At 46.6% G+C, this 69,323-nt stretch overlaps 1 long non-coding RNA gene across 1 annotated transcript; it reads left to right on the forward strand.

Moving 5' to 3' along the window:
• The first annotated feature begins 45,140 nt into the window (after positions 1-45,140).
• On the forward strand, positions 45,141-51,762 carry LOC119064642 (uncharacterized). Its single transcript, XR_005085450.2, has 3 exons — positions 45,141-45,206; positions 45,828-45,934; positions 51,660-51,762. It is a non-coding gene; the product is annotated as an uncharacterized LOC119064642 (long non-coding RNA).
• Positions 51,763-69,323: the final 17,561 nt, after the last annotated feature.

The raw sequence follows: 69,323 nt of genomic DNA on the forward strand, positions 1-69,323 counted from the left end.
AGGCATGTGCCCTGACTGGGAATCGAACCGGCGACCCTTTGCTTCACAGGCCCGTGCTGAGCTACGCCAGCCAGGGCCCTGTCACCATTTTTGATGGCAGATAACCTAATGGAACAGCCGGGACTCCGAGGGAGATAGAAGCCCAACTCAAACAGGCTGAAGTGCAGTGGAGGGAGTTTATCGGCCTGTGTCACTGAGAGTGTGGAGGCAGACCAAGTGTGGCTGGATACAAGAACCCAGGACTCAGCCTCCCTGAGCCCCTCTGCTCATGTTCCTTTATGTTAGCTGCTCTCAGGTGGGCTCTCCTTGCTGCATACTTAGGTCCTACCAACCCCACATCCAGTGAAGGACCCCTCTGTCACAACTGTTCTGACAAGAAGTCCCCAAGGGAAGTCCCGTTGGCCCACCTTAATTCCATGCCCACCCTGAATCAGTCACTATTCACTTTCTACAGGGGATGGAACCCTCCTACTGGCAAGGCCTGGGTTCTTGTGCTTTCCACGGAGTTAGGTTAGCGATTAGCCCCTTCCAGCACCAGGAAAAGAGCTGTTTCTCAAGCGAAGTTGGAATGCTCTTACTGTAAGAAAAACAACTGCTAGTCTGATGAAAACATGTGCTTATTATGTATAATAACCACCCTCCTTCACTGAGAGTTCCACGGAGGTCTGGCACTGTGTTAGCCCTTTCACATTTTGTATAATCCTCAAATAATCCCATGGATTGGGGCCGTTGTTATCATCAGTGTTTTCTAAAATTCTGGGGCTTAGCAAGTAAATAGTTGGCCAAAGGTCACAGAGTTCAGAGGGAACAGGACTAGGGCAAAAACCCAGATTATCCATCTCCAGAGTCAGTCCTTGTAAGGGTTGTACTATTTTGGGCTGGCTATGGTTTGTTGGAGCTGAAGAGCTGTTGACATTGGATACCAGAGAGAGAGCAGGAAAGATAAGAGGCAGTGATCAGAGAGAAGGGTGGATAAAATTAAGATTGTAGGCAGTGTTGCAGATACTGGGAAGGACAAGGCTCTGACTAGTGTGGCTCAGTGGGTTGGGCATCATCCCACAAAGTGGAAGGTTACGGGTTCGATTCCTGGTCAGGGCACGTGCTTGGATTGTGGATTCTGTCCCCAGTCAGGGAACATAAAAGAGGCAACTGATTGATGTTTCTGTCCCTCTTTTTCTTTCTCCCTTCCCCTCTCCCTAGAAATAAAACCTTTTAAAAAAGATTATAGACAATGTTGCAGATACTGATAATGATAAGGTCTAGGGTCTGACCGTGGCAATGGGTAGTTGAGATATAAGATCCTTGGTGGAGAGGAGATCAAGGATCTGAGAGGCCAGGGCATTGGAAGGGCCTTGCAATTACCAAAAATTAGGGGTAGTGATGGAGAGAATGATACCAAACCAGGAACTAGAAACACCAAGAAATGATGGGGAGTCGCATGGGTCTGGTAAGGACTGCATCCATCACCTCTTCAAGTAACCTTCGGGTTGTTGGTCCTCGGGAGCACCAGGTCACAGTTAGAACAAGAAAGTGAAGGGAACAGGGAGGAAAAATGTTGACAATGTAAAAGATTGATCAATGGATTTCAGAAGATGCACCGGGAAGCATGGGTTCTGAAGCTAGGTAGTAGAAAATATAAAGAGGGAACAGATTTAAGATACATTAGGGGCGGTGCTTGGGGAGCTTGAAGATGAGATGGGTGAAGGAGAGGGAGGGATTGGTTACATATACGTTCCATTTTGACGGGTAGTCAAGTTCACCCAAGATGAACTTAAGGCTCATGGCAGTTCAAAACTATTATAGAAAAAAATGGGTGCTGAAACTAAAAAGTGAAGTAAAACATGGTCTTTGTCCCCAAGTTGCTTCCTAAATGTTGGGAAGTAAAATAAGCATATGAAAAGTGAATAGTGTGAGGTCAATAAAGTCAACTATAATAAGTAAATTGGGAGGAAAGGATATTCTTATTTGATTGGCTGATGAGGCCAGACATCATAGAAGAATGACAGTTGAGGTGCTTTTAAAGAATGGGAAGGATTCCTACAAGTGGAGAGTTGGTTGGCGGGGGAGGCACATTTTAGACAAAGGAAGTGGCATGAGCAAAAGTATGGTCACGGGGAAGCACGTGGTATATGTAGAGAACGTGGAGTGGCTCATTTGACTGCATGTCATGAAGGATACACCTGCAGGAGGATGACACAGGGAACGGTGACAGACTTAGCTTTTTCTGCAGTCTTCCACATGTGATTAAACTATTAGTGGAAAGAGGGTTTTTAAGTAAAGGAGACTATTTGGGGAGAAAGATCAGTTTTGTTTAGAACGTATTTTATTGGAGGTAACTGTAGGACATCTCAGTGGAAGACATACCCTGTGGGTAGTGATAAATTACCATTCGTGTTTCTGATGAGAGATGAGGGCTGAGATATTGAATGGATGTGTGATATGTGCATATACCTGCATTGGTTTATACACTGACTCATTCATAAAAATGATTTGAGTGGCATACCCAAATATGCACATCAGAACCTTTAAAAATGAGAAATTAGACAAAGGGAAACACAAGGATATGAAATAAAGTTAAGTTTAAGCCATAAGGTTAACATACAATCTCCATGCCATAAAGTCCTGTCAAATTGCTAGAGGTGGACAGCACATTTGGCTGGGAACTTCCTAGCAGCCAGAGAAAATAGGGGAAGCAATGATTAGATGTTAGATTCCTAATGGATGAGAAACGCATACTTCTAAATCTCTGGGACAGGGAGAGTTGAGGACTCTGATTTGTGTAAGACAGCTCTGAAAGACACACCAGATGTCCTCCTCACCTGGTACCCCTCACATTCAAGAGCACGTTCACCTTGAAGTTAGATATGGACTTGTGGTTTGCTCTGTCCAAGGAAGTGTGAGCACAAGGGGTGTTTCTTATTTCCAAGTTCAAGTTTCAAAAGGCCATATGGAACTCTCCATTCACTCTTTTTTGTGCCGTAGTGACCAAGACTGCCAAGGAGAAGAGAATATAGAGGAAAAGGGAAGAAAAGAGGAAGGATAACAGGATGTTTGGCAACATCTATTGAGACAAGAAGAAAGGCTGGCAAAAAAGAAGGGGGAAAAAACAGTAAAATACCTAGAAGGGAGACCATGGGGACCACAGATCCCAGAAACTAAGATGGAGACTCTCGTGAGACACAACTGGGGACCAAACCCACAACCTAGGCATGTGCCCTGACCGGAGACTGAACCCACAGTGTCTCAGTTTGTGGGATGACGCTCCAACTGAGCCACACCGGCCAGGGCTAAGTTCGGTTTTTAATGGCATGGAGAGCTGTGCTCATGATTGCTTTCTTATGCTTCCTTCTGAGGGGAAGGGAACTACAGGGTCTACCACTTCCCGGCTGTATGACCAGGACATAGTTAACCCACAACTTATCCCTCTGTAAAATGGGGACAATAATAGTACCACCTAAAAAGAAACAGGACCCCCTCATGCAATATTGTGAGAAGCGAATCATATATTGTCCACAATGTATAAAGGTTTATGGTTCTGTGCTTTGAAGACCTGGAATTTGCAAATACAACTTGAATATTCATTTTTACCTTTTGAACTCAGCAAAGGGAAATGGGGCTTTGGGTGTCCATTCCCAGAAACCACTCATCTCCAGACTGTAGTTCACAGCGGGGCCGGGACCTGCGCCTTTGGCAGCGCTCACTTAACCTGCATGAAGAAAATGGAATGAAGTCACAGCACTTGCCAAAATCCACCCAGCGAGCTCCAAAAGACTATCTCTTGGCAGGAAGGGAAAATAATCTTTATTCCTCAATCCCTTGTATTCTAGTTTGAGCCAAAGCCCTATTTTAGGAAGAAGAAGAAGAAAAAAGCAGTGATCTGGTAAAAAATAATCTTTTAGCCCTGGCTGGTGTGGCTCAGTGGATTGAGTGCCGGCCTGCGAACCAAAGGGTCACCAGTTCAGTTCCTAGTCAGGGCATGTGCCTGGGTTGTGCACTACCCGGTTGGGTGTGTACAAGGGGCAACTGACTGATGATTCTCTCCCTCTCTTCCTCCCTCCCTTCTCCTTTCTCTAAAAAATAAATATAATCTTTTAAAAAATTGAGTCTCTAATAAGGAGAAACAGTACCACCACTCTTGTGTGACATCTAGGCATTGCCTAGGGGTGCACACCCCCTCTTTGTCTGAGGCTGTGGCTTGAAAGTCATCTGATCCCCAGATGGGTCTGTCACGCTGTCTGGCTTCTCTCAGTGGCTGCCAGCTCACTCCATTCAGCCTCACTCTACTAAAGTCCCGGTGTACGCAGGCTTTGGAAACTGGTGAATTTTTGGAGCTTATTTGTAAGAACATTTTGCGTAGCTCAGCCCCAGAATGGAAGGTGTGTAAAAGATCATTTAAACCTACTATATTTTCAGGGTTAGCCAAAGTGTTCATCTCATGTGCACTGGATCCTTCGAATGACCAAAGAGCACACTCCCTATCAAAGAAGAGTATTGTTTCCAGCAGCATCTCCGCACAGGCCATGTGTATGCTCACCCGCAGGCTTTGCCAGTCACGTTCCTTCTTCCTGAAGCCCTTCCCTCTCTCTCCCTGCCACTGTACAGTCTAGTCACCCGTCTCCCCTATACATGGGAGTTTTCTTCCCCCTCAATACAATTTTATTCAGATCAGAGTTTATACATCAGCATTTATCGACATCTACCAGGTGCTAGACACTGTTCTAGGCTTCAGATGTAAAGACTAATATGACAGTTCAGCCCTCAGGATTCAGAGTCCCGGCACTGGAGGCAGAACTAAATTTAAATCCTGCTTATAGGGCAGATGGGTGATGTTGCACCTGTCACTGGACCCCTTGGGCGCTACTTTCTTCATCTGTAAAATGGACCAAACGACAGTTTCCATTTCAAAGGGTTGATGGGAAGTCTAGACGGAATAACGACCATAAAGTTATTATCAGAGCGCCTGACACACGGCCAGCACTTTGTAAATGCTGGTCGGATGGATGTTAGAATACTTGAGCACGGTGCTGCTTCTGCCTGGGACTTCCCTAACTTCCATTCAGGATGCATTTGAGATCCTGGCTCAAGCATCACCTTCTCAGGGAAGCCTTGTCCCAGGCCGAGGTGCTGCCTCATTTCCCGGGTTTACGGCACTGTCTACCTTTCCTGAGAGCACTGGCCCAGCTGTGATCTCACCTGCATCCGTGTAGTTACGATTAACTTATGTCTGTCCCCCACGATCGCCCACAGCCATGTTCCAATCAGACTGTCAGCTCTGTGAGGACGAGGGTCTTTATTTCCACTGACTGTTCATTCTGCCTCTCATGCCTCAATTTCTAAGTAGGTGCCCAGTAAGTATTTGAACAAGTGAAAAACAAATGAACAAGTAAATAATATGCAATATTAAACATATTCTAATGAGTCAGAGGCATTATATTGGAAAAAAATCAAAACATTTAGACTTCAAGAAACGCATTAGCAGCTATTAAGGGGTTGAAATGGGATCTATTTGGATGGGATAAATAACTTTGTCTTGACCTTCTGGGAGAATGGGTTCATGGCAATGTGTAGAGTAGAAAGAGGCTTACGGCTCACTAAGGTAGGCCCTTTAACAAAAGACGATCATTGCTAGCATCTACATAGCACTTATGTTGTGCCAGGCACTATGCTAAGGGCTGTATATGTATTAAGTCATTTGATCTTTATAATCCAATGGGGTGGGACCCAGCAGAGGGGCTAAGTAATCTAAGTTAGTGTGATGGGATCAGGCTCGATCTGCAGTCTTGTTGCTAGTTTGAGGGTCTTCTCTGAGACCTTTTGGGTTCTGGGCCTTGCCCTCCCTAAGTTCACGCTCTAGCTCTCAGACTCGCGTGATTCTGACCGTTAGCAACCAGACTCCACCTCCTACTTCCCAGCCCCCCAGTGTGGTTTGATTCCCGATGTTCATGAAAGGAGTAGTGCTCAGGGAACCCTGGAATATTTCTATCTTGTCGCTACTCACATCCTAGTGGGGGAGACCCCATGTGTCCTCCTTTCACTCAAACCCCCTTTTCTAACTTGAGCAGAGTTGTTTCAGTCCTTCACTTGTCGTTCTCTGTAGACACGTGTGGGATTAGATAATGCCTTCGAGGTCGTTTAAGGTGATCCTCCGTCGAATTCTGTAGCCTCTGGAACAGTCTCCCAGAAGAGCGGTTTTCCAGCCGGTTTTCATACAGTACCAGTGATGGATAATTCATCAAGCCCATGTTAGTGCATTCCATTATGGCCTGTTGGAAAGTTCCTTCTTTACCAAAGTTGAAACTTAGCTCCCTCTAATTTCTCCTCATGGGCAGTGTATGTCATGTGATAGAGGGGCTGTCTGTCCCAGCAGGGGCAATTGTTTTATCACTAACGTTACTTAGAACTTCTACTGTTCAGTTCTAAGGAAAGCATATCCACTTCTCATGTGTTTTTCATCATTTTAAAATTCTCCACAACAATGCACCTCTTGTGGCCTGAGCCGGAAGGACTCATCCCGCTAAGGCCCACTGCTCCTAACCCCACCCCCTGGGTCCACACAGTAGGTCTGCTCCCCCTTCCTCAAGGCAGCCAGGTAAATCATCCTTTTACCTGGTTCCTCCTGGTATGTGGTAATTCCGGCCTCGTTGCTTGGGAGCTGGGCGGACTCTGCAAGTCACTTAACCCTTCTGGGCCTCAGTTTCCTTGTTTTCAAGAGAAGCTGCAGCTCAAGTCAGACACGTGCCCATGTGAAACTGGCAAGTGCTGTGCACATGCTGGTGATGGTCCTTGTGCTGACCATCGGGGGCTCCACAGGAAGGGACCTTTTTGCTCCAAGGACAAGGGTGGGAACCCAACCTGGAGCTAGAGGATGAAAATAGCAGGGCTGACCAGGAGACTATAAACCAACCCAAGAATCAGGGAAACAAACAAAGGTAGGATCTGACCCAGGAGAACTTACATGGCTGAGCAAACCAGCAAGCAGGCACTGAGCGCTGTGTTCTAGCGCTTTGCCCAGATCGATTCTCTAACGCCTCACAACACCTCCAAGGGGTAGGGCGATTGTTTTCTCCATGAGGCAGATGGGAAAACCAAGGCACAGAGACACTAAGCACTTTGCCAAGGCCTCACTCTCTATGCTGCAGCAGGGATGTGAACCCAGATTGTTTGGCTCCATGACTCTTGAGCACTGTTCTACGAGGCTTCCCAGGAGCAAGGCCAAGGTGAAAATACAGCTGGGACAGTAGGCAGGATGGAGCCCGAGGTCCTGGGATTTCTATATGACTGGGCTTTGGGAGGCGAAGAGCCAGCGGGGCCAGCTTTCTGGAAGGGAAAGGAAGGAATTCCCCACGGTGGGAATAAAACACCAAGAGCAGAGACAGAGGCATTAGAGCTCAGCCTCTCGGGTGAGAATCGCCGTGGAGAATCCTGCAGAAGCGCGCCTGCCGGGTTTAGATGGTTTAAGAATTTTTAACATGTGCTGGCTCCTATGCTACACACTGTTCATATTATCTCATGTATCCTGAACCACAACCCTGTCAAAGAGTGTCATATAGATAAGAGTGTCTCCACTTCACAGTCAAGAGAACTGCTAATAGGGTAAATAATTTGCCCCGCCCACAAAGGTAGACGCTGAGCTAGACATGAACAGTTTGGTCTGATGCTGCCTGTCCCAGATTCATTCAACTCCTTTATGGTATTTCCGAGCACTGCCCCAGCTTCTCTACTCTCTTGCTGCAGATAGCCTGCTCCCGAGGCTGCCACTGGAGGCCTGGGTTGCTGGGGCCGCTTTACCCACAGCAAGCAGGAAGTGCTTGGGGATTGATGTCCCCAGGCAGCCTTTAGCCAATATCTAAGTGTGGCAGCGTGAGGGCCCTTCTTCTCCAGGTGGGACGACCTCTAAGGCATAACTTACACTCCAGAGCACCCCTGTGAGATTAGGCTGAAGCTAGGACTTTGACAGGAAGTCACTCCATCCCTCCAAAGGATGAAGTCCCTTTGGGTTCAAAGTCAACATCTCCCTTGTCTAGCTCCGTCCCCTTCCCTGTCCCATTTCTCCCAAGCCCATCCTGTTCTCTCCTGGGAGGACTTCCTTAATGATTCGCCTGCCTTTGAACCCTCTTCTCGGGGTCTGCTTTTGGGACACCCTCCTCGGGATACCATGTTTGCTCACCACCCTTACCTTCTAGGAGCTGCCCCCCGCCCCCCACTGCCTGCGTGCTCCATGGCGCTTCCCTTCCAGCCACAGCCCAATGTCTGAGGCTTGTGCCCACCTCCGAGCAGGGGTTGAGCTGAGCAAGCTCTGGCTGGGTTTTGCAGTTCCCAGGCTTGAGCAAGCCCAGACACAGCCCACCTCCCAGGGCGTGGGACAATGGGCTGTAAAGTCAGAGGCAGTTTTCAGGGCCCTGTTCAGACTTGTGGGTGGTGCTGAGCCAATGTGTGAGGGATCAGCCCTGGTGTGTCTGGGGCGAGAGAACCAGACAGATCCCTCTCCAGACGCCAAACTGATAAATAAAGGCCCCGCATGAAAGATTAGGACTAACAAGTTTCCTGAAGACTGTGTCCCATAGAGTTAAGCACAGCCACCTAAGATTGGGTAGAATTTTTCCCATCATTTGGCTGCAGCTCAAAGGAGAAAGATGCTAGGAAACCCAGTGGTGCCTTGAAGGTAGCTGACTCAATGGTTCTTCTATCTTGGTCCACATGGAACAAAAATTCAAGTCTTTGTTAACAGACCATTGTTTGCAACTGCCAAGTTTAATATCATAATTGGTTTACTTTCAACTCAAAAGGGGAGGGTGGGGTAAGGGCAACTTGACCTGGGAAGAGTGGTCAGAATCCATCTCTGGGAACCTCAATTTTCTTTTCTATAAAATGGGTCTCTCCCTCTTTCTCTCTGTTCTTCCTCAAACACTTTGTGTTTCCTCCTGTCTTTTTCCCTGCCACTCCTTGGTCTTTCTCCAGCCCCTCCCTCAGAGGATGGAGACATGGGGAGGGAGGTTACTGTCCAAGGTCAACCAGGTGCCTGACTTTGCCTGGTTGTGTCCTATTTACCTTTTAGGGCCTCGCTCAGCCACATCTCGCCTGGAAATCTTTTCTGGTCTTTCCCCCATCCCTCAGTTGGGCTCTCATGCTGTGTTGCATGTGCACAGCTCTGTAATTGCATGTGTGTTTCTGCGTCCATCTCCGTGACCAGTCTAGACCTATACACCATGGTGGTGTCATTTCGCCTCTGAAATGCCAAGACCTAGCCTGGCATCTTGGGCACAATGGGGTGCTCGATAAATGTTTGTCCAATAAATACCCACTTTAAAGGTATGTTTGAAGATCAAGTGAGATAGTGGATGTGAAAACAAATTGTAAGTAACTATTACATTTATTATATTCCACATTTATGAATTTCATACCAACTGACATAGGTATTATTGTATTATTTTGTATTATATTACATATTACATATGTAACATGTATTAGTAGTAGTATTATAATAGTAATAGGTGCCAAAGCCTAGGCAGAGAGATTTGTGTAAAGTCAAATGTTGAGAAAGCAATCAGAAATACGTATTACATATACAACTGGATATTCATCTCTAAGTTCATACCACCAATGATAAGAAATTATTATAACTCCTAGGCTGAAAGTGATGGTCAGAGCTCGAAATGATTTTTCCAAGAAGGCAGAGAGATGCTAGCCAGGGCTTTGAATATCACCACCTCTGCCTTTTATGTGTTTAAGACTTTCTGGTCTTCAGAAGATTTTTATACCCTTGGCTCCTACATTGGCCATATAAATTAATGTAAGAAAGCAGACGGTGCAAAGGGGAAAAATGCACTAGGCCCTTCCTTTTCTGTTTATGTTCTTTTCTCAGGAAAGAGAGAGTGCCAACAGGCCGAGCTTGTGACCTCCTTTCCGGGAGTGGGGAGGTGCCCAAGAGGGGGGCCGTGAGTGGGGGAGCCGCTGCCGGCAGTAAGGCAAGCCACAGCTCCGAGCCGCCCGCCACACCCTGGTCCCAAGGCGTCTAGTGTCAGGTTCTATCTGGTAAGTCAGTCAGCGTCCCCTTCCTTATCACGAACAGGCTCCGCCAGATGCAGGGCACAGTGACACTCTGCATGTCTCTCTCCTCGGCTGGGACACACCTGCTCTCCTTCAGTCCTCTGCCCAGCACTGCTAGGAGTGGATTCCGTCCTCCCTCCCGCTGTCCCCCCGATTTTCTGCCTTTCCTCCTTCTTTCCTTATTAAATTTTACCCTAGATAATTTTTTAAATGATAATACATTCGAGGTTACAGAAATTTTATTAAAAGATACAGTAAAAATTCTTCTTCCCTGCACTAGCTCCCAGGACACGATGTCTGCTCTAGGTCCCTTCGGAGATTTTAAAAATGCATACGGAGCCTTTACGAGCTCATGTGGTCATACACCCCCCACGCCTCTTCGTGAATGAGATAAACCTTGCATGGTGATACATAGCATTCTGTTCCTTCATTTTCTCTATTACTATATGTTGGAGATCTTTCCATATCAGAGCAGGAGGAGCAGTCTCTATCATTTTTCATAGCTGTGTAGTTTCCCAGTTCACAACTTACTGTAATCAGCCCTAAACTGTGGGGCACTGACAACCCATCTGCAATGGATATCCGTGCCGTGTGTCATTTCCCAACTGCTGTCTGGAGCCAGGACTGGGGGTGCTAGGTCAGGAGGCAGACGAACTTGTTTCGATAGCTCTTGCCAAATTGCCTGTCGTAGGAGTTGTACCAGTTTACATTCTCTCCAACAACACATGAGAAGGAGCAGAGCTCTACAGCTTTAAAGTAGAAGTAATTCTACCGCCAATAGCCATTTATGAAGCCCTCACTCTGTGCCAGGCACATCCCCTTCACTGCCTCATCTCATCCCTGCCGCTGCCTTTGGAGGCAGGTGCCGTGTGGCCGTCAGAGGGGTCCCCGAGAGTCACAGCTGGACGGACAACCTTTGGCGTCACCACAGCCCTTCCCACTACTCTTGGCCTGTCATTTAGAAGTCCAGGGTTTATTCTGATCACCACAAGGAAAATACTCACAGCCTGCGTTTATTGAGCACTTAATTATGCCAGGCACGTCACTTTGCCTAATCCTCACAGCAGCTCTGTTATTATCTCAGGAACGAGAAAACTGGAGGCCAGAGAGGTAATGAGCCCTCAGCTCGAGGTTTCGAAGCATGGAGGCGGCTGTCCCAGGGTTGGGCCCCGGACGGTGGAGCTGCACCTTCCGAACCTTTCCCAATACGAGATGAAGAGAGTTCTGTGGGTGGAGGCGGGGAGGGCAGCCCAACAACGTGCACGCCACTGGAGTGTGTGCACATTTAAGAGTGGTGACAGTGGTGAATTTTACACGGTGTGTATGTTACTGTAACATTTTTTAAGAAGGAAAAATGGTCCTGTCGGTTTGGAAGAGTTGTGAGATCCCAGGCCCTGCTCCCCGAGGGCTGAGGGAGCCCGTCAGGAAGGGAGGTGTGGCTGACTCTTCTTATTATTAGCTACTGCCGCGTGTCCGCCGTGGGGACATCCCGGGTGACACTTCAGTCTGATGGACTTTCAAGGGGGGAAGTCATCTGTGTGTGTGTGTGTGTGTGTGTGTGTCTGTGTGTGTGAAACAAATGGGCTTTTGTGTGTGAAAACGCTTTATAAACTGTTAAAAAAAGGCGAGAAATGATTGATCAAGGTGTTAATCAGAACAGTTCTTAGAGAGCTGAGCTTTCTGTCTTCTTTTAGCACTTTGTGTTTATCTCCTCACGAGACTCCACAGCCTGGGGGAGGGGTCATTCTTTAGCCACCTCCCCCACCCCCCCACCCCACACACACACACTGGAACCCTCCAGCAGAAGCTCTGTCTTCCTTATTTGCACATTCCAGCACCCGGCCTGGAGCCTGCACCCAGACTCAGCACTGTCAATTTTTGCTGACCTCAACTGCATTTGGGAGCCTTGATAATTTTAGCCAGAAGACCTCCTTCTAAGGACAGTCCTGCCTTATAAAGTGGGGTCCTCTCCTGAGTGCAGTTTCACAAGGTGACGTGTGTAATTGCCCTTTCCTCGTGCAAACGCTGGACCTGCTGACCAGCGGGCATCAGGCATGGCCCCGTGGGAGGGAAGAGAAGTCAAATCCGGTGTAAGTAGAGGGAGGCTCCTGGACCTCCCAGGAAGAGGTGGCTTCAGGACAAGGGCTGCCTCGTTATTTTTGATGGTTTTCATTACTTGGTTTGCACTCCTGTGGCGTAAATGTCTCTCAGGCATATTTGGGGATCTAATTCTGGAGTCCTTAAGCACAAAAGAATGCAATAAAATACCTGCTCCCTGGAAGTGGAGACAGCCGCCGAGCAGGCTGCCCGGGCTGTCTGCGCACACCCTCTGCAGACTGGGAGGCCTCATGAGGGTCCCAAGGTCCCCCTTGCCCAAGGTCCCACTGGAAAGTGCCAGAATCAGGTCACAAGCTCACAGTTCCTGGCTCACAGAGGGATGCTACAACCCTCTGCTGACCGAAAAGGCTGAGTGTTCAGGTAAATTGAGGAACAAAGGCAGGCTCTCTGGGGCAGGCAGGCAGTTTTCATATTAAAATACCAAATGTGTTTGCTCCACGGCCTCTACACCTTCCACAAGGGTTGGAAAAGCCAACTTTTGAACTGAATTTGTCCTCCAAATACCAGACCAGGAAAATCACTTATTCGTCATTCTTCCCTTTGATTCATAACGATTCCTCAGCATGTCCTGCAAAAGGGAGTGCTGGTGAGCCACGGGGAAGAGGAAGAAAATGTGATGAGGTGGCACGAGGGGCCTCCTTACTCATCAAACGCCGGGCAACCAGCTTACTCAGGCTGTCTCAGTGTCGAACAAGGGGCTTTCTCCTTGAGGAAGGAAAGAAGTGGCTGCCATGGGGCTTCCCCCCTTACGGTGCGCGACAGGCCAAAGAGCTCCGTGTTTCTGTAACATCACATTGTTTCTTCTGGAAGGGTGTGGTGGTGGCCGAAGTGGGGCTGGAAATTCATGTGAGGTGGACATACGGAGGTAAGGCCCGGAGAGGTTGGGAAGTTTGTTGGAGAGCAGGTGGCAAACCTGTGAAGTCAAATTCAAGCAGTCTCACCCAAAGTTCAGTCTTCTTCTTGCTTGGAGGAGATTTCACAAGGCCCGGAAGCCAGCAGGTCCGGGGTCAAGTGGAGGGTAGGGAGCTCCGAGACACACCCGAGAGCAGTTTCTGGTCAGGCATTCCTGGCAGCCTGGGGCACCCCGGCCCTCTCACGCCTTGTCCGTGATGAAAGCTGATAGGTGAGGCCTGACAAATGCTGGGCAGGGCAGGGCCTCCAGCGGGGTTTAGGGGCACCAAGAGGTCTCCCTGCTAAAAATATCGCCCTCCCCTTTCCTGCCCTGGAAGCTGAAATGGTCACATGGAAGTTTTACTCCCTTGGTTTGAGGCATTATATTCTTAGTAGACCTGATTTACAGAATTAAATGCCTCCGTGTGCAGAACAAACTGAGGCATGACCATGCCATGACTCCTTACTTGGCACTTATTTATATCCCTGTGTAAATCCAAGGAAGAATTTGAGCAGCTCACAGATTTATTATTTCTCAGAGTAGCCAGCTGAGGCAACCAGATCTTGCTCTGGCAAATCTGATCCGGCAGCTAGAGAGAACTTGAACTCTCTGCCTGGAGCATTTCACTTGTCTGCTCAAAATGCTTCCGTAATGTCTGACTGTACTTTAAATGGAACCCTCACCCCATTGCATTCATCACCTTGCTCACTCAACTCCCACCTCAAGCAAAAGCTCTGAGCTCCCCCCTGCTCCCAGACTTCCTACAGGCTGCCTCCTCTGCTGGCAGACCTTTCCCCTCTGTCCCTGATCTCTCTCTGCCCTTCAGGCCTGGGCTTGAAATGCTACCACTTACTTAGGTGGCACTCTGACTATGGTAGCTAAGTGTTCCCTCTTGTTTTTCAAACACTCTTTTTTTCCTTCACAACCTTTCTTACAATTTGAGTGTGTGTATGTATGTATACAGTTGACCCTCACTATTTGTAGATTCTGTATTTGTGAGTTTTCCTACTCTCTAAATCTATTTGTAACCCCCAAATCAGTACTCATAGTACTTTTGAGGTCATTTGTGGACACATACAAGGCAGTGAAAAACTGGAGTCATTCAATGCACGCGTTCCCAACTCAGGTTCGAGAATGCGACACTCTGCTTCTTATTTTGGCTCTCAAGCTCTATACATGTCTTTTTCATGGTCCATCTTGCTCCATGATTTTCACATTTTTTGGCCTTTGGTTGGTGGTTTTGCTGTTTGAAATGGCCCCAAAGCATAATGGTGAAGCGGCGTCTTGTTCCCAGTCTCAAGAAAGCTGGGAGGTGATCTATGGCGAAAAGCAAAAGCATGAGTTGTACTGCTGTTGGCTACGAGTCCATTAATGAACCAACAACATATATTAAACAAGGTGTCTTCAAAGAGACACACACATAAAACAAGACTATGTGTAGATTGGTTGAGTGACTGAGACTTGTAGGAACTTAACCCTGTATTTCCCCTAGGAGCCATGGTGTAGTATTCACTAACTCAATGCTTATAGTAACTTTATAAAATATGACTACTGCAAACAATAAGAATCAACTGTATTTTTACTAGTTTCTTAGGGCTGCTATAACAAATACCACAAACTGGGCGACTTAAAGCAGCAGAATTTTATTCTCACAGTGTTGGCGGCTGGAAGTCCAAAATCAAGGTGTCAGCAGGGCACACTTCCTCCAGTGGCTCCCAAGGAGAACCCTTGCATGGCCTCCTCCCAATGTCTGGTGGTTTGCTGACAATCATTGGCGTTCCCTGGCTTGCAGCTGCATCTCTGCCTAAGTCATCAATTAACATTCTCTCACGTGCCCTGTCTCTGGGTCTCTGCTCCTCTTCTTGTAAGGATACCAGTCATATTAGATTTAGGGCTCAACCTACTTTAGTACGGTTTCTTCTGAACCAATTCTTTCTGGAAAGACTCTATTTCCAAATAGGATCCCATTCTGAAGTTCTGGGAAGGACATGAATTTTGGGAAGAGGACTCTACTCAACCCAGACACATATTCATTTTACATATTATATATAATTTAAATACATATATTTAATCAATATCTATATTAAAGTACTTATTCAATCAATATATTCAATAGCATGCTTATTTAATTAATATTCATTTCCTGAACCAGAATACAAACTCCATGAGGAAGGACAATGGATTTGTTGTCCTTTTACCTTCAACACCAAATCCAGCCTAACACATGGTAGGAGCTCCATAAATATTTGTGGAGGGTGAACAGATGGATGAATGAGTGGATTTCAAAGCCAGCCACGATCAAACTGCCATGGAGCCCAGAACTCCGGAACAGCCATCACCCATCAGGACAGGCTGAGAAAGAGGCCACATGGGTGGGCTTCCATGTCAACCTCCCTCCCCATTTCATTTCAACCAGCTTCCCTGCTTGAATCTGTTTGATAAACTCTGCTTCTATGTAGTATCATTTTTTATAAAAGAACTTTAAAAGAGCAAAAGAAACACTGAGCCTAAACCCCATTACGCAGATGAGAAAGCTGAGGTCCAGAGACATGAAGGCTTTGTGCTGGCGGGTCCACAGGCAGTCACGGCAGAGGCCAGACTAGGAGGCTGGTCTTCTGCGCCCCATTCCAGAAGTTGTGACTGGATACTCGCTCTCCTGCCAAGACATACAATGGGAGTACTTTGGAATTTACCCTCCCTGGGACCCGATTTTTCTATCTGGAGCAACTTCTGGGAGACTGAAACAGAGTCTACAGCATATGCCCCTTCCCCATAGCTCTGAAAGGCTTTTTGTGCCAAGTTCACGGACATTCCACAGGCCTGCACTAGGCAAATCCATCTGCCGGCGGGTCACAATCCTTGCCTTCATGTCTGAGCCCAGAGGTATTTTGGCCTTTCTGCTTTTAAATGCACCCTTTGCTTTTTTGGAAGCTGAAGCCAAGCAAGGGAGGTCAGGCTCGGGAGCCCCAGGGCAGATGGGGTGGGGTGGGCTAGGAGAGGAGGGGTCTCTCTTGCAGGCCTGATTTGAAGAGAAAACTGGGCTGATTATCTCCCAGGCCCAGCTGCAGAAATGCCTTAGCTTGGCAGCAGATTATAAATAGAATGCACCCCCAGCCGCCTGAAAACAAGGATTTTTTTCCCCTTGTGTCAGAAGAAGAGCTCTTTATAGCAATCCCGGGCCCCCTACTCAACCCCACCCCAAAAGAGCTGTGATTTATTTCTTAGCACCATTACTGAGACTCAAGGATCACACAGCCCCGATAAACAGTGATTAATTCATTGCCAAGGTCTATGAAAAAGGAGGCATTCCTTTGGAAGTCCTCTCTTTCATTTTGGCAAAGATATGCTGACCCATGAGACCAGAGGGGCGGTTTTGCTATGAGTTTATTGCCCTGGGTTTCATCTAGCTCTTTCTGCTCTTAGTATGCAGTGTAGGCTGGGGGAGAGCTGGTGGGTCACTGACTGACCTGAGAGCAAGACGGGCAAACAAGAGCCTCTGTACTTGACTGTTCTGCAATGCTCCCTAATGAAAAAGCCAGGGATGCTGGGCTGATCCACTTACATTCGAGTCCTTCTCTCTGGAGGGAAATTAGTCTTTGTCTTGAGGAAATCAGGTCTCAGTGTAAATATCCTAGAAGTCCTCACACCAGGGGCTCACTCACTAGGACCTTAAGTTTGAACAACAGCTCCCAGTGCACAAAGCTCTTTCCAGGTTCTGCTCTCATCTGACCTTGACAACGACAGGTTTATTTGCTTGTTCGGTTTTCTGGAATCTAATGCCTGCTTGTTGTAGAAGAGTTTTAAAATTGCAGGTAAGCATAAAGAGGAAAGGATCTCACCCAAATCCTACCCCACTGGGACAACAGTGTTTTCATGGATGCCCTTCCACAGCTCCCTTAGTGGGTTACAGATGGATATAATTTTACGTAAGTAGGGTTATACGATTGTGTTATTTGAACTTTTGGTAGAAATGGATGTAAAATTCAAGTGAGAAATTGAAGAGAACTTAATAAAGGCGCTATTTACATTGGCCTGGGCAGAGCTTTAAAACACCAGCAAGGAATAAAGGTCCATACCAGAGCTAGCAACAGGGGAGAGACATTATCACCCCTAGCTCCAAAGGTCAAGGGGAGGGAGTGTTTACAGCAAACCAGAGCTGTAAATCAGAGCTGTACAGTGAAGGTTGCCTGTCAGAAACAGCACCCTTTAGTTAGAAACACAGCCAGACCCAGAAAACCAACAGAGCAGGAGCCAGAGGAATAAACACCTTGATTTACTCTCCAACCCTCCAACTGCTGGTGCCTCCCTTGGCCAACCCAGCTGGAGTCAGAGGCATAGAAGTCCATTGATAGCTGTCCATAGAGGCCAATGCCACAGGGTCCGGAGCAGGGTGGAGAAAAACAGAGAGCAAATAGGAGTGTCAAGCAGAAAATATCCATACACCTACTACACTACTGCGCTCCATCATTCTATGGTAAGCCAGGAAGTCTCTAACTCAATGAATATAGATCATCCTTTTAGCGGTCCTTCTGTGGCTGTGCCCACTTGACTGAACTGATGCCTTGTTGATGGACATGGGTTTGGTTTCTGATTTCTCAAGAGCACAGACAATACCGTGATGAGCAGATGGGTAATAAGATTCTTTCTGTGCCCTGGATACGTAATTTTGATTCCCCTTTGATGTTTTTTAGAGACTGAGGCTCATTGCCTAGGAAGCTTGCCCCCAGTCATTCCCGGCACGTGGTTTTTCTGAATCTTCTTTGTCAACAGTGAATATGAAGTGGTCTATAATAGAAAAAGGAACACTTAAGTAAAATTTTAGTTGTGTTTTTTTTTTAACATTTATTATTCTTGTGCAAATCCTGTCACCCACACGACTCAGAAAGGAAGGGGACTGTCAGATCCCAGGAGAACAGTGCCGGGTGGGTTATGAGGGACAAGGGGCAGGGGAGAGGGGAAATGCCCAGGGCAGAGAGGAAATGAAGTCACGGGACTCTCCTTCGATGGTTTTACAGCTGTTACAAAAGTTGGAAACGGTTCCAGAGGCCTTACTGCAGGAAGGGCAGAGGGAATGGGCTCTGAGGCCTGACCGAAGTGAGTGGGAGGCTGCGCTTCCTGTCTGCGCGTCTGTCCCCCTGTCTGACAGTAGCACCGGGGCTCCCACCCAGGCCGGTCTGAGGGTCCTCTGATGCACTCGCACTTCGCAGGCAATTTGTAGGTGCTCAGGAAAGGCACCTTTCTTCCTGTCTTTCCCAAAAGCAGGGAGCCAAGCCCGATGAAGTCTTTATTATTTATTTTTTTAATTCAATGAATGTTTATTGATAAACAAGACTCTTTTCTAGCCTCCAAGGGGCTTAGAAAACAAAGTGTGCGTGAACTCACTCTGCATCTTAGGGCCTCTGAACTTGGGCCTGAACTTTCGCTCCTCTGTCTTCTCTGTCCTCATCTCCTCTACCCCACGAAGCCCCTACGTCCTTACTGTCCACTCCCACTGGAGCCCACCAATGGTGTCACTCCCTTCTCGGCACCCCTATAGGCCCATGTCTGTTCCTCTCTCACTCCTTGTTGCTTGGTATAGACCAGGGATTTAGAGTCGGACTCAGCTGGGTTTGGTTTCTGTCCCACTCTGCCACTCGCTCACCTGGCCTATCTCAGTCTCCTCATCTGAAAAATGGGCACAACAGTATTTCCTACCCCAGAGGATACTTGTGAGAGCTGAAAGGGTCTATGCATGCAGGGTACATAGAACAGTGTCTGGCATGGAGGCTACGCTCCTCAGTGAGCATTTGAGCTGCTATTATTCATCGCTGCCCACCTGGCTCAGAGCAGGGGCTCAGCAGACAATTATCAAAAGATCTTACGATGTGTATTCATTTCTAAACTAGCAGGATGAAGTATGATTCCACAATGGTCTGGACTCAACAACACCCAGAGGACAAGATACACAGTGTAACAGGCTGCCCGGGGGAGAAACGGTCCCATGGTGGGCAGCCTAAGAAGGCACAGGGGGGCCCTGGCCTGATGACCCAGAGGGGAGCCTTGCACCAGCCCCAAAAGAGGAGCAGAAGGAGAAGGGGCTACTGAGTTCCCAATCCAGCACTTCTGGACTGTGTGACTTTGGACAAGCCGCTCTCTGGCATATTTCTTAAATGAGGATAAACAGCTCCCCGACTCAGAGAGGTGCTGTGAGGATTAGGTGGGGTGAGCTAAGTGCTGCTCCTGGCACATGGGGAGAGGCAGGCTGGCCTCGTTGAGTGTGCCGTTGTTGTGACCACTCTCGGCAGCGTGGTGACCGCACCCTTGCTTCCAGCCCTGCTGCTGGGCTGCTCTCTACCCGGCTGGGGGCATTGGAGCTTTATGATCTGGGGTTTCATGGTTCTGCGCGCCTCTGTCAGCTATAGGGCTGGAGGCTGGGCACTTGTCCTGCATGAGCAGAGCTGTGCCTGGTGAGACCCAGGTCCCTGCCGGGAGCCCATCTGCTGGGTCTGCCGAGGCCAGAGCCAAGATGGGGAAGCCGGGAAGGAGTCCCGGTGTCTGAGCTGGATGTCAGCCTGGGCACTGACTTACTACCTCCTCGGTGTCCCCATAGGAGCCGTCAGCTCACCTGCCTCCTCTGGCCTTCCCCCAAGAGCAGCCACTGGGCTTCTGGCCACTGTTGCCATGGAGACTGTCTCCCTCAGAGGCCTTGCCTCCCATCTCTGACTCCTCATGTTCTTGACGGGGAGGCCCTGCACCAGGCTGACCTATGTCTTCCTTTTCATCATTCATTCATTCACTCATTCAGATAACAAACATATTGGATGCCTACTATGTACATGCTGGGTCCTATTGTAGGTGTTGTAGATGCAGAATTGAACAGACAGTACAGTCTCTGTCCTCATATAGATTATGTTCTAGCGGGGAAGAGAGATAATAAACACATAAATGTGTATGATACAAAGAAAAGGACGCAGAAATGGCCTCTCAGAGGAGGTGATGTTTAAGCAGCACCAGAATGTAAGGAAGCAGCCATTTGGGTATATAGACATAGGTTTTTGAGCAAAGGGACAGCCATTGTGAAGACTGCATCGACAACACAATCTATGGTCTTGCTGAGGAACAGCAAGGCAACCAGTAGGGTTGGGGTGCAGGAAATGAGGGGGTCACAGGTGAAAGAACTGGGTTGATGCCAGGGGTCAGGTAGCATAGGGCCTAGGAGGACATGGCAAAGATGTTGCATTTTATGAGAAGGGATGGGAAGCTGCTGGCACTTGAAGGGTAGGGTGAGCCCAGGAGGGGGATGTTCTGACTCCATCTTAAAAGTCTTGCTCTGGGTGCTGTATGGAGACTTGGTGGGGTGGGGGGTGGAGTGGGGGACACCAGAGGAAGCAGGGATCTTACTTAAAAGGTTGCTGCAGTGACCCAGGTGGGAGGAGGCAGCTTGGACCAGCGTGCTGTTGGTGTCAGTGATGACAAAGGGGTGGGCTCCAGACTTGTTCTGAAGGAACAGTCAACAGGACTTGCTGTTAAATAGAAAGTGGAGCATAAGAAAGTGAACTGTCTCAAGAATGAGTCCTAGGCTTTGGGCTGGAGCTAGAGGGTGGTGTCTCTTCCTGAGATGGAGACAACATGGAGAGAGAAGATACTTGGATGAAATCAGAGCTTGGACTTGTTAAGCTGGAGGTGCCTAATACCCAGGAAAGAGAAGATGCCCAGCAGGTATTTTGCTAGTCTTTGAACCTGGAGCTCAGAGGAGATAAGAAGCCAAGGACGCATGCAAGGCCAGTGGCCTGGATGAGATTTTCAGAAAGGGACTATAGAGGGCTGAGGACTGTCCTCCAGGTCCCTGTGGCATTTGAAAGTTGATGAAGAGGTAGATGTAGTGCAGATGCTACAACTAAGCTCAATAAAGGAGGAAAATGAGGAAAGAGAGGAGTTCTAGAAGCTAAGGGAAGAAAAACTTGAAGAATCAGTGTGGTAGGCAGGATAACGGCCTCTGAAGGAGGCCATAGTCACACCCTAATCCCGGCACCCTGGGAATGTGACCTAACCTGGCAGAGACATCGCAGATGTGACTAAGGTCATGGACTGTGAGACAGGAGACTCTTCTCTATTACCCGGGTAGGTCTTAAAAACAGAGAGCCAATCTTGACTGAGGTTGGAGGGAGCTGTGACTCCCGAAGCATGGTTAGAGAAACTCCATGTCGCTGGTTTTAGAGGTGGAAGGTGGGGGTCATGAACCCAAGAATGTGAGCAGCCTCTGGAAGCCTCTAGAATCAGGAAAAGGCCAGGAGACAGATTTTCATCTAGAGCTTCCAGAAGGGAGTTTGGCCTAGTGAGACCCTCTTCCAACTCCTAACCCACAGAGCTGTCAAACAATAAATTTGAGTTGTTTTCTTTGTGGTGATTTGCTATAGTAGCCACAGAAAACTACCACAGCAAGGAAGTGATCAGCTGGTCAAATCACAATCCAAGCTTCCATAATATGAGCATAAAAATTTTCCAGTGGTGTGGGTGAAATGGGGTCACAGGGACCTCGATCAGACTAGTTCACTGGGCGTGAAAGGAGATTGACGAGGACTGAGGAGACCATGGGAGCGGAGGAGTGAAATCTGAGGACAGGCCAATCTTTGGAGGAAATTATCGAGAACAGGAAGCTGAGAAATTGGGTAGAGATGAATGGAGCCTCAAGGGAGAGTTTCTATTCTTGTTTTTCAAGATGAGAGATATTGCCACGTGCTTGTATGCTGATAAGGATGGTCCCAGAGAAAAGCAGAAATGTGATGAGAGAAGTGAAGTTGATTCATACGTGAAGTTGTATCCCATCCACCCCGAGCTCCTGCAGCCAGGAGCAGAGGTAAAGGAAGCAGGAAGTCAGCACCTCAGCCCGGCCGGTCATGGGAAACAGGATTCCCCCAGCAGTGTGAACACAGGATCTCGGCTCGGGCCGCGCTCCTCTCCAGGTTGGATTCTGTAGCACTTTAACCCATCCATCCCACATCCCATATTCCAGGAGCTGTGAGGTCTCTTGGGTTTCTCTTAGCATGTTTCCCTGAGCAGCGAGACTGCATTTATCTCATTTTTGTGTGTCTCCCCAGCCAGCCCAGATACCAACACACAGTGGGCATGTAAAAAGCGTTTTACTGAATGATGGTAATAGGCCACCTCCATGAGTCCTCACTATGTGCCAGGGGCCGTGCTGACCACACGTGTGATCTCACATAATCCTGACAGCAGCTCAGTCATCCCTATTTTCTAGGCAGGTAAATTAAGGTAGATTAAATGACTTGCCCAAAGTCACCTGGCTGGTAAATGGCAGGGTTGGGACTTGAACCCCAACAGTCTGACCCAAGAGACCCCTCTTGCCACCAGAACACCACACTGCCTATGGCCTACAATGGTTGAGTTATGTCAACTGTAGGTGCTAGAAGTGACACCGAGCATGGCTTTGAAGGACAAGGACGTTTTAGCCAGTGAAGAGAGCTGGGAAGAGAATTCCAAGTGAAGAGGAGAGTGTGGCTGAAGGCACCAAGGTGGAAAGTACGCGTTAGCTGACTGGAAGCTTCCTGAAGCTGGTTCCAGGTTCAGGTGTCATGAGAGTGAGGAGTGGGGAGGAAGATGACGGTGAGGGAGGCAGCACCCAGTCCAGGAAAGCCTGGCAGGAGCAGCCAGGGAGCTCGGGCTGAACTCGGCAGTCAAGGGAAACCCCCGAAGGAGCCTGGTATAAAACAATACAGGGGGCCAGGGCCCCACCAAGGCAACTATGGTCCAGATTTGGCCGCAGGCCCAGAGTGGGGAACCAGCAGCAGCAGCATCCCAAAGCTGAGCCCAGTCCCTCACCCGCACAGCTGCCTCTGGTCTCCGAGTCTGGTAAGCAGTCAAGTTCATTTCAGAAAAGCCCATGGTCAGGGACCAAAGCCCAAAGGGGGATGGGGCAGTGTCAGAGAAGGGAGCAGGGGCCAAGGCTCTGTGTGCCCACAGACAAAGGGGGAAGGCAGGCTGAGAGATGGGGAGAGCATGGGACACCTGGGCCATAGGCCTGGGCAGCAGCCAGGGCAGCCATGGGGATAATGGCTCCTTTTGTCCTGCACATAAATTCTCCAGAAAAGAAAGGAGTCCAGGGCCTGCTTCTCCTGCTTGCACTATGCTGGCTGCCAGGACCCCGCAGTGGGGGTTTGGCCGAGGCATGTGGGGAGTATTCAGGCTCCTTCCCTCTCTCGTTCAGGCATGCTGAGCAGGAAGATGGAAGTGGGGGCCAGCCATTCTGCAGGGGGTTGGGAGTCCGGGCTGAGGCGCGGTCTGAGTCAGGGACTTTGTTTCATAGCCTGGAGGAAACCAAAGGATCTTGAGGCTCTGAATTGGAGAGTCCCAGCCAGCCTCTGTGCCTGTGCCTCTTAAGATTTATCCCCCCAGCTCCCCCACTCCTACCCTCTACTCGCCTCCTCTACTTTCAGCAGACTAGAAAAGTTATAACGTCTCTGCAGGCAGAGAAGGCTTCGTTCAAATTCTGACGTTGCCACTGAAAACACCAAGCTATTTAACCTTGCTGAACCTTAGTTCCCCACTTGTAAAATGGGTATCATAATGCCTAGTCCATAAGATTGTCAGTAAGCATAAGTGAAAAATGTATGAAACATGCTTAGCTTGGGACCCAGCCTTCCAGAAGGGCTCAATGAGGGCAGACAGGCCAGTGGGTTATCCAGGCTATACTTGGATTCCTCCAACGACAAGGCACTCCCTGACTGCATTCCATATTTGGACCAATGGCAAATCTGTCTCTTTCACCCTCACTGATGCTGAGGATAGAGAGGAAAGGAGCCCATATGTCCATATGTATTAAGCTTTGATTGTATACCAGGTGTTATTTTTTTAATATATTTTTAATTTTATTGATTATGCTATTACATTTGTTCTATTTCCCCCTTCATTCCCCTCCACCCTACACACCCCTCCCCCACCATTCCCCACCCCTTTAGTTCATGAACACGTGTCTCAAGTTCTTTAGATTCTATATTTCCCCTACTATTCTTACCCTCCCCCCATCTATTTTCTATCTGCTGTCTATGCTACTTATTTTCTGCACCTTCTCCCCCCTTCTCCTTCTCCCACTCCCCTGTTGCTAACCCTCCACGTGATCTTCATTTCTATGGTTCACTCCTGATCTAGCTGTCCTCTTAATTTGCTTTTGTTTTAGGCGTGGTTGTTAATAACTGTGAGTTTGCTATCCTTTCACTGTTCATCTTATTTATCTTCTTTTTCTTAGGTAAGTCCCTTTAACAATTTATATAATAAGGGCTTGGTGATGATGAACTCCTTGAATTTGGTCTTATCTGAGAAGCACTTTATCTGTCCTTCCATTCTAAATGAAAGCTTTGCTGGATAGCTCAATCTTGGTTGTAGGTCTTTGAATTTCATGACTTGGAATACTTCTTTCCAGCCCCTTCTTGCCTGTAAGGTCTCTTTTGAGAAATCAGCTGACAGTCTGATGGGAACTCCTTTGTAGTTGACTGTCCCCTTATCTCTTGCTGCTTCTAGGATTCTCTCCTTCATTTTAATCTTGGCTAATGTAATGATGATGTGCCTTGGTGTGTTTCTTCTTGGGTCTAACTTCTTTGGGACTCTCTGTGCGTCCTGGATTTCCTGGAAGTCTATTTCCTTTGCCAGATAGGGGAAGTTTTCCTTTATTATTTGTTCAAATAAGTTTTCCACTTGTGGCTGTTCCTCTTCCCCTTCTGGTACCCCTATAATTCGGATGTTGTAAGGTTTAAAGATGTCCTGAAGGTTCCTAAGCCTCTCCTCATTTTTTTGAATTCTTGTTTCTTTATCCTTTTCTGTTTGGTCATTTTTTTTCTCCTTCTGGTTCACTCCTTTGATTTGAGTCCCAGTTTCCTTTCCATTACTATTGGTTTCCTGTGTATTTCCCTTCATTTCCATTAGTTTAGCTTCCATATGTTCCTCTAATTTGTGACTAAAATCAAGTAGTTCTGTGAGCATCCTGATCACCAGTGTTTTGAACTGTGCATCTGAAAGTTTGGCTATTTCATTGCTTAGATTTATTGGCTCTGGGTCTCTGAGTTGTTCTTGAGCCATGTTTTGATCTGTTCATGTCTGTTACATATGAGGAGAGGCGCCTTCGGTGTTCACTAGGGTGGGGCTGCCCAGGTCACTGGTTTGTGATGTTGTATGTGGGGGCGGGGTCAGAGAGGGAGCAATGGCGGCCCTCTCTGCTCACCCAGTCTGCCTCACTGCTTGCCCCTTCCTGTTTATCTGAGCGCAAATGTGTGAGCCCACTGCCCTGTGCCAGGGCCTTCGCCATCTGTCTCAATACACGTCTCTTCACTGGTTAAGCTGCGCGCAAATGCGCGACCTCAGACAGCCAGCCACGCCGCGCCTTCCCGTAGTTACCCTGCACCTGGGATCTGTGCCCTCGGTGGGCACCTGCTGCCTGGGTTGGGGGATCGTTTTTTGTCCGACCCGCTCCGCTGCTGGCTTTGCCCCTCTCACCAGTTTAGCTGAGTGGTTCATTATTTTCAGACTCCGTATTGTTCGATTTTCTGTGGTTTGGTTATGTTTATTGTTGTTAAAACTTTATTGTTTTTAGATTTGGTTGTTTGAGGAAGCAAAGTGTTTCTACCTACGCCTCCATCTTGGCTGAAGTCCCCCAGGTGTTAATATAAGGGACTCAGAGAGGCTAGGGGTCTTGTCCAGGGCCACGCAGAAGAGCACCCAGGGTTTAAACTTGAGTGTGCCCCACACTCTGCACCATGGTACCACACAAGAACTCAGGGGCCGCCATTGTTATCAGAACCAAGAGGACATGTTATCAGAACCATTACATTACCCAGCCTAGGAGAATAATGTGTCCCTGTGTTATTGAACCCTTTGTAAGAGTGACTGCAAATCTTCACTGCAGAGAATAGAACCATCCAACTAGCTTAAGCAGTCAGGCATGTTATATTTGGTTGCTCACAGAATCTCTAGCAGGTTGATGATTCTGGCTTAGAAGCCAGGAACAACTCACTTACTAACTACCCTGACCTGGCTTCTCCACTGGTGACGCTGGTGCCACTGAGCAAGGAGGGCCATGCTCACATCACTAGCACTGGCCTGGAGTACTGCTGTGTCTAGAACCTCTGAAGCATGGAGCTCCTACGCTTATTCTGGCAGTTAAATGAGAACACACACAGAGCCAGCCTCCAATGGTTCTCACCACTGTTTCCCACCCCACCCCGGTATTCCTGTCCTTGAGTAATCCCCTCTCACACTGGATAGGACTGACCTGTGCAACTGGGACAGATGGTGGAAAAGCACTGTGGGGACTAGATCATAGAAGGCACTGTGACTTTCTTGGAGCACTCACCCTCGGGGGAGCCAGCTGCCCTGTCCTAAGGACACACACAGCACTCTGAAGATGTCTAAATGGAGAGGAGCTGAGATGTCCTGCTGACAGCCATAAACATCAGGCTTCGGGGGCACCTTCTTAGGAATGGGTCTTCCAGCCCCAGTCAAGCTTTCAGATGACACAGCCCTGGCCGACATCTTGGCTGCAAATTTGTGCATGATCCTGAGCCAGAACCAGCCAGCTAAGCTGCTCCCAGGCACCTGACCCACAAAGACTGGAAGAGATGTAAAGTAAAATATCATTAATAGTTGTTGCTTACATTTGGGGAAATTGGTTATGGAGCAGCAGATAACTAACACAATACACTCAAAGACTTAGCATGCTGCCTCGCACTGCTCAGCCTTCCTGCAATGCTGTCGTTATGTTTGTCCTCATTCACCTCTGAGCCAAGTGTCAGAAGCCGTCATCTCAGCAGCCTGGGGAGTCTGGAAAATGAAAAACAACGACGATGTTATGCTTAGCCCTCCCAGCAACCCTATGACTAGGCATGTTAGAGTCTTCATTTGACAGATGACGAGAGGTTGAATCACTTACCTCGGGTTCCAGAGATAATGGCCAATGACTGGAGCCTGGTTGTCTGGCTGCAGCCCACCATCCGACAATGCATAGGGCAGGGGAGGAGACAGGGGAGGCTGAATCGCACTGTGAGGAGCTCCCAACTTCCTGAATCACTATTTCAAGTCTCTGTTGGGATGGCATGTGGAAGTTGGGGGCCAAGCAGAGTTAGCAGGAGAGAGAAGCCAAGAACTGTTACTCTTCGGGGCCCAGGAGAAATGCTTCTGATACCAGCACACACATCTCCTACCACCACCTACAGGGCAGAAATGTCACGAGGACTCAATGTAATTCAGCTGATAGGAGGAATACAGAGCTGACCACCCTTATGGAAGATTTTTCTGGATTAAGGTGCTGGCTATGCAGGTACTTCTCAGCTCTCCCAGGAAGACGCCAGGGCCAGACTGCTGTCCTTATGCCTCAGAGACTCGGCCTGCTTTCTTTACCACATCCAAGCTGCCGCCATGGGCTCTGGTCTTGGGGAGTGCCTTCTCCCCCTTCCAGTGCCAACCCTGGAGTGAAACTCCAGCCCCTCCCCCGACTCCTGTGCTGTCTTCCAAACAGCTACCTAGGCCCTGACTGTATGGTCTTGCTGGTTGCTGTGAACGAGGACGCAGTGAGAGTTACAGTGTAAACTTTCAGGAATTTATAGTGTGGAGTCAAGGAGAAAATAGAGGCTTGAAGACAGATCACGTAGACTCAAATTCCGATAAATCACATCACTGATACGGCCTGAGGCAGGTGATGTAGCTTCCAGAACCTTCCTTTAGTCAACTGAATATTAAAGAGGTTCCTTTGGGGAGGGCCATTCAGCAAAAGCTATCAAAATATAAAGGATACACAGACTCTTTCACTACCAAGAAACTGCCCTACAGAAATACCCTCACCAATTATCACCCATCAGGAAATAGGTAAATAAATTATGGAGGTCCTGTAAGATGGAATTTCTTGGCACTGTCAAAAAGAATGAAGGGGAAAGAAGAATATCTCAATAGCTCATTTCTTCACCTCCAACGGGTTCATGTGCAGTCCCGCCTTTACCCCTGGCTCCCTTCCTTGTTGCCTGTGATCAATTCTGCCTTCTCACTTCTCCCACAGCCGGCAGAGCACCCCGAAACCAGGAGATACTTCACAGGGAGCTGGTGACTTGTGGAATGACACAGAGCTGGGGCCGTGCTGTTCGAGAGACAATCTTCTGACCTTTCTGAAAGCAGCTCCCTTTACAGACAAGCTGGTGGCAGAGAGGGGCGGGGAGCCCAGGCCTTGCAACTCCTAGCCCAGCCCCCTCTCCTGATCTCAGGCTCTTCCCATAGCTCACCTTTGCTTTGCTATTGGAACAGCCTCGCTGAAGTTTCTGCTTCAGTCTCTTCCCCTCCAGTCTGTTCACCCTGCTGCCAGAATCACCCTCCTCAAGCACGGCTCTGCTTTACCCCAGTTCCCTCCGGTTGCAGGCAGGCCCACGTGCATCAGCACCGCGGATGCAGCCCTCTCCCGGTCCCACTAACTGCCTTTCAGAAGAGTCTGGGCTCCAGCAACCTTCATGCCAGCCTAAGGCTTCTATTGTGTGTGCTTATAACATTTTTTTCTCCACCTATGAAGTTCCTTTCTCTTTCTTTCTCTCTCTGCTCTCTCTTGCTCCCCACCCCCTTCCCTGCTGGGACCCGTTGTCCATTTCTCCACACCCAGATCACACTGACCCTGTGATGCCACCTCTGGGAAGACTTCCCAGATCACAGCCACTCCTGCCATTCCTCCCACCCACTGGGCTGGCTCAGAATTCCTGGGACACCACTCACGGGACTGATGTGCCCATTCGACGTGGGAAGTAGTCACAACCACGGTGGATTTCCCTCCAAGTCCCACCCACCGCCCCACCTCCTGGGGAACCTGGCACTTCATACGCAGCAGATGCTCAATAACTACTTGAAAAAGAAAAGATCAATGAATAAACCAGGGCAAAGGATTATGGCAGGAATAATTTCTAAGTAGATGAAAGAGGAAAGGAATGAATTGTCCTGAATTCATGAAAGAAGGATTATAGCTGAGCTCCGAGTCTCGCGGTGACAGACCCCTTTTCCCCAGACAATTGAAAGCCAGCAATGCCAGGACCCCATCTTGGTAAAGAAAACACAGATGATTTCCCTGGGCTCCCATGAGTGCACCCCGGCTGAGCAATAATACAACGGCAACTGTGGGAAAGGGGACACAGAGAGCCAGAAATATAACAATGTGGTCAACCCCAGTTATGATTTTTAAAACTGTAATTTAAAATAAGACAATTTTTCTTATTAAATGTATAATCCTTAGTGGGCAGAGGAGGGGAATGGTCTCAATGCTGTTCGTGGAAATGTCACCACACCTAATACTTATGGGGGTCAATCTTAACTTTTAAATATGTAATTTAGCCTTTGATGCAGTAACTTTGCTTTTAAGAATTAATCCCAAAGAAATAATTGGGCAAAGAAGACAAAGACTTTCGTACGAGAATTTTTATTTTCATAGTATCTGTAAAGAATGGCAACAGAAAACAATATATAAGTCTACAACAGTCTAGTTAAATAAATTATGCCTCATCCACACAATGAACAATCAGAGCTTGTACAGATGTTAAATAGAATATCATTCTGTACGGGCAGAACACGATGCTCTTGTATCATAAAGAGCCAAAAGAAGATGAGCAATGATATCTTTTTTTAAGATTTTATTTATTTACTTTTAGAGAGAGGGGGAGGGAGGGAGGGAGAGAAGGAAAGAAACATCAATGTACAAGAAATACATTGATCAGTTGCTTCTTGCACGCTCCCAGCTGGGAACCTGGCCCCCAACCCAGGCACGTGCTCTGACTGGGAATGGAACTGGTGACCTTTGGGCTCACAGGCTGGCGCTCAACCCGCTGAGCCACACCAGCCAGAGTTTATCTTTTTATTGATATGTGTGTGTGTGTGTTTATTTATAAATAGAAGAATTATGGAAACCTATACACCAAAAGCTTAAGATTGTGAGAACTGTTCTTTTCATTTTACGTGCCTTTGCAGTTTTTTAAAATAATCATTGATTACTTTTACAATCAGAAAAGCCTTTGGAGAGCCAAAGATGCAGCGGGAGGCAGGCCTGTGGGGACCAGCCAGCCCTGGCCTTGCTCCCGCCCCTGCTGCCCTGCCGCTCCCGCACTCTGCAGCATCTCTGCCCAAGGACCCAGCCCATGGGAAAGGCCGCCCAGCCCTCTTTCTGGAACAAACAAAACAATGGCGTTTTATACAGCAACATCAAGGCCGACTTCCAGCATGAGTCCTGGGCTCACTTCTATCCCTGTGTGAGGGAGCCGAGTGTGGGAAGGTCCACACAGGGTGGGCCCACAGGGACAACTTCCTTTTCTGCGTCCTTGCCCAGCCTTGTCCAAGGTCACACTGCCTGTGGCAGCTGCTTTTGTAACTCACCAGCTTCATCCACTGCCCCAGGGTCTGAACTAATAAGGCCTAGGCAAGGCTCCAAGTCAAACACAAGAGAGAGGAGAGGAAAAGAGTGTGATTTTAACCCCAAAACTCTATAGAAAGGAGGCAACACAGTAAGAAACATTTGCTAATGTGTCGTAATTGTTGTATGCCAGACACTGTGGAGGCTAGGACTTTCAGTCAGTGGCTTTGAATACAAACCTACCTGCTATGAACCTTAGTGTTCTGTTTTCTGTTTTGTTCATCTATGAAATAATATAGTGATGCCTGGCTCTTAGGGCGGCTGTGCAGGATAATAATAGATCATGCACGTAAAAGACTCAGCTCGGTACCTGGTGCATAATAAGTGATCAGTAAGTAGTCATGGTTGTACTATTCTGGCTGTGGTTATGCTTCAGTATACAGAAGGTGCCTGCCTTGTTTACTTCCCCTCTCACCGTGCCAAGTGGTCCATTCCAATGGGGACAGTGGTTGGCACTCCTGAGCTGTTCCTCAACAAGCAAAGGACCCTTGCCAAGTACAGATGATCCCCAGCTGATTAGCATACCAAGTTGGGGCTCACACTCAGGGTTACCCAAGACCATCCCTGAAAGGCAGAGGAAGATCTGGGTGTGAGCAATGCCAAAGCCAACACTTACCAAAGGTAAATGTTATGGGTTGAACCGTGTCCCCAAAAGTTGTTAAGTCCAAACCCCAGGACCTGTGAATGTGACCATATTTGGAAATGGAGTCTTCGTAGATGATCAAGTGAAGGTGGCCTGTGTCCTTATAAAAAGAGGAAATTTAGACCCAGAGTCGGACACACAGGAACAACGCCAGGTGAAGATGGAGACAGAGGTGGAGTGATGCACCTACAAGCCAAGGAACAGCGAGGAGCGCTGGCAGCCAGCAGAAGCTAGGAGAGAGTCATGGAACAGAGTCTCACTTGCAGCCCTCAGATGGCCTCAGAATCCTACCGACACCTTGATCTTGGACTCCCAGCCTGCAGAACTGGGAGACAATGAACTTCTGTTTTAAGTTATCCATTCGTGGTGCTTTATGATGGCAGCCCTAACAAACTGATTCTGTGGGGTACAGGGAGAGGGAAGAGACGTCTGTCTCTTGCCATCTGTGTGACTCTTGACAAGGTACTTACTCTCACTGAGACTAGTCCCTCTATTTGGGCAGTGACATTAACATCAGTGACCACCTCATTGAGGGCGAGTGAGATAATGCAAGGAATACACCAATGTGCAAATTAGTCACCATGGGGGAACCTAGGAGGGAGACTTGACATTCACTTGAAGTTGCTTCACAAGTATGTCTTTTTCCTCCCATTTGAAATTCTAAACCCTTTATGGGCAGGAAATGAGTAATCATATTGACTCCCAAGGATATCAGAACAGCTCTTTCTCTGATTTCTGTAAATGCTCAGCAAACACTTCTTACTCACTAAGGTGGGTTTTATATCAGGATTGTATCAGAGTAAGTGCTAGAGTAGAACTCTTCTGCTACTTCTTGTCTTGCCCCCACCCGTTCCCCAGGTGGCCAAGCCTTCTGCAGTCCCAAAGGTATGGCTCTGGGTCATGGGCTGGAGCTGGGGCTGGAGCTGGGGCTGGAGAGGTCTGGGTACAGTAAACTGAAAGCTGATTCCCCTGAAAACCACCCGTGGATGCTCTCCCAAACACCTGGGGGTCCTTGCAGAATTTTCTAGAATTAGCAATGGTCTCCTTAGAGCCCAGCAGTCCCTGGACTATGAGGCAGCTCCCAGCATATGGACTTAGTGCTCAGGGAAACACTTTGCAAGAGCGACTCTGACGCGTGAGCTTTGGGGGGTCAGTTGACATCACCTAGTTACTCTCCACTCACTTGAGAGGCCGTGCAGCTCCGGCTGGTGGGTGTGGTTTCATCGGAAAATGTTAGCACTGAAATGGATCCGGGGCACAGGCACCTGGGTTGTTGACATACTTCCTCCTGTTTCATGTACTGGGCTTCCACACACACATGCACTGGCAAACAGAGGTCAGATGCTTGAAAGTTAATAATAACAATGCGCATCGGTTGGTTCAACTGCTCACTACAAGAGGAAACTGAGGCCTAGAGAGAGAAGGCGACTTGTCCAAAATTGCATAGCTAGTGTTGAGGCAGCAACAGAACTGACAGAGCCCACATGTCCTGGGTCCCAACAAAAACAGGGACAACTTATTCACTGGTGTCTAAAATCTCATCATTAGGACTTGTTACTTGTTTTTTCATATTATTTGATAGTCTTATTTTGGTATATATAAGTAGTAAAATATACTTTTATTTTAAGTTTTTTAAGACTAAGTTTGATTATGAAGTATTTGAAAGTTCTCTTTCTCACATCCATATCCTCTCCCCAATACCTGTCCGTCCCCCAGGGAAGTCCAGTGTTAACAAATGGTGCCAAGTCCTTGTGGGCTTGTTCAATATAGTTAGTAATACATTTGCAATATGTGATTGGATTTTAAAGTATATACTTATATATTATAATATACAGGGTCCAGCAAAAGTAACGTCTGTTTGACTATGGTTGGTAGGGTAATAATACGGGTGTAATAATTCATAGTTTTAATTCAAACATTTCACTTAAAATGTCATATGGTGTGCTTGAGTTATTTTACCAAATGATATAAGTATATAAAAATTGATCTGGTAACAAAAAATTTTGTAGTAAAAAAGGGGAATGAGCCCTGGCTGGTGTGGCTCAGTGGATTGAATGCGGGCCTACGAACCAAAGGGCTGCCAGTTCAATTCCCAATCAGGGCACATGCCTGGGTTGCAGGCCATGTCCCCAGTAGGGGGTACATGAGAGGCAGCCACACATTGATGTTTCTCTCCCTCTCTTTCTCCCTCTCTCTCTCTAAAAGTAAGTAAATAAAATCTTTAAAGAAAGCGAGGGAGGCGTTATTTGTGCCACACCCCTGTATATTGTAAATATAGGTATATACTTAAAAACAAACTTATATATCACCTCATTTAAAAAATACAAAATCAAATTATACTGTTTTGAGACTTTCCCTGTTCACATAGCCTTGTGTCTCAGCCCCTTCTGTGTTGGTCCTTCTGGCATCTTGGCATTCCATCAGTGGCTCCATAGTGCCCACTGCGTGAATGTGCCTCAATATACATTTAGCCATTTCTCTATCTTCAGACCTACAGGTTGTTTCCCACCTTTTCCTATTGCAGCCATAACTGCAATGAACTTCCTTATATGTAAGTCTCCGGTACAGGAACCACTGCTTCTGCAGAATTGTTATGGAGAAGTGAAAAACGTGAGATGGTTTGTCTAGAGAAGGTCTCACTTTAACTTATAATGAGTCACCTTAATGTTGTTCAGAGCCTTCTCTTCTGAACCTGCTCTGAGGGTTCAGAGTCATAAATGTTTCACCTGGAGTCACCACAGCAACCCCGTGAAAACTAAGTGTAGCCCCTATTTTACAAAACAAGCCTGCAGCCAGGATTCATCAACTAAATCCCGAGCACAGCTCTGGTCATCATGCCGAGAGAGCCCCTTGGAGGATGTCCTCTCAGGCCAGTCAGTCCCAGTTTTCATACCTGTGAGGTGAGAATGGAGATAACAGCCACTTCTAGCAATGTCGTCATTGGTATTCCATTGGAGGATGCCAGTGAAGCACCATCAGTCGATGTGTTTTCTGCCTATCCTGACCAGCCAAGAGTTTACCCTATTTGCTTCTTATCATTTGCATGACAAAGCCAATAGGCTTAAATTTTTCATTTCCAAATATAAAGATGTATCATAATATTGAATAGGCTTTATGAAACCCAGGAGTTTGATATGTCCTCTCTCCACTACCCCCATGCCTCTCAGCATTCACAGATCGCCAAGTGCAACTCCAAGGCAAGAGAGGACCCTGGCCAGTTCCTTCCTCTTTTTGCATCTGTTTCCGACAGAGGAAGAGCTACTGGTTTCCAGCTGCCAGGCTAAAATGGAAACCGGCAAAAGTGCAAGCGAAGGGCTCAATTTCCCACCAGTAGCTGCAGCTGTCAAGCGCCCTGAGCTATTTTTAAAACCCTTTTCAGAAACCACGGTGCTTGCAATGGATCTATTTTCTTAACTGCCAAGAGATAATGCTTGAAAGGGATAGCTTGAAAATATTCCACGGCCCTCATAAAAATGACTGAAATAGATGGTGTATAAGACAGCCTTTGTCTGGAGCGGCAGAGGAAAGCGCGATGGAGTCTTTTGGACCCCAGGGCAGCTGTGGTGCGGCAGTGCCCACTGACAGCCCCGGCTCTGTGTCTTGAGTGTGCACTCTGACCCGAAAAGGCAAGAAAACCAAACAGTAACTGTAGAGAACATCAGAGACCTGACATTTAAATCCGCCATCAATTCTAGGAAACAGGGGACCCAAGAATAACTCTCCAAGAGTCCCCCTCAACTTGAGCGCTGCCTTGTAGGTAAACCTGGCTGAACTGTCGAACATTAAATGGGTACTTCTGTTGCTCCTTACTCCTGAATTTTCCCTGCCTCGTGCAGTGGAATCACCAGCCCTGCAATCATGGGTGTTACAAATTTAGGAATCATCCCCAACTCTGCTTTCCTTCACTTCCTACAACCAGTAAAGTCTTACTAATACTGTCTTTGAAATAGTTCTCAGGTCATAGTCCCTTTATATTCCTACAACCACTGCCCTGAAGCAAGCTTTCACCATCTCTTTTCTGGATGTTTGCAAGAGCATCTCATCTAGTCTCCCTGCATCTACTTTTGTCCCTCTTCACCAATTGACATTGAGATTTTTTCCCTTAAATTTCAAATCTCATTATGTCACCTCTTGCTTACAATCATTCAGTGTTTATTGAACCCGGAAGGCAGTCCATAGTCTCTAGTGAGGCACACAAGGCCCAACTTGACTTGCCCATGGTAATGCTTCCCTCAGCCCTGCTATAACCTACCTCACGCTTCATGTTCTAGCAGCACCGACCCATGTAATTTCCACACACCATATTATTTATTCCCCCATGCCTTTGCTTGTGCCACCTCCCCTGCAGTGACTGTCATTCATCTCCATTTTTTAGCAGGCAATGTTTTCCTGACACACAGTAGGAATATAGCAAAGGAGGCAAGTTCTCTGTTTAGAGCTTGGTGTGTGTTTGCCAAATGGACACACTCAAGCAATGACTCTACATACCAAGGACTGGAATACCTACCATCAGCACTGCAGAAGCCTCCTCCTGCCTGCCTGCTCCCAGCGTGTTTCCCTGAAAGGTGGCCAATATTCTGACTTCACTCCAAATTGATTATTTTTGCTCGAGTTTGAACTTTATTCAAATGGAATCATACACTGTATAGGCTTTTTAAAAATCTGGTTTCTTCCACTTAACATTAGGTTGTGAGATTCACCCATGTTGTTGCATACAGCTGCAGTGAGTTCTCTGATTGCCTTATAATATTCCATTGTATAAATACACCACAGTTTATCTATAGGGTCTCATGTGGGTGGGAAGATGAGTGGTTTTGAGGTCTTAGCTATTGCAAAAGTGCTGCTATAAACATTTTTACCTTTTGGGGGTTTTTGTGGGTTTTTTGGTGAACACATGGATGCATTTCTGCTGGGTAGAACTGCTAATTATATAATATATAAATATATAAATATATATATATATATTTAACTTTAGTAGATATTGCCAACCAGTTCTCCAAAGCAACTGACCACTCCACACACCCACTAACAATGTTGAGAGTTCTGGTGGCTCCATATATTTGTCTATGCGTGGGACTGTCCATTTTTAAATTGTACCCATTTTGCTGGATTTTTAAACCTATGTCTGACAAATATCTGCCTTTAAATTGGAGTGTTTAGACCCCTTACACTTAATGCAGTTGTTTGTATAGTTGGGTTTAAGTCAACCATCTTGTTATTTGTATCTCAGTTATCCTATCCTTTGTTCCTGTTTTCCTCTTTTCTTGCCTTCTTTTTGATTATTGAGTATATTTTAGACATTGCTTGAGGTTTTATATGATGCATCTTTAACAATTATTTTTTTAACTTATTTTATTGTTGTTCAGTTACAGTTGTCTGTATTTTCTCCCCACTGCAGCAAAGAGACAATTCTGTTTTTAAATAGTGTTTAAAAACTTCATGTATAATGCAAGAATCTTTACAAAGTATACTTTCATTTTTCTTCCTTCTTTTTTTTTAATTGTTGTTCTTTCACTGTTGTCATACTGATGCTTCCGCATAAAATCTACATTTTTGGCTTAAAAGCCAATTATCTTTTTTAATTAAAAATAAGAAAAATGTATTTATATTTACTCACTCATTTACCATTCCCTAAGCTCTTTATTGCTTTATATAACAAGTTTACTGATGATACCACTCAATAAATGTTTGCTGAGTGAATGAATGATTACATTTTAAGTAAATGAATGATGGCCCTTGGCCTCTTAGAGACTCTATTTCTTCATCTGTAAAATGGATAAAGGATATCTCTTGGCAGCTGTGGAAAAATTGCTGTTAAGATCAAATGGAATAATGAACTACTGGAAGTAGTTTAGTGCCCCAGGAAATCATTTAGCCTCTAAATCTTCAAATATTTCTTTGCCCTATTTTTCTCCCTTTTTGTTTTGGGACTTCAGCTGCTTGCCTTTTAGACCTTTTCATAGTATTTTATAAATTTCATTCTTTTTTTTGTATTTTACATAGTTTTTCCTCTGCGCTTACATCTGGATATTTCTTACTCTCCTCTCTCCAAGTTTACTAGTTGTCTCTCCTATCATATCAAATTTGCTATTAAATCTACCTATCAAGTCCTTAATTTCAATTATTGGACTGTCCTAGATTTCGTATTTGACTTTTCTATGGATCCAATTCTCCACCATGTCATCACTCTCTTGAAAAATTAGTAACAGTTATTTTAAAGACTATATTTGTTGATCTCAACGTCTATGGGTCTGTTTCTATTGTCTGATTTTTTTCCTTTGGGTTTTGATCTTTTGGTTCTCTTATTAGAATATCTAGTAATTTTTAAATTGAAGGCTGGGAATTCTCTTGAAAAATTGTAAAGAATCTGGATGATGTTATAGTTCTCCAGAGAAGCTTTACTTTTCTTTTTTGGATACAATTAGTATAGGAACAGTCCCCCTTAATCCAATCAGAAATGGACATGGTTTGAGTGAGAGTTTGCTTTTGTGAGGTCTGATCTACTTCCGGTTGCCCTTACTCAAGACACAGACCTTCAGTGGTCTCGTTAAAAGTCTGGTCTACTCACCAGGGCCTTTTCTTTCTGGAAGAGCTTGAATTCCCTTAGTCCCTTGAGACCGACAAAAATTTTGCTTAGCTATTAAGACTTCTAGCTGTCATCTTCTGCTTGACCTTCCTGATGAACTGTGAATGCCTTAGGGAAAGTTGTGTACAATATCACTCACTTCTCTACAGCTCCTCCCTGTCTATGATCTTGTTCTCTCAAGTCCTACTTACCTTGGTTGCTCTCGACCCTTTCAAACAGCTATTTTTGTTTTTCGCTTGCTCAATTGTTGGATTTGTAATCTAGCTTTTCCAGTTATTCTTGGCAGGAGAATGGGCACATCATAAACAACTATGTAATACACAGAAGCAAATGTGTCTCCACCCTCTTTTTGACTTTAGTCTTAGATGCCATTTCACCAGAGAATCTCCCTTTGATGTTGTTCACCCAACCCCATCCTTCTCTCGTGACTCCTCACACCCCCTTGTCTATCATCCCATACACCCTGGTATGGTTCCCATGCCGCATGTAAACCATTGTTTATAATTACCTGACTTTATTTCTCTCTCTTTTTTCTGCACTAAACTATGAGCATCTTGAAGGCAGGGACTAGGGTTTATTTAGCCCAGTATCCTCCATGTCTGGTACAATGCCTAGATTAAAAAAACATATGTATTGTTACGAACGTAATGGGTTCTCCACGGATATTCAGAAAAGCATCAGAAGCCAACCAAATCCACTGAAAATGGGATTTCCTTGACCCTAGAAGCTTATCACCAGGAATTCCAGACTCGTTCTTGTGGCCTCTGTCTCTTAGGGTGTCCCTCCCCTGGCCTTAAGAACCTGTCTCTAAAACTCAGGTGGTTTGCCCAATCATCCTGAGTCACCACCTTAAAAGGGGGGTAGTGATCCACCCAGACAAGTCACCTTTCATCTCCAGACACCTGCATTGATATGAGTCAGTTATAGCTTTACGGTTAAACTCTCAGACTTTGAGGCTAGAGAGCCTGGGTGCCAATCCTGGCTAAGCTACCCACAAGCTGTGTGATGTTGGGCAAGTTAAATAGCCTCTGTGTGTGGATAAGGAATTAACATACATTAAAGGCTCAGAACAGCGTCTGTCACAGACTAGCCATTAGTATTCTGTGAGGGTCAAATGAACTACAATATAAGTAACCTATAAAATACCATATTGTTCATTACTCTGAGGACTTAGTATCATTATAATGAAATCATTTTGCCTGGAAAAGAGCGGTTTACCACTGAGATTTTAGTGGGTGCTACCAAATGACATATTTAACTAAAATATGAAGATTCAACCTTATACTGTTGGCTTCTTTAACTTGCTAAAAAAAAAAATAAGAGAGAGAATGAGAGAGACATTTTCAGCCTCAACATTTACTCTGAATGAATCACACATGAGAATTGAGGTTTTTCCCTATGGTTCCTAAAACCCGTAAATCAGAAACCTGGAGCCACAGATGTTTCCCCAGCCACAGGCTACGGGCAGACAGAGCCAGAGACAACCAAGGGAATGTCTGAGAAGGGGCAGAAGCCTCCAGACAGTGCAGCCTTCTCTGGGACAACTCTTGACCCCCGGGGCTCCACATCCAGGGCCAAGGTACATGCTGACAGTGTTACGGAGATTGGGATTGTGAGATTGGGTCTCTTGGGGACCAAGACATTGGCCAGGCCAGAGGGGACTTGGAAATAAAGTTCAGAGGGGTTAGCAGGATAGGGGAGAGCAAGGGTTCAGAGCAGCTGGCCAAGGCCTGAGGTGTTTTGGCATCTGACCTCACCAGGACAAGCTGCTGCCACCTGAGTCAGCATAGCACGACAACTGCGCCAGCTGAGTGGAGGGCCCCACAGGGGAAAACCAGGCTTCTGACACTGGCAAGGACACCCTCCATGTGTGGAGGAGCGAGGGGGCCACAGCAGGGTCAGTTTCAGAGCTAGGAGTTAATTTGGCAGCAGGCAGGAACTGGTTCAGAACCAGACCAGAGAAGTCAGCAGAAAATGCTGAAGAGCCCTGTTAAAACCTTAGTGGGCAGAGAAACACTCTGGGGTATTTGTTAAAATGCAGATTCCCAGGTCTTGCCCTCAGAGAGTCTCTGGTGGCAATCTGGACAAGGCCTAGAAACCTGCCTTTTTAACACCCACCGAGATGATTCTGACATAGAGGGTTCTCGGGCCACATTTTGACAGAGCAGAGGGTCTCTTTTATCCCTAAGGGTCAGGGTGTGGCCTCGGGTAGGAGTATCCTGCCGGGTGTGGGTGGCCTTGGCACCCAGGGGTTGACAATAACTAGTAGGAGGTCAAAGACTGGCAAGACAAGCAAACCAACTGCTCCCTTATACCTTGGACAGCTGCTAATGTATTCCGCATCTTCATGTGAATCCAGAAAATACCTTGTTGTGGGCAGATAAAAGCACCCATTCTTCTGGATGGAGAAGCCAAAACAAGGCTTGGGGAGCAGAGACAGGGTGGGATTCAGTACCTACTTGTCCTTTGGCTGGGCGGCCCTCTGGTCCTCTTAGTCCCTAACAGGTGGCACATACAGAAGCTCTGGAGGCCAAGGGAACACTAATAGGACTGGAGGAACCCAGAGGCGAGAATCCATGTTTTTCACTATATTATTCACTGGTCACATGACCAGGAATACATGCTCTCTTACTACCCCTCAGGAACTTAGTGTATAAAACAGAATAGCACCATTGCCCATCAGTGAGACTTGCGCAATGCCAAGGTAGCATTCAACCACTATGGGGAGCTTTTGGTGAGCGTCGGTAGCTCCCAGTGACTGCAGGAGGGAGGGCACCCTATGTCTTTCTCCCCACAACCTCACCACCAGGAGGAATGTTGTAAAGGAAGTAAATAGAGACAGCCTTCTGCCACTTCTACCAGTCAGTAGACAGGTACAAATACAGCTGTTCTGGAATCTCTGTGAGGTCCCTGCTGTTTATCCTCAGACATTCCACCAAGTATGTGCAAGGAAGTTCTCTCCAAGACCCCTAAGGCCTGGTCCAGAGATGCCCAAGGCAGCAGAAGAAGCAGAGTCAGAAGCCCAACAGACTCGAAGCACATCGTCCACTTACAATTATGTTTAAGAAAATCCAGACTATTGCTTTTGCTAGAACCTTTTCATTTCTCTTTAACAGTTTTGGTTTTAAGTAGTTTAACAGTATGTTCACTGTACCAGTGGTCTGGCCTGAGGCTTCCACCTGAACAGGCCAGTTGTCCACAGCTGTGGAAGACCTCATGTCTCCAGAACGAAAGGGAAGCCTCAAACTCCACCAGGAAGGTTTTGCTTAAGAAGAAGGAGAAGTGGTGAGCAGTGACTGTTCTAGGCAGGGCCAGCTGTAGAATCTGTGGGACTCAGAGCAAAATGAAAAAGTGCAGCCTCTTATTCAGAAAGCAGGAAAAAAGCTTTTACCTCCCCACCTGTCCTCTGTCGTGGTGTCTGAGATCAGGCACTATCACAAAATTCTGGAGGATGGGTGACTTAAACACCAAACAGCTACTTTCTCACAGTGTTGGAAGCTGGGAAACCCAAGATCAAGGTGTCCGCTGATTCGGTTCCTAGTGAGAACCCTCCCCTTGGCTTTCAGGCTTGCTGGCACCTTCTGGCTGTGTGTGAACACTGCTTTCTTTCCCTCAACTTAAAAGGACAATAATCCTATCACTTAGGCCCCACCCTCACGACCTCATCTAAATCTAATCAGCTCCCCAAGGCCTCTCCTCCAAACACCATCACACTGAGGAATTGGGGCTTCAACATAAGAGTTATAGGGAGACAGACGTTCAGTTCCTCTGGCTCAGGGATATTTCTGAGCACGGCAGACCCTCATAGGTGTATGGAGCACACACACCCCCACCCCATCCCACACCCTCTCTCAGCCCCTTCCAGGGTCAAAGGGCAGCTGCAGTTGCTGAGTTGGGGCAGAGGAGCAGGCTTCCGAGAACCCCTGCCAAGCAGGTGGGAGGTAACAGGAGGCTCCAAGCCCTGGGCCATGCAACATTTCCCTTCACGCTGTACCATCAAAGTGCCACAGAGTATTAAGCCCCAAGCATGGGACCTCCTGCTGAGCTGGGGGGGCGGGGCCCTGTGTGACTGCACTGGTCACTTGCCCTGATACTGGGACTCAGGAAACTGGAGGGAATTCTACATCGCTCAGCCAGTCATTCTTTCACCCATTCAGCAATCCCAGGAAGTTGACTGTGGGGCTCCTGGAAGAGCATCCTAGCCTTCGCTGGTGCTCAAAAACATTTAAACCCAGGGATTTTGAAAGTTCAAAACCAATGATAATAGTCCTACATATACAGAATCAATGCAGAATCCACACAAAACAAACACTCTGAATCAGGGTTTCTCGACCTCAGCCGGTGACATTTGCAACCCGGCGATTCTTTGTCGTGGGGGCTGTTCTAATATTATGGGATGTTGAGCAGCATCCCTGACCTCTGTCCACTAGATGCCAGCGGCACACACCCCCTCCCACCCTCTTAACCCTTATGACAGCGAAAATGCCTCTAAATGTCCCCTGGGAGACAGATTTGCCCCTGGTGGAAAACCACTAACATAAAATTAGGCACTTTGGGGGTTATTTTGTTTATGTTTGATGAACAAATTATAGATTATACTCCCACCTCTGAAAGTTCAATTCTGGTGGGCTATTTCTATGGCCTTAAAATTTTTTTTGACCTAAACGTGGTCTGTGCTGAAACTGCTGTGTCTTCGCTATTGTCCAAACACCGTTGCATCCTACGTCAGCAGTTTACAGCAGTGGAGAGAAGCTATCATTTGGGGGAGGAAATGCAGGGTACCTTTCAGGATATTCAACAAAGACACACTGATGGGACTGCCATTTAATCAACACTTGATTACCAAGGTTTAGGGAGAAGCAGATGTGTCCATATCCAAGGGAAAAAAAAACACTATGCAAAAATCATTTCTATTTGGCTTGGAGAAGCATGCTGTGTTTTTGTGTGGTTTTCCTTTTGCTGCGAATCAATGCAACTGGGTTTTGTTTAGGCTCATATGGAAATACAAGAGGAAGCCATCTGGGCTCATCAGAATCTGAAATTCAGATAGGAGACAAAAGGTCAACAATTTGAATTTGACCAAAGAGACGTTAGTGTACTAATTCTCTCCTTTCCTATTTTTTGAAAACTTCTTGGAATAAAGAGATTAGAAAACACTTCTTGGAATGAAGAGCCAATTAACAGAATTGAGATGTGATGAGCACTGTTGGTGCTGCCTTCAGAACTCCCGAATCTCTGGGCGCCTGTCCTCACATCTGTTGGCTAACTGGGCACACCTCACAGCACTGCCTTCAGGTAGTGGAGACCTGTGGGAGTCTAGTCTCTTTGAGTTGAGCTGGGACAAAATGAGGTATAATTTATGCTTCAAATTCCCCATGCGATCAGGGTAAGGCTGGGACTTTGGCTGAAGTCACTCCCTTACCTACCTACCTTCTTCCCCTTCACCCTGCTTCCTTCCTTCCCTCACTTGCTTCTCCTGAGAGTTCTTTCCTGATGAATCAGTTACTCTCAAATCCTTGACTCAGGGTTTGATTCTAGGTAGAAATGACCTGAAACATTTTCGTTTTATCCACAAGGATGTGAGGGAAGTGCGGGCCAGGCCAGTCCCAGACGGGTCTGAGCCACACACCTAAACCAAGAAGATACGGTTTAATGTCAGGGCACCAATAAGACCTCAGGACTTTGAAATAATTTCCCATTTTTCAAAATCTCTGTGTGTAGGGCCAGAGCCAGAGAAGGGACCTGGGCCGCACCAAAGGGACTGCCCACAGAAGGAGGAAGAGGATTCTAGGGTCAAATGGAAGAATCTGATTACTTAAGTGGAGTTTAGCCTGCAACTCATGCCGCAGGGAGAAGACGAACCTTGAATAGGGGGCCTGAAGCACAGATGGGCACCAGGGAAAGCACCAGACCTGAAGCCAACCGAGAAGGCTGGTTATCCTCAGGGCTGGTGGCAACCCCAATCTCCCAACTCCGGGGTTCACGCTCTTCTTCTTATGCCCCATCCTGTGCATTGTGGGGTGTTCGGGAGCATCTTTTGTGGGGTGACAAGAGCAGGATGGCACTGCGGTGAAAAACACTGTTTTGTGAGTTGGGCACGTGGTTCTGAATGCAGACTCTGGTTGTACAGCAACAGGCGAGAGAGTCAGATGATCTACACACCTAATCACTCAAATGTGACCATGGAGACAGTGGCAGCACCCCTGTTATTGTCACTGGAAGAACACGAGATCATACGTGCATTGTGCTTAGCTCTGGATTGGCCCCAAATGAGTAACTGTTGAATGAATAAATGAATGACAAAAAAAAAAAAAAGGTGACGTGAACGGTTAATGACAAGGGGGGTAATGGGCTCTACAACTGTCACAGACTATCCAGGTTCAAAACACTGCGTGGCACATCCATGATTCCACATCCCTCACGCACCTGGGGAACCCGGGGACTGGTAAATGCTGTTCACTGACCAAGTCACCATCTGGTTTTTCTTCATGTGCTGTGTGCATGCAGAGAAGATGGCGAAGGGAAAGAAATGGCCTTTGTGAGTCATCACAGGATGACAGATAGTGACAGAACATGGAAATTTGCTTCCTAAGTCCCTGTTTGAGCCAACTCTTACACACCCGTGCTCTTCCAAGCCTGACCAGCATGCTGAGCTTCCATTTGAGGCAGTTCTCACGTCAGGGACGCCATCAAGGGGGTGACATAATGCAGAAGCATCAATATTTGAAGCCAGTGGAGCCAGCATGACAGCCCCAGAGAGCCAGTTGGTTTGACTGTTGGAGGACCCAAGAGAGAACCTAAGCTGGGAGAAAAGTCTAGCTTCAGCCTGACTCCCTGGGGGGCTCTGGTGCAGGAACTGCTCCACAGACACGGTGTCACCTTGGCCCCAAAGGGACTGGGGTGAGGGGCAGAGGAACCTCCCAGGTTAGAGGGTTCCTGGTGGCCGAGGGCTGTTCTCCACAAAAGAGGGCAGCTGTGAGCATTAGCAGCCAACACTCGGAGCACGTGGGGAATGGTGGCTGCCTCCACCTTGCGAAGGAGATTGGGCAGGGCACCCACAGCACCCACTACATGTGGGGATGCACTGAGTGGGAGTCCCCACAGGAGCCTTCTCATATAGGACCCCTCTTCCCACTAGTGGGGTCTGGCAACTCAAGATTTCCAGAAGAAACCAATCAAAGAAGGAGAAGATGTCTTTTCTCTTGCTGGGATTTTAATCAGACATAGATAGCAAAAGCTTAAGCATCCACATCTCAGGATGGGAGTCCTGGCCTTGGTTTCTCTTCTCAAGCCTGAAGCACCTGGCTGGCCGTAGGACCCCCGAGGGCCCCCACACAGAAGATTCTGCAGCCACCCACCAGCGCTTCTCCTTTCCTAGAAGAAAGATGGGCCTCTCACTCTGTCTCCCTCCCTGCCCCACAGGTACCCCACTCAGCGATGGCCTGGCAGCCTCCACAGAAAGATGTTACTCTGAACTGGGGCCCAGCCTCAGACAAAAGCCCTTTTGGAGGTAGGCCTGCATCCTTGGGCTGACAGGACCCTGCCCTTCTTCCCACTGCCGACTAGGGAGGGCAGCTAAATTCATCCCCCTAGAATGACTGGTCTCCACAGTCCAAAGCCACTTGTCTGCTCAGGAAGTAAAATGAGTCTGAGCCCTTGCTGGCCTGTCCTTGGCTCTGGGACAAGTAGCTGACTGTCCTCACACTGAGTGGGGAGGGAAGATGAGTCTCACCAGCCAGAGACCAGAGGCGAGGAGGCCTGCAAACACAAGTGCCCTCGGGGTGGGCAGGATGGGGCCCAGGGCCCGAAACAAAGCCAGAGCCTGAGCCCAAACCAAGCCTTCCCACCCACCCCTGACGCTGTCCAGGGCTGGGAGTCAGACCAGGCCGAGTCTGAACCCTGGCTCTGCTATTTGCTAGTGGTGCGACCCTCAGTGGTCATTCTAGAACCTCTGTCTCCACAACTAAATGTGGAAGAATTACTAATTATATAGAAATACTATGAGAACAGGTCAAAGCTTTCTGAATATGAGAAGAAATACACAGAGAGAACCAAGAAAATAAAAGAGGTGTAAAGAAAATAAAATGAAAATGGTTGAAATGATGCTAACAACTATCTTATTTCTTTCCAGTCTTTGGTGCATTCATGCGTGCGTGTGAATGCTGAAAATCACAACATTGAAGTCCCTCGATGTGTTTTGCTTGGTCCTCACAGATTTCACATTTAATGCATATGCACGTACGTAAGGAAACTAGCACTTACCTTGTAATTATTTGTTTTGAAGATTGAATGAGATAATATAAGCTCCTAGTACAGTGCCTACCACTTTCCCAGACAGCTGACCTTCTCAGGCTACCCCGTCATATCGCACATCTAAAAGCTCTTGTTTGGGGGGGGGGGGAGGTGTGAGCATTTAGTATGTTTGGAATCTTCCAGTTGTACCCTCATACCCTTCTCAACCAAGATCACTTATGCTGCTCATTCTTGTCCTTCCACATCAGGGTAAGTCTCAATCTCTTCGTGATTCTAACTATTCCTTTAGGATCTTCTCCTGGCTTATTTCTACGAGACCATCAGCTATGGTCTCATCTGGACCAAGAACTAGAGTTCCCACCCAATGCCAGTCAGATGTGGCCACTGGAAGTACTGGCGTGGAGCTGGAAGGGCTGCTTGTTGATTGCAGACTCATTGAGAATGGGAGACCTGTCACTAAGGGACTTTCTTGGAACATTGTCTTCCAAGACGACTGTGGCCCTTCATGCCCCCCAACCCTGCTTGCTTCCTCCCCTAGGAAATGGGAGACATTAGAAGTGGATGTGGCCTTAAAGATCAACCCTATCATTTTATGGATGGAAAGATGGACACTCAGAAGGGTGAAGTGAGTACAAAACTGAAATGTTAACAGGCACAGGGGCAGGGAAACTGGATGATCCCCTCCTGCCATCACCTGCTTCCTTGCTCTGCTGTCACCTTTTCCTTCTACACGTCTTGGATGAAATCTTCCAAATTTCTTGGATTGAAATTTGGGAGATTCTACCAGGCATAATTTTAATAGCATTTCCAAGAGAAACAAAATTCCCATTCACCCGAAATGTCAGAACCTCATGTGACCTTATTTGGAAATAGAATCTTTGCAGATGTACTTAAGGAGAAGTTTAACTGGATTGGAGTGGACTCTAATCCAATGACTGGTGTTCTCATAAGAATGAGGAGATTTCAACACAGACACACAGTGGGAAGACAGCCACGTGAAGACAGAAGCAGAGATTGGAGTTATGTGCCAAAGCCCAGGAATGCCAAGGGTGGATGGCAACAAATTCCCTGGAGGAGGCAGGAAGGATTCTTCCTTAGAGGCTTCCAGGAGAGTATACCCCTGCCAACTCCTCTCCTTGATTTTGGTCTCCTGGCCTCCAGAACTGTTCTCCAGAGAGAATAGTTTCCTGTTGTTTTAAGTTGCCCAGCTTGTGGTACTTTGTTATGACAGTCACAGGAAATGGAAACGCCTTCTTAGCCTGATGTTCTCCTTCATCTTTTGGTGAAGGAAGAACACAACCCTCAAGACTCACTGATTTCTACAAACATGTGATGAGCTGGGCCCACAGCTCCATCAGATTTGCATATTAAAAGATGACTTCCATGAAGGGTGACAAAGGGGAATGAAGCAAAATCGGTTATCCTCCCAGATGGTGTTCTGAGTCCAGCCCTGCTCTCGCCCCTACAGAGACTGTATCTGTACCTCCACTTGCTGGACGCCTGGACCAGGGCTCAGAGAGACATAGTGAGTGGGGCAGGGTTGCGCTGTGGTTGAGATCCTCATAGCCTGTGCCCAGATTCTGGTTCCTCTACTTCATCACCAGCCATGGGACCTTAGCAAGCCTCTTGACCTTTTCATGCTTTGGTTGCTTCAGTTGTAAAATATGGAAGATAATAATAAAATCTATTGAATAATTGGCAATTTCATAAGAACATTAATTGAAAATGCCTAGAACAGAGTCTGGCACCTAGTAAATACCCAGTTATTTTAGTCCTTTCATCAGTGCCCAAAGCCAGGTGGTTCTGAGTGACAGAGGCAACATTTGAACCCAGACCCGTCTGGCTCCCCAGAATGTGTTGGTTCCATTATTCTGTGTGGGGGAAAGAGCCCGAAAGCTCTGGGTGCCAACTTCCCCCACAGACTTTCTCTCAGCAGATGGCCCAAGAGGGCTGTACACATGATAGGGATATCCCGCCCAATCAAATGCTCAAACTGGGTAATGACAAAGTCTTCAGTTGGGAGACTTCTTTGGGAAATAGGACTATTGGGGGCTTGTGGGGAGGAAAGGATGTGCAAGCTCAAGCTGTAGCCCAGAGGAGGCTGAGTCACGTGAGGCCAGCTCTTCATTCAGATCTTAGATGATGAGGTGTATGCGTGCTTGTGCGTGCACATGTGTTAGACTGTGCGAGCGTGAATATGTGTGAATGAGTGTGTGCACATGAGCATGTGTGTATGTGTGGTGAGAGGACTCAGAATCACCACCCCCCTGAGCAGAGTCAGTCAAATCTCAGACTCAAGTCATTTTTGCAGCTGCTGCCGTAACCGAAGATTGCCTCCACATACGTGCCCCTGCCACCTTGAAGCACCCAACAATGTCTCCCTGAGAGGTGGGGTGGACAAGGAGTTTCCAGCTCTGACTTTGGAACACAAAGGCCTGAACTGAAATCCTTACTCTGCCTTACTGGCTTGGGAACGTGGGCAAGACAACTCTTCTGAGACTCTGTTTTCTGGTTTTGCAAAGAGGGAATGACCTTTGACCCAACATCGTGCAGCTGTGGTGAAGAGCAAACAAGGCAATAATGTCCATAGAGCATCAAGCCCAGGAGCAATGGGTTGGTCAAAAATTCCATCGCGTTTTTTCCTGCACAATGGGTCTGGTAGTGCTTAGTTGTCTTTAACTTCATTTGAAACAATTTTGTGAGATTGTGTTGTGACAGCTGTCACATCAGCATGCATCGAAAAAAGAATATCAAAATTGCTGAAATTTTGTGCAGTCATTGTAATACTGAATGTGGAAGAAAATATGCAACATTTGCAAAGTATCGTGCTTTATTATTTCAAGGTAAACACACAAAGGTAAAAACACAACTCAATCACAAAAAAAGATTTGTGCAGTGTATGGAGACTAATCAAATGTGTCAAAAGTGGTTTGTAAAATTTCTTGGTACCACTGACATTTTAGCCAAATGATTCTTTGCTGTGGGGCTGTCTTATGCACTGAAAGATATTTAGCAGCACCTCTGGCTTCTACCTCCTTTGTAGGAGATAGCCGACATACTCAAAATATCCAAATCAATAACGTTATTGGTGAAAATGAAAATCTCTTTTATGTTAGGGAGAAAAACTAAACAAACGTTTTGGCCAACCCAACACCTGGATTCAACACATGGGCGCTGCTCTGGTGATGGTGTTGATGAACATGGAGCTGAGACTCACCCAGAGAGTGCAAAGGGAGAGGCCACCATTTCCCCAAACACCACATCTGGGCAGCCCCGTGACCGGGCACCATTCCCTTTGCCTACAGGGGAAATCCACTTAATAGACTTCAGCCCTCTAAGTTCCTTTGTAAATTCTTGCTTCTCCTGGGTGTTGGCAAATCCCTTCCATTTCGTCTCCCCTGGAAATACTATTGAAATGCTGCCTGGTAGGACTTCCCAACTGATGCATAAAGACGTCCTTCGAAAAGGTTGATCCTAAAACCAGCGTCTCTGGTAAACACCGCCCTGTTGTGTGATTTGCTAACAACGACTGCATCTCTTTATTCTGTGTCTTTTGGCTGACTTTCAGTTCATGAGGAAGTGTCTGTACGGAAGCCAACTTGAACTGATTTTTCAAGTGAAATTTCGGGGGACCATGTGCCAGGTGCCTCAGAGAGCTGGAGTCTGGTGGATTCTGTCATCGGCTCACAATAACCTGAACTCACGTTTGGTTGGTGTGAGCCAGTTTCTAAAGCACCACAGGTTCACATTCGGTATTTAATTCCATCTTCACGATAATCCCAGGAGTCTGACCTTGTTCTCTCCATTTTGTAATTTTCCCACTTAACGGATGAAACAGTAAGAGATCAAAGGCTACTTATGTAGCACCTGGGTGGTCTGGAAGCTGGACCCAGGATTTTATCTAAAAGCATTATTTCAATCATTTAGTGAATATCTACTTTGTGTCGGGTATGCAGCACCAAGCTCTGGGAACACAGAGATAACTTAGACACAGTGAGTGGCCCAGGGAAGAGAGGGGGCAGCCATAGAAAGCCTAGTGTGAAATACATTGTAATATACACGCGTGTGCGATGAATCCCTCATTCCCTGCCCCCAGTCTCTCTCCAACACACTCTCACCTGGCTTCCACTCCCCTGAGACATCGCTGCTACCCCAACCCCAAACCTCTCAAAAAACCCTGCTCTCACCAACATGCCAACAACCTCAGGTTGCCAAATTCAAGGGTCAATTCTTCATTGTCATTGGACTCAAGTTCTCAAAAGCAATTGACACGGCCAACTCCTCCTTGCTTTCTTTTTAGGCTTATGTAACAACAAACTCTGAGTTTTTCCTTCACAGAAAGCCAAGCTTCTTTTCAGTCTTCTATGCTTTTCTGTTGATCTGTTTGTAAACGTTGAAGCGCCCTGGACTCGGGTCAGCTCCCTTTTCCTGCCATGGCCACTCTTTCCTTTCATTCCCTTGTGGTCCAATGGCTACAAATGCTAACCACGTGCTGATAGTTCTAAGTGCTTATCTTCAGCCCTGATCTCTCCCCCAAGTTCAAAGCTCGGGTATCCAGTTAGCTCACTGATATCTCCTCTTGAATGTCATGTAACAGTGAATGTAACAGTCATGTTAGAGTTCACTATAAAGTTAGCATGCGTAAAACAAGCCCTCCACTTTCCCCCCAGCCCGGTTCCTCCGGTCTTGCCTCTCATGGTTAGTGACACCATTGCTCACCCAGTGACTCAGGTCATGCTTGACTCCTCTCGCCTCATAAACTATATCCGATCTACCAGTAAGTCCTGGGGGTGCAGCTTGCACAGTCTTGAATCCACTCCCTTTTCTCCATCTCTACTGCTACCACCCTGGTCCCACCATCATTATCTCTCTGAGACCAGTGAAACGGACTCCTAGCTCTTATCTCTGGTCTTGCTTCCTATTCACTCATGGGGCAGTCAGACCTTTTAAAAGAAGCAATGAGATCATGTCAGTCTACTGCTTAAAACCCTCCACTGGCTTCCATTGCTTTTATGAGATTCAAACTTCTCAGAGTGACCTACCAGGTTTTTCATGATTTCACTCATTCCTTCCTCACTGACTTCCTCATCTACAACACTCACCCTGGCTTCCCCGCTGCCCTCCAGCCAAAGTGCCCCAGGGCCTTTGCCTGGCTCCTCCTCCTGCCTGAAACCATGTCCCACACACCTGGATTCTTACTGTTCTTTCAGGTCTCAACTCTGGAAAGGTCATGTTCTGCTCTTTGGGCTGGGTGCTGATCACATGGGTGTGTCACTTTGTGACAATCCCTGTAGCTGAACACAGAATTTTTATAGTTCCCTATATTATGTTATACTCCAATAAGAAGCTTTAAAACAATCACAATGATTTCATAATTTGCCTATTAAGGCAAATTATACATTTTTGGCAAATGGTACCATGATGGGTTTGGTTGAACTGTGCCCCCTAAAGGTTATATCGAAGCCCTAATCCTAGGCACCTGTCAGTGTCACCTTATTTAAAAATGCGGGCTTTGCAGATGTAACGGAGTCGAGTTAGGTTATACTGGTCTAGGGTGGTCCCTAAATCCAATGACTGGAGTCCTTAAAGGGAGAGGGAGGCTTGAGGACACACAGACACACAGGAAGAAAGCCATGTGACACAGAGGCAGGGGGATTGAAGTGACACAGTGACAAGCCAAGAGGTGCCCAGACTTGCCCCCCACCACCAGGAGCAAGAGGAAAAGCACTGAGGAGACTCCCTTATGGCCTCTGGAATAAACCGCCCCGGACAGCACCTCGATTCCTGACTTCCTGCCACTCAAACTGTGAGACAGTCGGTTCTCACTGAGGTAAGCCTCCTAGTTTGTGGTCATTTCTTGCAACAGTCCTAGAAGTTCCAGGTATCGAATTCCAAGAAAGATGACTTTATGATCCTCACTCGGCTTCTTGGTAGAAAAGGTAAAGAATGTTCCCCAGGGGTGGTCACGTTGAACCACTTTTGATAACCTTCTTGTTTTCAGCCAGGCCCAGGTCATCTCCGGGCCTTTCCGCTGCAAAACGACTGAATCAGTCCATTTCCTGGGCAGGTCAGTCACGTGCCCAGCCTGGAGGCAGAGGAGGGAGGGGAGAGTGAGCAGGGAGGAAAAACACACACTTCGGAAGCCGTCCATCAAAGTGCTCCTCAGCTGTTAATGTTAGGCTTCTTCCTGAGCTCCTTTCTCATTGCGCAGTAATTCAGGTTCACTTTATTAAACGTAGACAATATAGGAAAACAAATAAAATAAATCAAAACTACCCAAAACCCACACCCAAAGACAACCCCCATTCACATTTCGGTGTACTTCCTGCCAGATAGTTTTCATTGCATGTATATATATATTCTTTTTTTCTAAGAAAAATATCATCCTTTCCTAATTGATTATATGTCTTCTTTTTCTTCTTGATAAACACAGACTTTAAAAAATACTCTTGGGACCCATTCTACGGCCCACACGCACATTTCTGCTTTTGTTTTTCCCCACACAGCACTTGCCCTGACCCCCTTCCTGGGACCAGCCCATGGCTTCACACAAGAAGCCCATTCTCTCTCCCGCCCTGAGTTCACAACACTAACAGTACAAAGGGAAAAGGGTGTTTTCTAAAGGTTCCTTTGGTGTGGTTGCTTTTCCCATGACTTCTTTGGCGCGGTTGCTGATTTTCCAGCAAATATTATACTATTTGCTGTCTCTGTTAGACCTCAGGTGCTGAGAGTTGAGTTAATTACACTCCTCCATTCAAGACTTGATTATTCCCAACATCAGGCAAACAGCTTCTTGTTTTAGTACGTTCTGTTACACTTCAAGTCCCCACCCTGCCCCCATTAACATCCATCCTAACATGTTTGATCTATGTCCTGGAATGGATGGCCTCCACTGGCACCTCCAGATCCGCTCTCCATTTCTCTTGGCTCAGCTCTGGGTCCTGGAGGCTCATCTGTGGGGTGAACAGCAAACGCTTGCCCTATGGCTTCTGATTGCATCTGACCAATGGGAAGCACTGCCAGAAAGTCCAGAAGGATCCCCTTTCTCCCTCCCTGGCAGGGTAAGGTCCTCTGGTGGGGCAGGGGTTGGCTGCAGCCCCACAGATCCTAAGAGGCCACCCTCTCCAAGAAGCTCTCTCAACTGATTTGGCCTCACTCTAGGGCACAGGTAGATCCATGGCTGTTTCTAGCTGCAGGCACTTCGTCATTGGTTGCTTTTCCTAACCCTGCCCACACCTTTGTAAATAGTCCTTTTATTAATTCTTCAACTACACAATGTGTGTATGTTCCTCTTTTCCCTGCCTAGAGCATGCCAGATAGCGACAGGTGGGTATTTTTGTAAAATAAGGAATGTCCCTCTGTGTGCACACATGTGTGCATGTGTGTGCTCAGTGAACAGAATATTGCTGCCCTCCAGACCTCACCCCGGTTCCTATTTATTTCTTGTGCGCTCTTTCTGTGGTCTGCAGGACCATAAAGAACCCTAGTTTTTGCTTCTGACCCCACCGCAGCAACGCTCCCCTCCCGACCCCACCGGGCACGCCTCCTCTGATTCCTGCAGCCCCCAGTGGGGAGCTGCCCCCAACCTTCTGCAACGCCAGGCTGAATGCCAACTTTCATACACTTTTCACCCCAATTTTTCAGTTCTTTCCCTGGTCTCCGTTTTGAATTTTGTAAGCAAATCACATTGCATAAACCTCAAGTCTATGTTCCTCAATTAAACAAAGTGACCCTAAATTCATAAAAGGTGCTATGAAATGTGTTCATTTTTCCTGCTGCAAGCATAAATTGTGTAACAGAAATAAGGGACAGGAATCACATAGACTACCATTTACTGAGCACTTTATATATGCCAGGCTCCCTGTAAGGCTGGTGTGAGCTCCGGCTCACCAGCAGGGTGTGGGACCAGCTCAGACGGCCTTTCTAAGGGCCCGTTGTTTAATTTCCAAGAATTTTGCAAGCCAGTTACTAAACACAGCAATTATTAAAAATGGAATCATGTAAACTCGTAATTACACACACTACATTAGAGACAAACATAATAAAAACTCAACACTCATCAGTTCCTAATTATTTTACTACCCGTAACTATTATCTGGACTCAAATCATGTCTATTGTATCTGTGCGGTGGAAACGCTACAGGAGGGTGCACATCTCTTTCTAATTCCACCTTCCAAGATGTTACCTTGTATCTTCAAATCAGCTGCGGTGGGAGCATTTTTACCACGGAAATTACCGAACACCAGGGATCAGGAATAAGCTGTCCCCCGAGTTGGTTGCTGAGCACATTCCCAGCACGCCGCTGCACTCGACCCTCACGGCAGCCCAATAAGATTGTTTTTATTTTTTTCAGGTTACACATGAAAAAGTGAGGCTTAAAGGAGATAAATAAGTATTCTAAATCCTAAATCTAGTGAAACTCGGAGTCAGGATTGCAAGGATAACTCGTGGAACTGCAGGCCACGCCTGCCCAAGGTGCCACGCGGGACAACCCGGCACCGAAAGGCAGGATTTGGTTGGCGCCATCCTGTGCGGACGAGCAAACGCTGCCTCTCCGCCTCTCTTGCCACATCATGACCTCTTTGTGTGTCTTCCTGGGCTTTATTTTCCTCTCTGCTTTTGTGCACCCATTTCTGCCTCGCGGTTCCCAAGCCCTCGATTTAAGGGCCGCCCAGGCTGACCAGAAGGACTTCCAGCACCACCGCGTTCCCAGAACAGGATCTGACTGGCCGGTCTGGGCCATGCAGCTGCCCCTGGGTCAATCCACGAGTCCAGCCGGGCTGCTGGACAAAAGGGGAGTATTGCGGGGAGTGGGTGGGCTGAGCAGACGGCCAGAGTGTACCTCCCGTCTTACTGGGACCCAGCCAGCAGCACCACCACGATGCGCCCTCGGGCGAGGAGAATCGTCGTGGTGACATGAATCGCTGTTAGAATGTACTGATGTTTAATACAATAGCCCCTTGAGGTACTCGCTATTATTGTCATCACTCTCCTTGTCCAGATAACTGGGGCACGGAGAGCCGGCCCAAGAGGAGTAGTTAGTGAGGGGCGAGGCCGCGACTGGGCCCAGCCGTCCGTCTGTCTTCCACACACCGCCGCTCTTCCCTGCTGCGTCACACACTGAGCCAGCCGCGCAGCTCGACCCGGCTGACCTTTCGGAGCCGTTGACAGGAACAAATGACATAATAATGCCTCGGAGAGCCATCTAAGTGCTATAAAAACAGGTCCCTCCTCTGCTCCTGCCTTGTCCTTTACGCTGGACAGGAGCCAGAGGTGGGGCACGTTACAGGTCAGCCTGTGCTCCGTGGCTCTTCCCTACCATCCCACAGGACATCACCCCTCCGCTTGATCATGTCTGCAGAAGGACTCTAGTAAACTTGAAACGTGTCACTTGAAAGGGGCTGTAAAGCTTTTATTAGACCAATGGTCAACACCTGCTCTTTCTCCAGTGCGCACTCTGAGGGAGGGGAGGGGAGGGGGCAGGAAACCTGGCTTTGTCCATTACCGACAGCTGGGGGAGGCGGGGTCAGAGCGGTGTCTGGGGCGAAGGCCGGGGCTGCGGTGTGGGTTGGGGTGTCCAACAGGCAGTGGCGCCCTGTGCCATCTGTGTCTTGTCATAATCGGGGTCATCCAAATCACCATGAGCAGAGGGAGCTCCCTGTTGTTCAGACAAGGAAACTGAGGCCTAGACCTGCTCAGGACCAGGCTGTTTTTGGTCTCTTTTTTGGTTCTCCAGGTGGTCTCTGTTGACCCTTCAACAATACCCAGAATGTGTTCTTTCACGATGGTTTCCTCTGCCTCTGGCAGCCACCAAGGAGTCACCGCTGGGGATACAGGGCTGCAGACAGGACATAAGCAGACACACAGGTGCAACTCCCCACCTGAGCTTCCTTAGGTGCCTTCACTTCTGTCGTTGTTCTTGCTCAATTGGAAGTTGTATTGTCGTGGGAAGAGCCTTCCCTCCTGCACGCCCCTTGACAAAATAAACTCCACACCCATCTTCCTGGTTGTCAAGACTCCCTCCTCCGCTGCTGCTCAGCCCTCCTGTCCTCTCCTGTCCTCTCCTTGACAACAAGGGCACCGCCCTCTTCCCGGCACCCGGAGCTGCATCCGCTGTAGGTGACGGTCCGTGTGTCATACCCTGCCTTCCCAGCTAGCGGGTAAGTCTTTTCGCGGATGCTCAGTGAGGCTTTTATTTATTCCCTGTCAGGTTCTTCTACCCTCCCTCTCAGAGTATGTTTCAGGTCTTCTCTATTTACTGGGAGAGCGGCCCTGTGGAGAGCCCCTAGCATTCTGGGCACTTTACACACCGTTTCTATGAATCCCCAGCAGGAAGGGACATTATCTCCATTTGCAGAAGAAGAACCTGAGGTTCAAGGCCACTAAGTGGCAGGTGGCAGCCAGCAGGGGTGAGCAGCAGATCAAGGGTCAAGTCTATGGCTGCCTGCCTCCAAAGCGCCTGCTGTTTCCCATCTGCTCAACCTCACTCACTCACTTTCGGTGGACTCCACCTCTTCAGCAAGAAAATCGAGACTGCCAGGTGTAAACCTTCTCCACTTCCTGCTACCCACCTCTCAAGGCTTCACTCTGCACATTCCTCCTCACTCCCTTCCAGTCTCAGAGGGTGAACGTCCCAGCACCGCCCTGAGTCCAGCCTCCCCTTGCTCTTGCTCAGCCCCACCTGCCCCGAGATCCCTGCTCCAGAGAAGACCTCCCTTCTCTAGTGTCTTCAGCCTCCGCTTTCCAGTGGATTTCCATTCTACTCATTAACTTGTCAGGTATCTTCTGTTATTCTTAAAAACAAAACAAAAACTTGACCCTGGTTCCTCAGAAAAGTTAAAAATGGAATTTCCACGTGACCCGGCGATTCCACTCCTAGATATATACTCAAAAGATTTGAAAGCAATTAAACAAACACTTGAACAGGAATGTTTATAGCAGTACTCTTCTCAACTGTCAAAAGGTGGAAAAAACCCAGCTGTCCACCCCACCCAGATCAAAAAAACGTGTGGCGTCCATGCAGAGGACTTGCTGTCTCCATTCTTTTCCCTCTCAGTGCCGTCACAGCTATTAGAATGCAAATTCGACCGTGTCACACTCCTTAAACTCCCCTTTGCCTTCAAAACCAAGTCCAAGCATTTGGGCAGTGCAGTGCTTCACGATTTGGTGCCTCCCTCTCTACTGATGCCCACACTGTCCTTAAAATGTGGAAATATCCAAGTTCTGTCCTTAGTTATCTGCTTACCCAGTGGTTTTCTCACCTCTGGGCCTTTGTGTGAAATGCCCTTCTGTATCCCTGCCCACCCCTCTCATCTGGCAAACCAGGCTCATCCTGAAAGATTCCGTTCTAGTGTCCTCTGCTGTAGGAAGGCTCCTCAGAACTCACCACCTCTGTGCAACCAGATTCTCCCCTGCCTGCCTGTGTTTTTGCACTTCATGTAAATAACTGCCCCACCTCCACCCCACCCCCTTAGCCTGAGCAACAGGAAGACAAAGTCGGTTTCTTGTTTGATTTGTTACCTCCAGCATCTAGAAAACAGGGACTAGCACATAGGTCCTCAGTACGAATTTATTGAAGCAAACATTGAAAACTCATTTTACTCACCACTGTGACCTTGCACATCTCCCCAGCTCAAGCTCTGCCACGTACAGATGCAACAGGTGGTTGTTAGTGTTGCCCCAGCCCTTCTGGGACAAGGACCATGTTGTATACACTTTGCACCCGCTACAGCCAATGACCCAACACCTTGTACCCATGTTGTTGGGACAAGGAACCTAGAAGTGTTACATACATTGATGTCCCTCCATGTGGAAACATAGAGCAAGGGGAAAGGAAGTTCCACATAAGAGGGCTTTAATTATTTTATCTCTGTTCTGAACAAACCTGTAAAAAGGATATTAATATCTCCATTTCAAGGTGAGGAAACTGAGGGGATTTAATTAAGAGCACAATGTCATACAGCCTACAGCGGTAGAGCTGGAATTTGATTCCAGGTTTTCCACCACGGGACCTTGATTTACTGCCACGTTCCATTAGGAACCCCATCCACTCAAGCAGCCCCTCCTGTCCAACAACCCCTGCTAACAAACCATGCAGGGACCTTAAGCACGGCAAAAACAACATGTTCTTTTAAAAAGCTTGGTTAAAAATTTAGAATAGGGATGTGTTCTTGTTACTGTGGTCAAGCAGGTGGAGGCCCTAGTTAAGCTGGACTTTGGAGAACAAATGGAATTCCTGTGGGTAGTCGTGTTTTTGTTTTGTTTTTTTGCTTTTCATTGTACTGGTTTGCTGGGTCATAAGAATCAGCCCAGACACCCATTTTTCTTTTCTCTCATGTGTTGATTTCTGAGTATGGCTTTAGTGTTGGTTCCATGATCAATGATGTGGAGCAGGTTTCTTACACTTCCTGCGTTTAGGTATCATCACCTGTAGAATGTGATCATGGTAAAGACTAAGTTACACAGAGTCTGTGGAAGTGCTTGGGCCACAGCCTTGCTCAACCCCTTTCCCTACATCTCTCCCGATTTTGAGTCTGTTTCCGCTGCTGCTAGAAAACCTGCCTCACGTTCATTGTCAGAGAGCTCCTTGATGTTGACGCCGCCTGATTTTGATGCCGGCAGCTGCTGGCCACCTTCCCAGAACCCGCATTGAAAGCCTGACTGCTGGTCCCTGCACAAACATTACCTCGCTTTGTACAAGGGTGGAGACAAGATGTTGTCTTGATGTGATTCTTCCATGAACACCTGCTGCTCTGCACAATGAAGCATGAAGCATGCTTCTCATTGGAAGAGGAGAGCTGGTGATAGTGTGGAGCTGAGGCCCGGGGAGAGGATGCTCCTGGGCCCTGAGAGTTCCCCGCATAGAACCATCTGGGCCTGCCAGTCCCTGGGTTGGAGGATGCAGCCAGCTGGCCAAGGCTTCCTGCCATCAGAACTGCTGGGTGAAAGTTTTGTGCTTGTTTGGGGAATTTCGTGGTGATCGCAGGAGATCTTGCACTGACTCAGCTCTACCCAGGTTTTCTATTTGTTTCCCGATTTCCAAAAATGACTTCTGGAATTAATTCTACCTCCTAAGTCTGTTCGCCTCTTCTCTACACAAATAGCTCCTCTTCCTTCCTTCCCTCCCACCTCTAGGCCCTCCAGGCCATCCTCACCTTGACTCCAGAGACTAAGTCTCATTTTTATACCTTCTGCTTATCCCTTCACTACCCTCCACACGCACATCTGCTCTGCAACTGGCACGTTGACTAACATGTAAAAGGTGGTCATTCAGTAGGTAATGAATGAATGAAACCAGGGTAAGCTTAGGTGGTCTGACATCTTTCTGAGCTTGAGAAGTCCAGCAACTGTAGAAGATAAAATGGGAGTTGGGAGAGTTTGTATCCTAGTCTTAACCCAGCCAATAGATCATGATGATGATGATGATGATGATGTAATAAGAGCTAACCTTTATTCACCACCTTCTATATTCCAGGTACATGTAAAGCTCTTTCCAGCTACTCGTTGCCTTACTCAATCTTTACAACAACCCTTTAAATAATGACCCTTAATCCCCATTTTACAGATAGAGAATCTGAGGCTTATAGAAGTTAAATTGCCCAAGCTCCCCACAGCTACTATATTTGACCCAGCTTTGGCTCTCCTGGCACCCAGGCTTTTCCCAGTATGCTACCACCCTGCCTCTCCTTGTCCTGGGTTGCTATGGCCAAGTCTCTTCCCCTCTCTGGGCTTCACTGTCCTCATCTGTGAAATGGAGGCAGGGACAAGTGGCGTGACTACTAAATTCCCTATTAGAACTCTGTTTCCACAAGATTAGTAGCAATCCCAAAGTGCAATCTCTCCCATTGTCTTCAGCTTTTATAGCTCATAAAGCTCTTCTCCTCCTTCTCATTAAGCAGATTGCCTTGGAAACAAGATTTGCCTACACGGTTTGACCAGCTCCCCAGAGTTAGTGCTCTAGGGGACTCACAGCGGCGGGTGGTTCCTGGAATAGGCCTGTCCATGCTTACCCTGAGGTCCTAGGAGGCCCTGCCTGTCCTTCCGACTCAGCTTTCCTTTTCGGAGAGTCTGGCAGGGGTTCCGATTTAGAGTGGTTAGACCAGCAAAGCCACTTCCTTGCACAATCCAGGCAAAGCAGGGCCACATATGGGCAACATAGGCCTCTAGGAAGCATCTAGTTCTGGGCAGAAAGGATGCCAACCGTCCAGAGAGACTGGACTCACCCATCCCTGTGAGCTGAAGGAAGGGATCCATCATTTATTCTGTGTAGTTCACTAATTTATTCAACAAACATGTATTGAACATTCAGGATGAGACCTCATTGTGCTAGGCATTTAGGATAAAAGATGGTGCCCTTCTCTTTAAGAATTCATCACTGGGGAGGGAGTGGAGGGCCAGATACTCACACAGAGGAACCCAACGCAAACCAGCACTTTCCTCTGGCTGTGGGACCCTAGAACACTGCATACCCTCTCTGAGCCTCACTAACTAGATGGGGTTGATAACATCCCATCTTTTGCCTCATCTTCTGCAACTCCCCACATTATATAGACCACTTCCGGTTTCCCAAATGCACCAAACACTTATACTCCCATCTCTTTGCATTGCTGCCCCCCTCCCCTGCCTTCTCTTTGCCTGGGATGTCCTTTTCCCAAGTACACCTTAAAAATACCTACTCAACTCCAGCACCTAGCATAGTCTCAGGCATAGTAGAAAATGAATAAATATTTGCTCCATGAATAAATCTCACAAGATCAAGTTTCTCCCCCTCTCCTCCTCCCTCTCCTGCTTTTCTTCTCCCCCTTCCCTTTCCTCTCTACCTAGCCAGGCCTGATTTCTGAAGGCGGAAAAACTATTTATTCTCCCCAGTAAACTGTAACACACTGTGAATGACACAGAACATTGGGGTTTGGTAAACATTTAGTAAAAGTGAAAAACAAGTTAATCAGGAAAGGTATTATTATCTCCATTTTAATAATGAGTGTTAGGTTCTGAAAAATCACAAAGGACTTTGTGACTCATCCTGGAAGATGCAGCAACTTGCCCAACCCACGGGGGCCCCCGGAAACCTCCTTTTCTGACCTGAATCTGAGCTGTTAGACCACAGCCGTCCTAGGCGCTGAAGAAAAGAACATATTTCGTAACTTCTAAATGCATGTTTTCCAACCTGTCAGAAATGGAGATGTATTTTTCTTTCTTTAATGGGGCATAAAATGAAGATGAGGCAGCTTACAAGCAATGTCCTTTGATTTGATAAACTACATTATTAGTCATAACTGGAAAATCTGGAAGCAACCTATATTTGGCAGCTAGTGATTAAATAAATGAAGGTGTTTTTATGCAATTGAATAATAATGAATAATGATAAATACTGTTAATAATTATGATTAATTATAAACCTTGTGAACTGCCTGGCTAGCTCAGTCAGTAAAGCATGGGATTCTTAATTATAAATCTTGTGTGTGTGTTTGTGTATTGGGAGAAGCCATTTGTGACATGTTGCTTTACAAACTGAACTTGATTTCCATCTGATTCCATTTTCGTTTGAAAAACAGTGCTGGCCGGATAGCTGCCTCAGTGTCGGTGAGGATCATGCAACATTAATGAGAATGCCGGTGTTCTGTTCCCACAGCTGAGCTCTCAGAAATATCTCAGAAATAGCTAATTCCAACATTCTTGATGGGGAAGTATTTTTCAAAAAACTGATTGTCAAATAATGTCTGACTCACAGAGAAGTTAGAAAAATAGTACAAAGAAATCTCGTATACCCTTCATGTGTATTTCTCTCTCGCTCGCTCTTGCCTATCTATCTATATTTGTGTTGACGTAGTTATTTTTTATAAAACATCTGAGAACAGGTTACACATGTCATATTCCTTTACCCTTTAGTATTTCAACATGCATTTAAGAACAAGGATGTTAGCTTGAATAGCCACGGAGTCATTAGCAAATTCCAGAAACATAATATTGATACAATACTTTGATCTAAGCTACTATTCACATTCCAACTTAATCAATTTTGCCCATTATGTCCATTACAGGACTTTGTTTTCTTTTGTCCAGAGTCCACTTCAGGACAATGCATCGCATTTAGTTGTCACGTTTTTTTTTTTTTTGCCTTCTTTATTTGGAACAGTTGACCAGACTTTTTTTGTCTTTTATGACATCAACAGTTTTTAAGAATAGCGGCCTATTATTATTTTAGATTGCCCCTCAATTTAGGTTGTTGGATATTTCCTTGTAATTTGATTCAGGTTATGCACTGGGGACAGAATATTACATAAGTGACGCTGTTTCCTTCTCAGGGTGTCACTTCTAGAGACATAAGATGACTGTCCCTTAGTGGTGGTGTTGACTTCTGCCACTTATATATCACATGCCTCTTTCACAGTGTGGCTTCTATTTCTCCTGTTGTAACTAGTAATTAGTTTGTGGGAAGATACTTTGAGACTATGTAAATTTCCAGTTTCTTACTTCTTTCAAACTCCTATTTAGAAGCCATTGATGGATCTTGCTTGAATCCATTTTTTTTACCAGATAGTTGCAAAAATGGTGATTTTTGTAGTGCAATCTTTCCTTCTACATTTACTAATTTATAAAGAAAGAGCTTCTCCCTTTTATTTATTTACTTATTATCAAAATGAACTATAGAGTCTTATTTTATTCCATGGGTTACAATCCATTCCTGTCCATATGTATCCTCATGCTCAAAATTATCTTAGCTTTGGCCAATAGGAGCCCATCTGAGCAGCTCTTGTGCCTTTTTGACATGCTCCATAATCTCCATGTGTCTGAGCACTTCCCTCTGGCCTTCCTGTCTGGCTCAGCAAGATGTTCCAGGCTTATCTTGTACCTTCTGTGCTCCAGTTTTGGAATCAGCCATTTCTCCAAGGAGACTGCTTGCTTTTAGTGGATAATGGCCTTTAGAAACCAAGATCTGAGTGCATTACAGCTGTTTCATTTTTCTTCTTTCCAATTATCTGTATCTTCTGTTTTACTTTTTTTCTTCTTCTTTTAAAAAGGATTTTATGTATTTATATTTAGAGAGAGGGGAAGGGAGGGAGAAAGGGAGAGAAACATCAATGCAAGAGAGAAACGTGGATTGGTTGCCTCTCATACACACCCCAGTGGGGACTGAACATGCAACCCAGGCATGTGCCCTGAGTGAGAACTGAATCAGTGACCTTTTACTCTGTGGCATGGTACACAACCAAGAAAGCCACACTGGTCAGGGCTGTATCTTCTATTTGAAAATACAAATAAACACATACTTCTTTATTTAAAAAATTTTGACGTTATTTTTACAGCATTTTTAAAAAGAAGACAAAACACCTGAAAGTAGGGGGCAGTTGCCCTGACCTGCGTGGCTCAGCCGGTTGGAGCATCAACCCATAAACCAAAAGGCGGAGATGGAGGGGAGAGGAAGGCTTGTAGTTCACTGGTCAAGGGACATTTTTGATCCATTATACACATTTTCATAACTTTATCCTGATTATAAATTAATATGTGCTAAATTTGAAAAAAAAACAGAAAAATATAAAGAATAAAAGAGTAATCTCTCTAATTCCCCCCAAGATAATAGATTGGCAATATTTTTGGCAGATTCTCTTTTAGTTTCTTTTCTAAGCATGAACTTGGTTGTACATATGTGAGATCATGCCGTTGGTATGATCTCGTGTCTTGCTTTTCTCACTTGGCGAGCCACGGCTTTCTCCCACGTAATTAAAAGACGTGTTAAACAGGAGGCAAGTAACTTGCGGAATAATACATATAGTCTGGTACCAGAAAAAAACCCACAATCCTAAGTAAGAATGTGTATATTCAGTACACACGTGGGAAGTACTTTCATACAGTTCTGAATGGACACACTGCAAACTCAAAATGTTTCCGGAGAGAGCGGAAGAAGAGCCTGGAACAGGAAAAGAGGGGATAATGGTCTTACCGTCAATGCTCAACCTGAAAAGGGAGAGGGAGATGCAGGTTTGCAAATACGATGTATGCAATCAAAATTATTTTTGAGTTGAACTTCAGTATAATCACTATTATAGGGTTTACTCTTATACCGCAAGGCTGTACTTTATTATACTTAACCTTTCTTCTAAGATGCGACATCAGGACTGTTTGAAATTTTTAACTATTCTCAGTAATTTTGTGGTGAGTGCCTCTGGGTATGAATCTTTATCTTAATCATAAGTGATTTCCGTGGCATGGCTTTCTGCAGGTGGAATTCTTTGACAGCGTTCATCAGTCTGCACTGCTCTGAGCACTGCCGTTTGTGTGTACCTCTCCACATCCTCCCAAACACGGAGGAGTGTCAATTTTTAAAAATATTTTTATTTTTAATTGTATTTATTGAGATGACATTAGTCAACAAAATTATAAAATCATACAGGTTTCGGGTGCACAGTACTGTAACGCATCATCCGTACACTGCACTGTGTGTTCAGCACCCCAAGTCGAGTCTCCCTCCGTCACCATTTATCCCCCATTCCCTTCTGAGGATTATCAATTCTTCTAATTATTACTAATTTGGTGCTGACTCGTGTGATTTTAACTAGTTTTCTCTATGAGTACCAGATCTAAAACTTTTTTAGACCTGCTGAGTAAGGATGTTTCTTTGTTGACTTTAAGGGAAGACAAAAGACAGAAACTCTTAAAAGAGGGAGCAATAGAGACACATATTCAACAGAGTTTGTTTTTATGCATAGAGTTTTCTTCCTTTCACTGCTTGGGAGAAGAAGCAGCTGAGAAAAAGCAGCTTGGGGGCCAGAACAGCAGGAGCGATAGCATCTGTGAGTCAGCCTGAAGCTCATAAAGTTAATCTTCCTAAATTGCAGGTCTGGTTGCATCACAAACCTGCCCACGCCTTCACCTCCCCATCAGCTGTCCCGACAGAAAGGCCTTCTCAGTGGATCCTAACCCGCCCTCTCCAGTCCGGTTCCCTCATCCAAACAAACCACGTCCTCCATGCGATAGGCATCTCTGAATCCCACACTCTCTCCTTTGCTCGTGTTGGCGTTCCCTTCGGTACAATGCTCTCTCTGCTTGGTCCCCGGAGGCCACCTCTTCTTCAGTCATGCTTTCGTTGAACCCCTAAAACTCAAGCGCTGCTTCATTCCTTTGGACTTCTATTGGTTTTGGAGGCAAGAGTTAGAGCCAATTTTCATCCAATCCCTGGTTTGTTGGGTTCCCCAGCTTCCTAGATGTGTGCCGCAGGCCAGTTATTAAAGGAGCTGAGTCTCTGATTCATCCTGCATAAAATCAGAAAATTAAGTGAGATCATGTGAGTGTTGGAGTGAAGAATCTACCCTCACTGGCACGTAGCACAACAGAATGTTGGGCAGGTTGCTCCCTTGGTTTACGCTGCCTTGCATTTGACTGATGAATATCATGTGTATGCCATCCCCAGCCCCTTTCTAGAGTACATGGTCTTTCCAGGAAAAAGCCCGATTCTTGTATGCCCTCCACGCCATAGCACCCAACACAAACTAGTCCATAAACATGTGTTGAATTTGTAGAAGATTAAAGGCACATCAGTGAGAATGTACCTCAGACTGAAATTGAATAGGTATGTGGAAGAAAAGCACAGTTTCTCTAATGAACTCCTCAAGGAAGTAAAGAGAAGTGATGGCGTGTGAACTCGGGCTCTGAGCCTAGATCTTCCACTCTGGCTGTAAGACTAGAAAAAACCATTTACTCCATGTAAAAGCCTTAGTTCTTATATCTGTGCAGGGAGACAGTAACAGAACTTACCCCACAGAGTTCCTTGGGAACAGAAAATGAGATCATACATAGAGCGGACAGCTCCAGGAATCTAGTAAACACTCAAGCAAAATTAATCATTTTATGGGTATACAAGAAAGCAAAGCAGAAAGTACCATGAGAATCAAAATGAATGAGAAGAGACTGACACATGTATCTCACCAGCACATAATTTTTAAATTTCCTAAGAATGCTGTTTAATATAGTATTTGTTTCAAATTAATGTTTTTTAAGAGAAATAAACAAAGAGTGAAATGTTCTACTTAACATGAACTGTCCGGCACTGAAGCGAGTGCCATAATGGCCTCACCTTAAGTGTCGCAGAAAGTCTATCGTGCAGCTAGGACGGCAAGCCCACAGCTCAGCTTCATCGTCATCATTCATATAGTGAGCACACAGGCTGTGCCAGGCGGTCCATGAAGCATATGCAAAGTGCAAGGGCAATAAAGAAGGAAGGTTTCACATTAATCATTCCTTATTTTGCTAAACTGTAAAACTGAAGTCCTGAGATTTTCAGAATTATAGTGCTTTCTCATCGGACAGAAATGGAACATTTCTCAATTGTGTGTGTTCCAAGGTACTGAATAAAGTTGAGAAGGAACTCTGGCTCTGAATTTTTAAGGGAAGAGGATAGTGTACCCAACTTAACCATCCATTTAGAGGAAGGAAGGAAGGGAGGGAGGGAGGAAGGGAGGGAGGGAAGGAAGGGAGGACCATCCTATTAACAAGCAGGTTGCTGCTCAAAACCCTTCAATGGCTTTCCATTGACATTAGGAAAAATTCCAAACTCTAACGTGATATAGTTGTTAGTGTTGGTTGCCTACATACAGTAATATTCATTCACCCCTTCCCCCTTCCCAACTACATGTCTGTGTATACATGTAAACATGTTTCCCCCATGTGCAGAGGGAATTTGAACTGTTTTAACCCCCAGGACATAACAGTCTCTGGTAATTGTCATGGGCCATCATCAGCAAAGGAGTCTATTGCTCCAGCCACTGTTGGTAGCCTCTTTGTGACTGGGGGTCGGAGGGCGGGGAGCGTTCAGAACCAGGCCGAGAATGACAGAGCAGTGAGCAAAAGATTCTGGTTCCACTGAATCAACCAACTCTGAAGTCACCCACCTTTGAACCTTTTGGTGAGAAATTAGGTGAGAAATTAGGTGAGAAATTTCTTTGTTATTAAGTCTGTTTAAGCCTAGACCTTGCATAACTGGCATCAGCCAAAAACATTCTAACAGGAACACATGCTTTCAGGCCTTCACCACGGTGCCTCGCTGTCCTGCCGTGCCTCACCGCTTGGTCTCAACGCTTCCGAGCCCTCTCCTTCTCTCAGTTCCTCAGATGTGTCTGACTTTTCCTCCATGTCTTTACACACATCATAAGTCCCGCTTTGGCTGGGTAATTCCCACCAATCCTTAGGCCTTGGCCTAAATGTCACTTTCTCTGGGAAGGTGATCTCCTAACCTTTATGATCTTGAGTTGGTTCAAACACCAGTCTCTGGGAGATAATTACATATTATTTATCCAGCCTTTTAATTAACAAGATTAATTTTTCGAGGCAATGCTGCATGGTGAGTTAATTTACAGATTCTCAACCTGGGTTCAAATCTAGGCTCTACTTCTTACTAGCAGGGTGACCGCACCCTGTGTGTCTTAGTTTCCCTGTACATCAGGTGGGGATAACAGTACCTTCCCCATACAGTTAGGGGGGCTATGAGGATTCAGCGGGTTAATACGTGAAAAGCACACCATGCCTAGTACATAGTAACGATTGTCATTGTCACTGTCGCGAGAGAGGCAGCTTAGTACGAAGGAAAAGATAGAAAACCCAACCCAAGGCCTGGAGCATCAATTACCTGTTCGAGACCCAGCGTCTGCCATACTTCTCTGCGCCCATTTTCTCACCTGTGAAAGGAATGATATAAACTCTCTTCCTTCATCTCTCTTCATTTATTCGATGAATATTTACTGAGTACTGTCCTTTTATCGTTATGAAAAGACCTCTTTATTTCTAGTGACACTTTCCATGTCAAAGTTTCTGATGTCTGACATGAGTATAGCTCCTTCAGCTTTTTTATGCTCATTTGCATTACCTGTCCTTTTCCATCCTTTCACCTTCAGTCTGTTTTTACCTTTGAATTCGAAGTTTGTCTCCTGTAGATAGCATGTCATTGCTTTCTTTTTTTCAGCCCAATCTCATAGTCTCTGACTTTTGATGATTATTGGTGGGGCTTGGTTTTTAGGCATTGGAGATATTACAGTAAATCTGAATGCTGAGCAAAAGGACCCAGCAGAAGCAGAGGCAGGAGGTGTAGGAGAGAAGAATGAATATTAATGGCGCAGGTCCGTGAGAGGGTAAGCAAGGAGAAAATCCATAGCTCATGTGAGGAGAGTTGCTTCTCCTAGGAGCAATGAACCTTTGTCAATGGTAACAGAAGGGAAATAGGAGACAGTTGGTATAAACGCAGGGTCTTTTACTGGTGTGATGATGGGAGGGAACTCAGAGCATTCACTTCTGGTGGCTTCTGTATTCTCTTGCGGAGATCAGCAAAGCCAATCTAGGTGGAAATACTTCAAAAGCATCAGAGAAGTACAAAGTGAAATTTTGACTCGTTCCACCCTTATCACCTAGCATAGATTAGAGCTTCACATAAGTGAGACCCCAGGACAGCTGGGTTTTGATGGGGTTGGACTCAGGAAACCAGAGGCAGGCAGGGAAAGACTGGACCATTGAGTGTGGTCTGCCCTCAACTTGAACCAAAGCCAGGGCTGAGAAGGCAGCATGGAGAAGAGGCTACTGTGGATTTGTGCATGATTCCGTCTTTTCCACGGGCCTTGCCCTGCTGGCAGCATCCACTGGCTCTGAGAAAGAAAGGCTCTGGGTTCGCCCCACTGTCGGCCAGCGTCCTGTCACATCCACAGCTAGATTTTGCTAATCGTCCAGGCGGAGTGATCCGTGGTGCTGAGAACTTGGAACGCACAAGCTAATAAGCAAGCCTCAACCGGGCTACATTGTCTCATCATCCTTTCTGGACTGTGCAATCCTGTGAAATGCTCACTGGCCTGAGGGGCTTCCCACTCACTCACAGCCCAGCCCACAGTCTGATTCACCCTGTTGGCCGGAGGGAAGACAGGCATCTGGCTGTACAGAGAAGCTGAACCGGAAGAACTCTGGCATAATGGGTCTGCATGGAAAATGTTTTTCCTTTTGTCTATTTGAATGTTTTTGTTGACAAACCATATGCTTATTGGTGAAAAAAGTAGTGAGGATTATTTGGATGTTCACTTGATGAAAATCACAATTTACACTTGCTATCTGATATAGTATTTCTAAGCCTTCTGCCTTCTTTATACCCTTTTGCTTGTGGTATCTCTAAAAATTACAATAGAAGAATTGTTTAAAGGCACTTAAATCTACCATCTTTTTCTGTTATTAATAATCATAATCCCTTTTATATATATTAGCTTCAGAACTACTGCTTTCACATTCTTATTTAATGATGACTATATTGCATCCATTTTGCAGATGAGAAAACTGAGGTTCAAAGACATTCAGGCCTTTGGCAAACAGTAGGTAGCGGAGGGTTCTGACACAGGGTCTTGTGCTCCA

Source organism: Artibeus jamaicensis, unplaced genomic scaffold (genome assembly GCF_021234435.1).
Source record: "Artibeus jamaicensis isolate MK-2021 breed Jamaican fruit bat unplaced genomic scaffold, CSHL_Jam_final scaffold_916, whole genome shotgun sequence".
NCBI classification, from domain to species: domain Eukaryota; kingdom Metazoa; phylum Chordata; class Mammalia; order Chiroptera; family Phyllostomidae; genus Artibeus; species Artibeus jamaicensis.